This window comes from Chrysochloris asiatica, unplaced genomic scaffold (genome assembly GCF_000296735.1).
Source record: "Chrysochloris asiatica unplaced genomic scaffold, ChrAsi1.0 scaffold00134, whole genome shotgun sequence".
NCBI lineage: Eukaryota > Metazoa > Chordata > Mammalia > Afrosoricida > Chrysochloridae > Chrysochloris > Chrysochloris asiatica.
In genome coordinates this window covers 5697228-5752909 of record NW_006408652.1, presented here as the reverse complement: position 1 = coordinate 5752909, position 55682 = coordinate 5697228, and the positions used below count along the sequence as shown (strand labels likewise).

Here is a 55682-nt window from a genome sequence, read left to right as displayed (position 1 = left end):
TGCTGGATTCTGTTGGCTAGGATTTTGTTGAGAATTTTTGCATCTATGTTCATGAGGGATATTGGTCTATAATTTTCTTTCTTAGTGACGTCCTTCTGTGGTTTTGGTATGAGAGTTATGCTTGCTACATAAAATGTGTTAGGACGTTTTCCATCCTCCTCTGTCTTCTGGAATAATCTGAGTAGAATTGGTGATAGCTCTTCCCTGAGTGTTCAGTAGAACTCACCAGTGAAGCCTTCTGGACCTGGATTATTTTTGGTTGGAAGTTTTTTGATGACCTGATCAATTTCTTCTTTTGTTATGGGTCTGTCCAGGATTTCTACTTCACTGTGTGTAAGATTAGGTAGGTCGTGCTTATCTAAAAATGTATCCATCTCTTATAAATTTTCAAAATTTTTAGAGTACAACTCTTCATATTATTTAGTTATGATTATCCTTTTAATTTCCTTTAGTTCCATTGTGACATCGCCCATGTGGTTTCTAATGCGTGTTATTTGTGTCTTCTCCCTCTTTTCTTTTGTTAGGTTTGCCAATGGTCTGTTAATTTTGTTAATCCTTTCAAAGAACCAGCTTCTTGTCCTGTTGATTCTTTCTTTAGTTTTTCTGTTTTCTGTCTCATTTATTTTCTGCTCTAGTCTTTATTATTTCTTTTCCTTTGGTGGCTATAGGTTCCTTCTGTTGATCTGTTTGTAATTGTTGTAGATGCTGTGTTAATGTGCTAATTTTGTTTTTTTGTTCTTTTTGGATGTGTGCGTTTATTGCAATAAATTGTCCTGTCAGCACCACTTTCACCGTTTCCCAAAGATTGGCATTTGTTTCTAGGAACTTTGTGAATTCACGTTTAATTTCTTCTACTACCCAGTTGATTTTCAGCAGGGTGTTTTTCAGTTTCCATGTGTTTGACTTTATTTCTTTTGTCTTCCTATTGTTGATTTCTAATTTGATAGCATTGAGGTCTGAGAAGATGCTTTGTAGTATTTTGATATTTGTAAATTTATGAAGATTTGTTTTGTGGCCTAAGACATGGTCTTTTCTGGAGAATGTTCCATGTGTACTAGAAAAGAATGTGTATTGTGCAGTTGTTGGGTTGAATACTCTGTGCACATCTATGAGGTCTAGTTGACTGATTGTGTTATTTAGTTCTTCTGTGTTTGTCAAGTTTCTTTGTGGTTGTTCTATCCATTTTTGAAAATGGTGTATTAAAACACCCACTATTATTGTAGAGCCATCTATTTCTTTCTTCAAATCTGTTAGAGTTTGCTTTATATATTTTGAAGCTCTTTCATTGGGAGCATAGATATTTATTATGGTTATGCCATCTTGTTAAATTGTCCATTTAATCATGACATAAGGTCCATCTTTTTCTATTGTGCTGGTTTTTGCCTTAAAGTTTATTTTTTCAGAGATTAGTACTGTCACTCCTGTTTGTTTTTTATTGCAATTGACTTGGTATATTTTCCCCCTCCTTTGACTTTTAATCTGTTTTTGTCTCTATGTGTGAGATGTGTCTTTTGCAGACAGCATATCGAAGGATCTTGTTTTCTTATCCATTCTGCCACTCTCCTTCTCTTAACAGATGCGTTTAATCTGTTTACTTTCAGAGTGTAATTATTGATAGGTATGGATTAATTGCTGCCATTATTATTTTGTGTGTGTGTGTGTGTGTGGTGTTGCTGCTTTCTTTGTGCTGTTTGTCTTCCTTTGTTGAGTTCATGCTTTTTGTGTTCTTTCTTGTGAGTTTCCTCATAGTTTTAATGTTTCCATGTTCTTGGATTTTCATTTTCTTGGTATGTTGCGAAATGTTAATTTTCTTTAATGTTACCTTATAGTCCATTAACTTTTCTTGCCATTTAGTGCCCTCTATTTTATCCTGTAATCAACCTGACCTTCTCACCATCTGGATCTCTGTTCCTATGTGTTTACCTTCTTTACATTGTAATTGTTTTGATCATAGACTTACCTCCCAGATTCTCTGTATTTGTTCGTATAATTTTGTTCTGTTCTTGACTCTTCTGTCGGTTTAATTCTGGGAGGTGCTGCCCATGTATGTCAATCTCTGGTTGTTGTCTGTTCTTATTGGTCCTCAGTCCACAAAACTCCTTTGAGAATGTTTTGTAGCACAGGGTTGGCTTTGGCAAAATCCCTTAGTTTCTGTTTATCCTGGAATGTTTTGATTGCACCATCGTTTTTGATTGATAGCTTTGCTGCATAAACGATTTTTGGTTGACAATTTTTTTCTTTCAGCGTTTTGTATATGTCTCACCGTTGCCGTCTTGCTTGCATGGTTTCTACTGAGAGATCGGAGCTTAATCTGACTTGCTTGCCTTTGTATGTAACACTTCTGTTTTCCCTAGCTGCTTTCAGGAGTGTCTCCTTATCTTTGATTTTGGAGAGCTTGATTATGATATGTCTCAGTGATTTTCTTTTGGGGTCTATCCTTCCTGGGGTTTGTTGAGCTTCTTGCATGTTTATATTTTCACTTTTCAGGATATTAGTGAAATTTTATTCCAGCAGTTCTTCAACTATTTCCTCTGTGGACTTGTGTGATTCTTCTTCTGGAAAGCCAGTAATTCTTAAGTTATTCCTCTTCATGTTGTCCAACATGAATCTTAGACCTTCTTCAGATTTTTTAATGCTTTTTTCTGTTTGCCCTTCTGTCTTAGTGGTATTGAGAGATTTGTGTTCTAGCTCACTGGTTCTGCCTTCCATCTCTTCTATTCTACTCCTTTGCCCTTTCAGAGTATTGTCTATTTCTGATATTTTTATTATTGATCGTTGTGGACCTCTTTCTGTAGGTTTTGAATTGTTTTCAATGCTGTATCTATTTTATTTGATTGTTCCTGTAGTGCTTTCCTGACTTCTTCCTAATGTTTTTTTCAACTCTATTGTAAAGTGTTTTGAAACATTTTATAATCATTTTTCTGAATTCCTTCTCAGGCATTTCCAAGGCCTGCCCTCCTTCCAGAATGGAGTCTATGTCTACCTCTAGGTTATTTGTCTCAGACATTTTATCTTGTTTCTGGACATGTGCTGATATGGTCATCTGCTTTTGTTTCTTGGCCATGTTTAGTGTTTATCTGTGGCCTTAATACTTAATTGAGTATGTTTTTTGGTATCTTTTATGCTTTCTGATTGCTTCCAGGTAGTTGTGATCAGGATGTGGGCTTCCCTATCTCTTTCACAGGTCTAGTGTGCCTCCCTGGTATTAGCAGTTGGTATTGGTTCTTGCCTGGGTTTTGGTGTTTTATAAAGTGCGATTGTAGCTTGAGTATTTGGCAGCAGTTGCTGTCTCTTCTTGGGTAATATAGGGAGATAAAGAGTCCCCCAAAGGTATAAGGGGGAGTATAAAACAGTAAAACAGCAGCAGCAGCAAAAAAAACACACACACACACACACAAAAAGATAAAAAAATACCAAAAAAGCTACAAGAACAACAAAAAGACAAAACTAGACTGAATACTGCAGAAAAGGGAGAGGAGGTAGAAAAGAAAAATCAAATGTGTAGCCTAATATGAGTATGACTTTAATGTCCTCTCTTAGCTTCTTGCCTTTAAAGCTGCCTGAGAGATTTCAAGATACCACTGTTGGTTGTTATGCTGTACCTCAGAATTTAATTTAATTTTCGGTCTGTTTTGTTTTTAAACTCTCTTTCCCTCTCTCTACCCATGTCCTGACCTTTTCCGTGTTTAAAAACAAAACAAAACAATAAACAGTTCAGGGCCAGCTCTTGGGTTTGGAGTATCTGAGTGCATGCATGGCAGAAGAGCCCACAAGTGGTGAGGGTGGGGGGGTGTCCACTCGCTCAGGCACCCCCTTGAGTCACCAGACTGAAGGTATAGAAACAGTGGGGGGAACAATGAACAGATGCCTAAAAAAGAAAAACAGAACAAAGATTTTGTCCACCTTTGCGCCAAGGTTCCTGTGGCATTTTTCCATGGTGTGTCTGCTTCCCCGCTTGTTCTTGCCATTTGGTTTTACCCAAGTTGTTTGCTCCGGGCTGCGGAGCCCGGCAGATTCAAAATTACATGATTTCTTACTTTTGTTACAAGTTCCACTAGCTATAAGCCTTCACATTTTTAAGCTATTCCTAGATATGTGGTTCCGAGTTTTGGTGCTCTGCCCTGGATCTGCTTTGTCTGGTATTCTGTGGTATTGCTGAAGGCGAACTTCACTGCACTGCACCTCCACTCCATTGTTTTTGTATGGTTTCTAGTTGTCAGTGTATTTTGTCATTTGGCTCTTGTATTGTTTTCCTGAATTATTCTAGGGTATTGTATGCATTTTCCTTAATTTTGTGGGTTCCTTGATCTGCTAAAAACCAAAACCATACTCACTGTCCTCAAGTCTCTGAGTCATAGCAACCTCAGGGCTGCTCCTTAGGGTTTCTGAAACTGTAAATGTTTATGATAGCAGACAGTCTCGTATTTTTCCCAGGGAACAACTAATATCTTAAACCACCAATCTTACAGTTAGAAGCACCACACTTAATCCACCATGCCACGAGGGTTCTTTTTGATTTCTTGTAGGGTCCTATGTGGAGGTTTTGAATTCGTTCTGCGGTAATTCTATTATGTTTTCTTCCTCAGGGAGGTTTCCTGGTTCTTTAGTTTGAGTTTGGTAACTTGTTTCAGTCATCTTGCCCTGTTTCTTTGTATGATTAAGAGTTGTCTGTTGTGTCTGAGACATTTTGCTGGCACCATATTTATTTGCTGATTGCGATTGCATGTTGGATTGTTTCGTCCTGATTTTTTTTTTTTTCTTGTTTTGATATATCTGGTTGTGCTCCTTTAGTTGCTAGTTTGACAGCACCTTCTCGAGGTGGATGGAGCAATGGGTGGCATGTGGGCATAAGTCTCTGTTTGCTAGTCAAATAGAGCAGTTGTGGGCGGGGTGAGCAGGTGCCCACCATCTGCTGTTGATCCAGTGGTACCAGAAGCAGGTGTTTGGGAGCAAGCACTCCCCCAAAGTGGGTGGGATGGTAGGTTCTAGCTGACTAGTGGGGACACAATGGCCACCCCCTCCTTCACTCCGGATTTTTTTTATACTATGTCTCTGTCGTATTGGAGATTCTGTAAAGTTGATATCACATTCTGAGTCCCAAATCAGGACTGTGTGTCAAGTCTGCACTCCATCTATCTTCAGTTGCTGTGTTTTTACTGCAGTTCTTTTTCCAGTTGGTGTTCAATTTAATTTTGATCCTTTCATTTGATGCTCAGAGTTCTAACATTAGCATTGATATCTGTTTCATTTGGTTTCTCAGGTCTTTGTTGTAGAGAGGCAGGGTGGTATGTGTCACCGGGATGCCATTTTGTCTCCCCTTGCCTCCATGGGTACACTGAAGAAAACAAAGTATAAACGGATACTTTCAGTAACATAGTGAGGTCTTGATCTCATTTGCTAACCAAGACAAGAAAGAAACTCGATAATAAAACTACTCTCTGAACAGCCTGTTATTTCAAGCATCAGAACAAAATAAATAGAATGTTTATGATTGACAGGAATAACAGCTGAAAATCTAATGTATCATCCACTGTGGTCTTGTCATTTCAATCAAACTGTGTAAAAGTTGTTGATGACAATTGCATTTTGCTTTATTTCAATGTAAGGGATTTTGTAGTCAGCAGGAGCTCCTCTGGTGAGCAGACACAGACCTTTGGGGCATAGACTTGCTCACTGGCTGCCAGGAGGCCTCCTAGGACCAATTCCAAGCCCAGTAAAGTGTATAATTTTTTAATTAATAGAAAATACATTATTAGCAAACACTCAGGTTGAGGAAACTTATGAAATGCCACTTAATTTTGAGAGCAGAAACTTACAGGACAAATTAAACATGAAAAATGAATGTGCTCAGTAACAAGGGTTTTCCTCTCTGTACCCATAAGGAGCCCAATAAGGGGTGGCAGTCTTTTAATTAGTATGATACAGCCTCTCTGGACTAGAACGCTAGGTTAAGGTATTCAGTCGCAAATGAAGAATTTAGCCTGTACCCAAAGAGAAGTATCACTCTAGAGTTTAGTCACATTGCTTTGATTGCAAACATGACTGGAGCAAGTTGTTGTTAAGTGCCGTTGCGTCAGTTCTGAGTCATAGTAGCCCTATATAGGGTTTCTGAGGAGCACCTGGTAAGTTTGAACTGCTGACCTTGTGGTTAACAGTCCAGTCCTTATCCTAGTGACACAGCTAAAATAATTTAAGGAAGAAGACCATTATTCCTTAAGGTTGGTTTGAACAGCAGGGTCCGGTGGTTCATGCTCACCAGCCACTTCTTGGGAACCCTATATAGGGTCACTATGAGTTGGAACCTAATCGACAGCATTCAACAACAAAAGAACAACACATTATTCCTTTAGTACTAAGAAATGTGTTCAGTTATATATGCTTTGTGTGTGCTATTGTACTTAAAGCTTGCAAGATAAGCACTGAACTGCAAAATGCAAGGTCAGTGGTTCAAACCCACCAGCCACTCCTTTGAAACCCTGTACCAGGATCACTATAAGTTGGAACCGACTTGACAACCCTTGACATGTTCTAAGTATGTGTGACAAAAAAAAGAGAGAAAAAAAATACGCCTACCAAAAGATCTCTAGTTCCTGTCATGGTTTGACTTCCCTGGAAAGCCATTTGTGAGGTGACGAATGGAATGTAGGAAGTTTATTGACATAAATCCTGGTGTGGCGCTGCGGGCTAATGGGCTGGACTACAAAGTCGTTTGCACCACAAGTTTACCAGCCATTCCTTGGAAACCCCATACAGGGTCGCTATGGGTTGGAACCGGCTTGATGGCACATAACAGTAGCCACAACATTCTGGGGATCAGCACCTGCAGAATGAGCAGAAGGAGAAGTGACATTTGATGGAGTCCTAACAAAGACCTCAGCCATCGCCACAGAGGACTCCGGGGCCGATACATCCCTGCAGGGTATGCAGAATTGGGACAAGAGGGGCCGCCCCAGAAATGAAGTTGTAATTTAGAACAAGAATGTCTCTTTCCAGCTGTCGCATTGCCTAGAAATGGACTCATCTGAGAGAGATTAGTCACCAACACTTCTGGTAGCAGAGGAAATGAGTACTTCCGTCCTAGAAGCAGGGCTTCAAGCTGGTTCATTCACTGCCAACAAAGTGAAACTGGGACAGACCTGACCTTTTCAAATCTGAGTGATCCAGATTGTGAATTGGAATGGGAACAGCTATGGGTTGATGCCAGGATGTGTTATGTGTTGGGCTGCTAACCACAAAGTCAGCAGTTCAAATCTACCAGCTGCCCTGCCGGAGAAAGATGAGGCTTTCTACTCCCATAAAGATGTACATCCTCTGAAACTCTATAGAGGGTCACTATGAGTCAAAACTGACTTGATGACACGCAGCAAGAGCAGCAGCCAGGAAGTGTGCAGAATATCACACATTCAAAGTGACATGGTCGGCCACCATCTTTGAGGCCGACACAGGTATTTTCAACTCAGCCATTCAAGAGATTTGGTGGTTATGCCATGTGCATGCTGCCCTGTTTTCTAAGATTTTTAACAGGACTCTGACATGTAATTTTCCTGTTCAAGTTACTGTTCTAGTATGGTGGTGGCTGTGTGCCGTGGAGTCTGTTGCGACTCATAGTGACCCTGTTATAGGGTTTCTGAGGCTATAAATCTTTACAGGAGCAGAAAGCCTCATCTGTCTTCTGTGGAACAGCTGGTAGTTTCGAACTGCTGACCTTGAGGTTAGCAGCCCAACTCATAACCACTCCACTACCAGAGCTCCTTATTGCTCCAGTATACTCACTTTGAAATATTTGGGTCCTTTCCAGTGTTTCTTGTTGACCATGCCGGAACCAGTCTGAACCAGTTCCAAGCAGAAGTGGATGAATTGGGCAGCATATCACAGTGTCTACTACAGGTTTCCATTAGGCATGAAGACTACGAACAGCTACGGGATTGATTGCGCATGTATACTGGTGGTATTGGTGATGTGGTGTGTGCGTGGGGGGCAGGGATCAGGGAGGTGGGAATGGAGTGGGAAGTTTGATGGGGAAGGATTGGAGCCAGATCTGTGACTGTGTCCTCCTGTGGGCACAGGCAGTGTCAGCCTCCTTAGGCAGCTTTGCAGGGCAGCTGAGTATTTATTCTTACCCTTCTAGCCATATGGTTCCATTCTGGGAGGAAAACCTCCTTGCCTCTTTGCTTGAGATTATGGACCCATTTTGAATTGAGTTGTTAATGATGCAGGATTAAGGTGTGACTAAGGAGTCCTGGTGTGGCGCTGTGGGTTAGTGTGCTTTGAACCACAAGGTTGGTGGTTCAAGCTCACCAGCTTTTCCTTGGAAACCTTATACAATGTCGCTCTGGGTTGGAACTGATTCAGTGGCTCTTAACAACAACAGAGTAGTAAGTATTAAGGTGGGGATAGGGGTGCTGAAGAGCAAGGATTACTGTTAAACTAAGGATTAAGGAGGCTACCCTTAGTTTTCCTTGGGGGCATGTTCTCAGTCCAATACATGGGGATGTTTTGGCAAAGTTGGCTGTCTTGCCCTGGCTCATCACACCTGACCTCCAGTTCCTGGGACTTGCAGTCTATTACCTGACCGAATTCAGCAGCTCCCACAACTTCCTGCAAAAACAGCCTGTGATCTGACCTGTTGACTTGGCTTCCTCAACTCCTGAGACTACGTGGGTAAGAAGAATCTTCCAGACTGACCGCTGAACTATGGTTTTTGGGACTTGCCAGCCTCTACCATCACGTGAGTCATTTCCTTTTACAGTTGTGGTATCTGTGAGACATTGCAGTGTATTTCAGAACCCTGGGACATGAGGGAGGGGAGGAGTGGTGTGACATGTTAGAAAAGTCAGACATTTGGGATATCTTTTGGGCCCAGCCTTGTGCTGAACTTTGTAAAAGAAATTATTCATGCAAGCTTCTTTAGCAGCCAATGGGCCCTTAATTTCCATCTGAGTTAAAAGTAGGAAAGAAGGCAGATTCCAGGACTTCAAAACTAGGAGGGACCTTGAAGATTATTCAGTCCTGGAAAACCAGCCCTGAAAAGTCAAATGGCTTCATCTGCATACCTGATGATTAGGCTAGGCCAGAAGTCAAGGGTGGCCAACACTGGAACATCCTTCATCATCGTCTCAGCCAGTCTGCTTTATTGTTTTTTCTTAAAAGAACTCTTGATTTTGTTCAATATTTGTGGTAGGCAAAGTGCTAAACAGGGCTAGTACTGGGCTGATGCATGTGGAGCAGCTGGGGTGTAAACTTACGGAGGCACTTCATTCTCAGGATGTAATAAGATGCAGACTGTAAGAAGGCACTTCAGGGATCAGTGTAAGCCATCCTGGGAGTATGTGTCTCCTTCAAGTTCATGCTCACCCCATTCCTGTCATTAGAACTGAGAGGATGGGCCCCTTTCCTTCAGACTGGATGAATCCTATTCTTCAGTAGAGATTGGTTTCAGGTAACACTTTGTAACGTGCTGTACTGGCTAGTGAGATGGAAGGGATATCTGCTTTGGAAATCCTGGGAGAGATTTTCCTTCTTGATAGAAAGAAAACATTACACCCAAAGGAGAAATTTCACTTTTTGTCTTTGAACAGTTATCTGAAGCTGTGATACTTTTGAGCTGTTGCAGCTGTTTTATAGCCATGAGGGGACAAGTCTGATTCCCAATCTGAGAAAGTGGCTTGTCTGCATAAGAGGACATGTACTGGGGAGCAGTTCCCCAGCACTTCTAAAAGGCCTTTCTCCGGAACTGGGGTGAGAGAGAAAAGTCCAGCAAGGGTGAGGGTCGAGTGCCTCCCTTGAGACTCTTCCAAGGAAAGTGATCTGATCTCAGATACTGAAAGATATGACCAGCAAAACCACAGAGGGATGAGATGAATGGACAACCAGAGAGAGCCAATGAAAGTGACTTTCCCAGTCACTTCACCAGGCACAAACCCAATTGTTTGGCCAAAAGATTAGGTCCTCCCTGTCTTATATCCCTGGCCTCAGCTTGGCAGGTTGGATGGGCTATTACCCAAGGAAGTGGAAGCTCAAAGCTGTGAGGCTGTGCCACCAAGATGGGCAGTCACAGGACCTGTTCCAACCGGAAGGGGATTTAGAGCTCAACTAGTCTGGCTAGTTGGTTCCGATTCATTAGTGACCCTGTATAGAGTTTCCGAAAGGAGCTCTGGTCGCATAGTGGTTACGAATCAGGCTGCAAACCGCAAGGTCAGCAGTTCAAAACTGCCAGCTGTTCTGTGGGAGAAAGCTGAGGTTTTCTGCCCCTGTAAAGATTTACAGCCTCGGAAAACCCTGTACAGGGTTGCTATGAGTCGGAACTGACTTCATGGCACATAACAACAGCAATAGTCTGGCGAGAGCAGAACTGGAATACCAGCTGGAGGAGCTTGTAACCAGGGAGACCATGGAAAGCAGCTAGCCTGAAATTGATGAGGATTGCCAAGTAAAGTAGACAGTAGCAGGGGACCAAGGGAGCACTACTGTCTTTTTTGTAACACCTAGTGTAACAGTGAAGGACCCAGAGTAAGTCAAGAAGTATTGCTATTAAGGTTCTAGTTCATACGTGGATGGATTTATTACAAGCAAAACATGTTTAAACAAGTCTCCGTGATCAGTGGATAGCTGTAAACAAATTTTCTAAAGAATATACTTGCTTCAGTTTCATTAGGGTACCTTCAGAAAAATAGTATCGAAAAGACTGCTTCCAAGGGGATCTTCTGGGCCAGCTCAATGCAAGGTCGAGAAGCCAGCTCAGCTCAGAAGGTTGTGCTGACTTTTATGGACAAGTCCCAAGGGATCATTCTGATATGTTTTCTCAAAGGACACAGGTGATCACCAGTTTATTAGGAAGAAGTTTTAAGAAAATCAAAACTGCATTGCAGAGAAGAGGGCCAGGGAAGGCTGAAGTCCCACCCCCCCACCCCCATCATGACAATACCCCTGCTTATTCTTTGAGGTGTATGAGAATTTATTTGGAAAACCTTACCCTATTCACCTTACAGTCCTGATGTTGCCCCTTCAGTCTTCTTAATAGTCCCCAAACTAAAAGAATATTGAGAAGGAACATAATTCGAATCTCTCAAAGATGCCAAAACGGTCGTTTTGTCGTGATATAAATCAAAGAGTAAAGAATTTGAGGGGTGAAGATTGAGACAGAAACACCTCCTTCACATGTGCATAGACCTAGATGGAGGAGATATCAAGAAACAGTAGCTTCTTATTTGGATATTTTTCTTTCATAGAGGGTTCTAGGATTTTGTGTAGCAAGACTTTTTGACTTACCCTAGTGTTACTTGTCAATTTTGATGATGTAACCCTTTAGAGAGGAAATAACTTGTGACTCCTAGGCAGAAGGTCTGATATTTAATGGGCTTTGAATAACTCTTGCATTTGCAAGATGTCTGGCCTCCTCCTGTTGTTGGGTCAGGCTCTTTGATGGATCCTTTGAAGTCTGAGGCTGCTCTTGTGTTTGTTGTCTGTCAGTCTGAAAGGAAAAGCATCCTGAATGCCAGGCCACACCATCACATGCACCTTCATAGAAGCGTCACTATTGATGAAAAGACGTTAGAGTTGTACTCTAACGTTTCAGTGTCACTGACAAGCCGCAGGAGCCTTCACGTTCGTGTCATAACATGCAGTGTTTTTCAGTTTAATACGAGCACAGCCCTTCTCACCAAACACTCTTCCCTCTGCTGGGAGTAATTCAGAGTTCAGCTGAGCCTGACCCACTGACCCAAGCTGGCATGCTGCTTTTTGATGAGAGGGAATGTCCTCCCCTCCTTTTAGGAAGTTAGAGTTAAGAGCATCTTCTTTTCTTTTTTGCATTCCTACCTTTCTCTGCTTTTATTTACCAGGGTTTCCACTTTCCACTGCCTTGTGCAAGTCTCTGAAAATCACAGTGTATGATGTTCAAACACAAAACAGAAGCCTTCAAAGAGACCGTATACTAGGCTGGTGTGCTGTGCAGGCAGACAGCCTTATATTCTCTCTCTGGCTGTACACGAAGGATGAGATCAGCTGCACAGAAAACTCTTTTTGGGGGGTGGGTTGGGGAGGGGCTTTGTGCTATTTTTTTTACATTTTCCCTTTTCTACTTCGAAAATATCCAAACAGTCGATGCACTCATCTGATTTTCTTTGTGATTTGCCCTGTTGTCTCTGAATGGATGCTCCTGTCTGCAGGCTAATGGTTTGAGAGGCTTGCCCTTGGGAATTTTCAAAGTCAGAGCTTTTGAATTGAGCTCTTCACCCACGGTTTCTCCAGCAGCAGCTCCCCCTTCTCATGACTCACACATGGCTACCATCCTGAGCAAGCCTTTTTCAAAGGGGCCAGCAGTATAACTGAGCTTCACTGTATCTTCCTTTCCTGATCAAAAACTCAGAGGGTCAAACGGGAAATCTCCCAGTTCCTGGGCTGCTGTCATGGGCTCTGGGCAATCCCAGAGAGAGGGCAGCTTTTATTCTGATGAGGCGGCTGCTGCCTCGCAGATGTCACTGAGGATCTGTATTATTTTATCATTGCATTTGTTTAGAGTACTAGGCAAGGGCCTCCCTAAAACGCTGAGACCCTTTCTCATGCTCTAGACTCGGATCTGTGTGGAGAGCAACATGCACTGCAGCCTGGCCAGGGAGACGCAGACTTTCCATCTCTCCTAGGCCAGCACGGGTAGTTCTCTGACTCTTTTCTATCTTACAAGCTGCGTTTCACTTTCTACGTTGGCTTTTTCTGGCCTATTTGTTTGCAGTTATCACTATTTCTATGTTTTCCTCCTTGGGTATCTGCCCAGCTTCCACGTTGGGTCCATTCCCCCCTTTGTTTGCCAGCGCCCTGTGTTGTGTGTTGTTACTATTAAGAGCTGGGACCCAGAAGTAGGCGAGCTGCTGAGTGAAACAGCTGCCAACTGTTGTTCTTCCCAGAACAGTTTGTCTTTAATATTCCTCAGTTAGGGCCAGCTTGTGCTGGTGGCACAGGGGCTGGGAAGTGGCGTGGGTTGCCCAGCTACTTATTATTATCCCTTAGTATATGTTTTTTAGTTTGCTTTCTTGCTTTCTGTTCATATGACAAATAGATTTACCCTCAACTACATCATCTTTTCCACCAAGGTTTTTTCCTATTTACATTATACAAAACATATGGAATGCAAACTACCCACCCTACAGTGCCTTCTCCTTCTCATAGTGTCACTGGCTACTTCATGGCATTTGCCACCCAGAACTTAAACAAACCATACTCAAAATTGGGTTAATTAGGGAAGTTTACTGGTTACAGTGCAAGGTCAGAAATGCCCACAAAGAGACCTCTCTCTGTCTGGTTAATGCTACAAAGCTCTGGACGGCAAGGTCGGTTTGAACCACAAGGTCAGCAGTTCACACTCACTAGCTGTGCCTTGGAAACCCTGCACAGGGTCGCTATGAATTGGAGGCAACTCAATAGCACTTAACAACACTGAATGCCCACAGGACACACTACGCCACTGTAAGCTTCAGCCTAAAGGCACTGGACTCGAGCTCCCCCACTTACTTAAGTGCCTAGGGGCACCCTACTCTGCAAGCAAGCCTTTATTTTGCTTAGCTTAATGTAAGTATATAGTGGATTGTTTTCATGGCAAAATGAAATCATTCTCTTCATTGCACCACTTCATAAAATAAGGTTATTACCACCAAGGAGCATGAGTCAGGCTTGGGAAGCTACACAGATTTCCGGTTCTGAGGCTCAGTATTCCTCTCAGTCTTCTTCAGTAGATGTTTGAACATTGTCCTCTGGAATGCATGGGATGTTCCCTCCTGATGTACAATTTGCATTAACTGCATGGACAAGGAACACACACACAAACACAAAGGCATGAGTCAGGTAAAGGCAGGGTTAGAATGGGTAAGCTAACCAGAGAGGCAACACAGGGTTGCATTCAGTCTATTACAGAGCACCGAGCCACGCATTAGGTTTGGCTCTGGCCAGAGAGAAAAGAAGCACTGTGAACACCACAAAGATAATGAGAACTGTGGACAGTCCGCCATGGCTGGCCTAAGTGTTTATGGGTGCGAAGCCCAGCCAGTGGATGAGAATTGGAGCCAAGCACTTGGAAGGATGGCAGATGAGAGCCGAGTGGATTCCTCTAAAGCGGAAGCTGACTCTGTAAGAAGAGAGAAATGCATCAAGGAGCCTTTGCAACATTTCTGAGATACTGTAAACTAGAGTGGGTAGATGGTCCAAGTGCTGAGGTCCTACTATTGAGTGGCTTGTTGGCCGGTTAAGCACTAGGGCAGATGGTGTTTGCTGGAGAAAGCATGAGAGGAAGGAGAAACAATGACTGCTGATTTCAGCATACAATGAGCAGAGAAAAGGAATGCAAAGAGTCTGAGAAGCATTGGAGGCAGCTAATAACTCAATGGATGTTTTCCTTGCTTAGAGAAGTCCTGAGAACCAGGTAACACAGCATGACCCATGAGTCTCCAAAGAAAATAGTGGTACAAACTGAGCTCTGGGCTTTTCTCATGTGACTTTAGAAGGTTTTCCAAGTGATGTTGTTATTGTTCAGTGTTGTTGAATCACTTACAATTTATCACAAACGACCCTATGCACAATAGAATGAAACAGTGCCCTGTCTGGAACCATTTTCACATTCGTCACCATTCTTGAGTCCACGTTCCAGTCACTGTATCACTGTATAGCTGCTTAAGAAGTCTTTGACCTATTGGCCAAATGCACCAGGAAAAATGGTTAGTCAAATCTTTGCTGTCCTGCACTTCGGCTTGTTTTATTTAATTTTGGTCCAGATATTGGGTTCCCATTTAGCGACATTAAATTTCACCTTGCTAACTACATGACTCTATCATTTCAGTCTGTTGAGATCATTTTTGGACCCTGTCTCTATGTGAATTCAAAGAAAGGAATCTTCAAACCAGTTTTCTTTTTCAAAACAAGCAGCATTTAAAAAAATATATTTTTATTTGCTTCATTATTATATTCTGCTCAGTTTCTTGCCATCTGTCACACTTTATTTAACTTGAGAAAGTCAGTTTAAAGACTGCTTACAGCCCTATAGGGATTTGACTGTTTGATAGCTCCGTGCTTATGTCTGAAAGTCATGTCTGTCCTCCACTTACAAACACCCTGCCCCTATAGCCAAAACATGAAAGGAGAGGAAGGAAGTAGCATTCATAAAATCAGAATCGACTACTTGTCACAAGGCAGATACACATGTCTCCCAAACAACTATGGTGCAAAGGAAGGCGTCCATGTTCTGACAATTAGTTACAATGCTAGCGGCCTCACTCCCTTGGGTGGCTCATCCTGGGCTATCTGATTCACCTCTGTATCGTTTCATCTAAAAGCTACTGGGTCCTAGCCTCACAGGAATGTGAGATGATAAAAGAGGCTGGCCCCAAAACAACACGGAGTTGCTGCTCAATGTGTATCTGAGTGTCGTGAACACACGCCCTCTTTTGGAATCCAGGGTTCCATCATTCCATTCCATTCTTGGTTGATATTTTAATTTTATCTACTACTTCTCATTTACTTCTTAAATTGATGATGAACATATTCCCAGAAAGCTTCTTTCATTTACCCCCTTCGCCCAGGACTGCCATTTGACTTGGATTGCACAGTAGTGGGCAAGTGCAGGTGCTGGTAGAGCGAGCGTTTCCATCCTACAGAGCTCTAGCATATGGATATGGCTCACAAAGTGACGGGTGCTGTGACCTGAAAGGAAGGGAATCCGCAGGATGTGCACTATTCCAGCCTCTTCTTCTTTAAAGGTCGGAAAATCCCCCTCCTGCTTCTGAGATGGTGTGTTTTATATCCACGTTCGAGTTTTTTTACAATCACAGTTAACTGTGTTAACAACACACAACTGAATTATATCATCCTATCAGCATCTTCTCCCACCTTCTCTCATTCAGACCCAGCAAGGCAACAGTGTTGTTTGGTGGGAGTTTACAAAGATTAAGGATAAATGGACATGAAATAGCTCACTGTACTGCAAATAGAGATGCAATGAAGGCCTTAGATGCCATTTTAAATTTCCTCTTAGTTGCATTAAAATTACAGCTTGTTGGGCTCGAGCTAAGAGTGAAATATCCAGCTGATACGAAGTGAGGAGAGATGCACAAGAACACCCAAACTTGAGACAGTGCGTCATTTTACCTAGCTTTGATGGCTTCATGATCAGAACTTGAATAGAGGAAGATAAAGAAATTTGATAAAGTAAATAAGTGTAAATTGCTACAATTTGATTAACTTGACCAGTATTTATGGATGTAGTAGCTCAACAGCAACTGAGAGGAAAGGAGTCTTCACATCAAGGATCTAACCTATCCCCTCTGTACACAGGGTTGGTAGGGACGGGCAACTTAGACATTGGCTACCTAGCGTAGTGGTTATGAATCAGGCTGCGAACCTTAAGGTCAGTGGCTCGAAACTACCAGTCGCTCCGCAGGAGAAGGATGAGGCTTTCTACTCCCATAAAGATTTACACCCTAGGAAACAGGGTCGCTATGGGTCAGAACTGACTCGACTGCACTTAACAACAACCTAAAATGGTGGGGGTGGGGGAGGGGAGAGCGGTGTGGGCAGTTATAAAGGCATGAAGTGTCTGGCTTACAAGTTTTCAAGAGAGAATTTATCTTTAGAGTGTGAGAGGGAAGATAGACTCCCCACTGAATAGTTTTCATCTAATCTAGATGGATCTAATGAAAGGAGATGGGGATAGGATTCATTTGATTCAGTAGTACTTGTTATCATGACTAATTGCCATTGTCACAACTGTAAAAGTAGAAGTTTTGTAGCAAAAAGGAGGGAGTAGTTAATCTTACAGTCCAGGAACAGAGGACCCTAGGACTATCAAGGAAAAAGTGCACGAGTGGAATGTGGGACTCTACGCAGAGAAGCAGCGACACCAGATATGGAGACACAGATGGGGGCATGGAGAGGTAGAGCAACTGAGGACTCTAGACTCATGAAAAGAGAAAGGTCAGTAGGCAGGGTTACAGAATGTGCCCTTTGATTGTTTAAATGATTATATTCCTGAGTGTTTTTCTGTACATTTAAAAAAACCCAAAAAAACCCCAGAGGGAATAGATGCAAATAGTGTTGCATGGATACATGGAGGGGATTGTAATCATTGCAATGAAACAAAATACGATAGGATGAGTACAAAACCAATGTTCTCCCAGGTAAACTATCACTCAATTCACAATAAAAGCTTTTAAAAACAAAAATCTTGTTGCTGTTCAGTGCCATTGAGTTAGTTCTGACTCAGTGACCCTGTATAGAATTTCCAAGGCTGTAAATCTTTAAGGGATCTGAAAGCCTCATCTTTCTCCTGCATAACAGCTGGTAGATTTGAACTGCTGACCTTGCAGTTAGAAGCCCAGCGCATAACCTACTATGCCACCAGAGCTCCTTAGGAGTTTTTTCAATAGATGAGTTAAATTAGAGACAACTATTTGGCATGCAGAAAAGATAATGAGTAGGCTAGTGTGGTACATGAAATCCGAGTGTGGTATTGTAGGATAGGCATTGGACTGCTAACCACAAGTTCAGCAGTTCAAACCCACCAGCCACTCCTCCTAGGACACCCTACACAGGATTTCTGTGAGTTGGAACTGACTCGATGGCAGCAGTGCAATGCAGTGAATTATTTGATAAGTCTCTGCTAGCTTTAATCTTTGTGATTCCTATTAAATGATGGGGTGTTATTGTTGTTCAGTCTCATGGAGTCACTTCCAGTTCGGAGTGAGAAGCAGCTGGTGAGTTTGAAACACTGACCTTGTGGTTCAAACCAACCTTGCAGTCCAGTGCATTATCATACAGTGTCACATCAGGACTCTGCAAATGTGAGGGGATTATGGCCCTCCAAGGAGATTGGATAGCTTTCTAATAATGTGGGTAAGGTACATATAACTCTTGGGGTAGAACAGTGCAAATGAGGTATGTTGTTGTGTGCCATTGACGTTTTTTTCTGAGGAACAGTTGATGGGTTTGAACTGCTAAGCTTGTGGTTAGCAGTCAAGTGCTTATCCTACAGTACCATGCCAGGATTCCAAATAAGATATTTTGAACCCCAGTGTGGGTATTATTCAGTTTTGCTGTTGCATTAGGTTTAAAATGGGTCATCGCAGGAGCAGAAAGGGAGGAGGATCTCAACTGTCCTGGAAGAAGAGAGTCAGGAGTGGAGCATGTCCTTTAGACCTAAGATCACTGCACTGAACTTCTCAGTCCTGGAGCCCGAGAGCTCTGACACCAGAGATGGTGAGAGACAGCAAGAAACAGAGATGGAAAAGTGGCAGCAGCAGAACTGGGAGACTGTCAGGTGACACAGAGCGATGGGCTTCCGAGCCCCCAGTCTGAGAGCTAAGTGCCTTTGGGCTGAGGCTTACTGGTGAAGTGGAGTGCCTTATGGGCTTTTATCAGCAGAGCTAAGAAGAGCCTTGTAACATTTGCACTTCAGGCCAGATGCCAAGGGTCCACGTGACTGGTGACTGAGAGATACTGAGCTTGTGGATAGGACTGAGAGGAGACTGTCCTGACCAAAGAACTGGACCTTTAGCATTTCTGATCCTGAATTGTATCCTGTTCCTTCCTTAATAAGCCTCATAATCATGATGCATATGATCAGTGAGCTCCGTTAATTGCAACAAATGATCCAACCCAACAGAGAAGTTGAGTGTCCTGGGAGGGGTGGCTGGTTTTAGAGTTGGAGGGTTGAGCGCTCATCAGAATCGGCCTTAGGTTAGTAGTGAGTTTGGTTTTTCTTCCCCCTTGTGAAGTCAGAGAAGGTCTCTCTCAGTGTTTCTCATGGTGGCCAGGAAAGAGGTTTAAGCTTGAAATATGTAACAGCATAACAATGGGATTTATAGCTGTGACTCTGGACATACTCATCCACGGAGTTACTGTAAATATGGAAAAGAGAAGGAATTCCAAAACTGCTGATCCCAGGGTACTCCAACATTACAGCAGCAGGTAGGAGAAGACTCATTCAGGGAGATAGAGGCTAAACAGCCAGTGAGTGACATAGGAGGGAACTCCGAGCAGAAATAGTTTTTATCTTTTTTGAACTGCTATATTATGTTGTAGTAATATAATGGCTTTGCTTCTTTGTTGATTTCCAGACTCCAAAAGAGTCTTGACATATTTCTTGTTAGTCCTTGCAATAGACCTGAGTCCGTGAGTTAATATGACATTCAGTGACGGAGTTTTGTCTGAAGGATTAAATGGGGGTAAAACCCCAAGTACATTACCTGCTGTGTAAGTAATGATTGTTGCTGTTACGTGCCATGGAGTCGGTTCTGACTCATACAGGATTTCTGAAGCTGTAAACCTTTCTCTTGTGGAACAGCTGGTAGTTTCGAACTGCTGACCCTGAGGTTAGCAGCCCAATTTGTAACCACTACGCTACCAGAGCTCCTTAAGTAATGATTGTTGTTGTTGTTAAGTGCCGTCGAGTCGGTTCCGACCCATAGCGACCCTGTACAGGGTTTCCGAGGGTAAGTAATGATTAAGGGACTGTAATTTCTTGTTTTGTTTTGTTTTTTTTAAATGATATCATTTCCTTGTTTTTCTTTTCTTTCTGTTCTTTATCCTCTTTTGTACTTCCTCTTCTTCTACCTTTTACATTTCTCTTTATTATTTTTTTAAGTTTTTATTGTGAATTGTGATAGTTTACATGGGAGAACATCAGTTTTGCACTCATTGTATCATGTTTTGTTCCATTGCACTGATTACTATCCCCTCCATGCATCCATCATTCAAGTATTTGCTTCTACTCCCTCCTTTTGTTATTTTTGGGGGGGAGGTGGGGTGTACACAAAAACACTCAGGAATAGATAATCATTTAAACAACCAAAGGGCACATTCTGCAAGCCTGCCTCTTAGCCGCCAGCACACAACCTTTCTTTTTCCATGAATCTAGAGTTCTCAGTAGCTAGCTCTATCTCTCCATGCCCTCATCTCTGCCACCATCTGTTTTGTCACTGCTTCTCTGGTTAGGGTCCCACATTCTGCTTATGTCATCTAAGATGAGATATGTGTCCCTATTTGCCTGGAGAAACACAGGAAGTAGGTAATGGCCTCCTTTGTCAGGATACCAGAAGAACTGGATGGTACCCAACGATTATTACTATGCATTTTGATCAAAGGTTCTATAGAAGAATCTTGATCAGAAAGGGGGAAAAATGAGATTGAATTTCAGATTCTCATGGGCCCTAGACTTTGTGGAGTCATGTAAGGTAGATGAACCCCTAAAACTATTGCTCTAAGATAATCTTCAAACCTTAATAGAAAACTATCCCCTGAAGTCACTAGCTGCTTCTCGGAAACCCTATACAGTGTTGCTATGAGTAGGAACTGACTCAACACACTACTCAACAACAATAGTCAACAACCCTGAGGCTGCATTGGGTTAAGCATTTGGCTGCTAAGCAAAAGGTTAGTAGTTTGAATCCAACCCACCAGCTGCTCAGTGGGAGAAAGATGTGGAAGTATATTTCTGTAAAACTGCATAGCTTTGGAAACCCTATAGGGAAGTTATGCTGTGTCTTAGAGTCGTAGAGTCCTTATTAATTTGATTTTGCTGGATGGCAGTGGGTTATACCCGCTATTGCTCATTACGTACTTTTTGAGGTAAATCTTGTCGGGTAACAAAGTACATACTATAAACGTGGAGGTTTCTACGAAGTTGTCAAGATAGTGATATACTTGGTATAGAGAACATAATTTATCTGTAGAGATTGACTTTTGTATGATTCCACAGATAGTGGTGAGAACTCCTTTTTTTTATATATTTTGTCAAAACTGAATTTTTCTTAATAAATTTTAGGATGACTCTATTGTCCTGTCACCATAACTAGTAGGCCTAATCCAGTAGAAGGGAAAAGTGTGTATTCCATAGCTCTTTCTTAGCCAATATTGTCCTTATACTTCCTAAACATCTAGCACATTCTCTTATTTCATGCAGACCTGTTCTAATCCCTAATGAAATCAGCTGAAGTGTTTGTCCCGCTAATCCTGTTATCATAGATTGAATTGTTTCCCTCCAAAATCTGTGGCAACATGGCCAGGCCACTTTTCCTAGCATAATGTTCTATTACCAAAAAAAACGGGAAGCAGAGGTCCTTGTGCTAAGAACCTTCTATACCCAGGGGAAGAATGATGCCAAGGAACATGGAAATCTCCAAGGAACGCCTGGTTCACATAACTCGAAAGGAGACAGAGATCTTCCCCTTAGAGCTGGAGTCCTGAATGCAGATTCTAGTCTCATAACTGTGAGGAAATAAATTTGTTTGCTTCAGCCATCACTTGTGGTATTTCTGTTATAGCAGCACTAGAGAAAGAAGGCACCTATATATTTATTGTTGAGCACAGTTACATTTATCAAGCGCAAAGAAATTTAGGCATGAGCATTCAATTTTAATCTCAGGTTCATTTCCATCTTATGTACATGTTAAAATGTATTCCACTTAATAATATCCAAGAGCTCTTATATCAACGCTAAAATGAAAGACACTCATTTTTATACTGTTGAAATCATTGAAACTTATGGGGAACAGAGGCTAATTGTTTGACACGCTAACTCTTCTTGATTTTTGTTCCAGAATGCAAACAAAACCATATGCTTTTATCAGTTGATTCTGGTAATTTGAGCTCAGCATCTCTTCTTTAGTCATTGTGATACTTTTTGAATGATTGTCTTCTGTGTCAATTACACAGTGTGTTTCCACCTATCGCCAACCCTTATTGTTTCTGTTTTTGAAGTCACTCTTGTTGGCTTTTGGTAGAGTCATGCCTGCAATGTGGAGTAGACTCCAAAGTGTTCAAGGAAGCAACGTTCACTTTGACCACCTGGATCAAGAGTGCTTTTAGTTGGTGCAGTGACACTGAATACCCACTGAGAACCCAGGCACCTTGCAAACTCTTCCATGAAAGGTGAGTCTTCATGAAGCTGCTGGGAGCTTTTGTGTATTCATAAAGAATTGCTACAACTGCAGTCTTTATGTGGTTAGCACAGTTGTTTTTTTACTGTGATGGAAATGAATGTTGTGTAGTATACTCATTTACTTGTCTCACTATTTTGGTTAAAAAATATTAACACATTTCTTCAATCATTTTTAACAACATTTCTATAGTATATAATTAAGAATAATATTTGTTGATGAATGTGGGTAATTTAAACAACATTGGAATTGGAGCTAAGCACCTCTACTGGCAAGCCAAGTGATTTAAAAATGATCAGTATTAATGTTTAATAATTAGTTATGGTCTGCTAACATCTGTATACAAGTAGACATTTTTTGTTACAGTGACTTGTTTGGGATTCCTTCTTAATGATTTTTTTAATGATAAAAAGCTCTTATTTTACAGTAGTCAGTGAATCTCATTTCTTGGTAGATGTGTATATATGTATTTACAAGGGGGCTTCAAAAAGTGTGTGGAAAAATGGAATGCAAAGATAATGGGATTTTTTGACAAACTTTGTGAAGCCTCATGTAATTTTTTAATATATATATATAAATATTGAAGTCTTTGTTCTGTCTTCAAACATTCAACCTATAAAAGAGGCAATTTTGTGCTTTTTTTCGTGTCATAGGTGTGTGTTGTTTTATAAAAGCAGACCCCGAGTTTTGTATAATATGGTCATTCCGTGAATGTGAAAAGATTGATACTTTTATAGATCAAATTCATTTTTCCTTTATTGTTTTAATATCCCACTCTGCAATGTATGTAGTTTACAGTTGGATTACTGATGCAAGCTAAGGTATAAATAAGCATTTTCCCCCTGGCATATACATATTTTTGTCATATGACACAAAAGCATGAAGTTCCCTTCTAGCAGAGGTTCTGAATTATTTGTACCATAAATGCATACGGTGACGACTTTCACTTTTGCAAATACAGTGGAAAATCTGGTGTGGCAAAAGTTCCATTTTACTGTGTCTAAGGATTTCTTGAATAATCGAGCCCATTGATAGTTAGTTATGAGAACTTTGTAAAATTTTGTGTTTCTCAGGGTGTCGCAGTAATGAGGGAGTTTAGGCCTAATCAGAACACAAGGTAGACCTTTGCTCATATCCTGATTTTGAGACATGCAGTCCTATTTTGGTTTTCTCAGGAAAGCTCTGTTCTTTATGGAGATCTAAAAAAGATACAAGAGGTTCCTTAGTAATTTTTCTTTTCATTTTGATTACGTTCTTATCATGTACAATGTTCTTGATACTACTGATGAACTGCTATAATGCCTTGTTTTGCCAATCTAAGTTACTTTATTTATATTCAGAACTATTCTATTTAGGTTATTACACAGAGTTTTTAAGAATTAGATTTAAATAAAGCCTTATATCATCCATTATGAATTGGTTTAAAATACAGTACTAAATGGGATTTGGCAAAAAAAAAAAAAAAATTGTACCTTTTTTCATTCAAAGCTCAGAAAAATCCTTGGATACCAAGTTAATGACAAAGTTTGTTTTTGTTGTTATGTGCCTTCATGTCAGCCCCAAGCACAACGGGAACAAAGACTACCGGGTCCTGCACCATCTCCACAGTTGGTCCACTTGAGCCCACTGCTCCTGCCACTCTATCTCAGTGGGGTCTTCCTCATTTTCACTGACCCTCCACTTTACCAAGCATGATGTCCTTCTCCAGAATAATATGTCCGAAGTATGAGAGACAAATTCTTGTCACACGGACTTCTAAGGAGGATTCTGGCTGTACTTCGTCCAACACAGATTGGTTTGTTCTTCTGGCAGTCCATGGTACTTTCAATATTCTCCATCATCATAACTCAAATGCATCAATTCTTCTAAGACTGTCCAACTTTCACATGGATATGAGGTGATTGAAAATACCATGATCTGGGTCAGGTACACCTTAGTCCTCAAATTGATCTGTTTGCTCTTTAAAGATGTTTTGTGTAGCAGATTTGTGTAATGCAATATATTGTTTGATTTCTTGACTGATGCTTCCATGAGTGTTGATGGTTGTTGTTATGTGTGCAAAATGAAGTCTTTGACAACTTTCAATCTTTTCTCCTTTTATTGCTCCAGTACTGAGAGTTTTTGTTATCTTTACATTGAGTGCAACCCATACTGAAGGCTGTGGTCTTTGATCTTCATCAGTAAGTATTTTAAGTCCTCTTTGTTTATAGCAAATAACAAAGTTACATAATGTCTTTTTTATGCTGATTAAATTTAATACTGCTCAATGTCTTGCGCACATTCAACTTAACATACTAATTAACAAAAAACACTGTTGGTATTGACTATCATTGGTTTTATTATTACTTTTCTGTTAACATAAAAAATGTGAATCATTGCTTGGTGGTGGATATGTGCCGTGGAGTCGGTTCCAACTCATGGTGACCCTGTACAGGGTTTCCGAGGCTATAAATCTTTACGGGAGCAGAAAGCCTCATATTTCTCCTGCAGAACAGCTGGTAGTTTCGAACTGCTGACCTTGCTAACCACTACGCTAGAGGGCATATTTGTTTAAGGTGATGACAAAACTTTGGATGCAGGTCTCTAGGTGTGTCTGGGTGGGAGATTAATCGTAACTGTCTTGCAAGGCATTTTGTATGTGTTTGTGGGGAATTTCTAGGAGAGCACTGCTTTATAGTAGTGGAAGTGCATGTTTGTAATGATAAGACTACTTATGTCTCTCACTGTTTCATTTGCAAATATGTTCAAAACATATTTCCTCATGTATTTTAATAGCAATTATATGATGGCTTCTTTTTAAGGTTTTTATTGTGAATTGAGTGAAAGTTTACAGGGCAGATCATTAGTTTTATATTCAACAATGGTGGTGGTGGTGGTATGCCAACAAATATGTTCATGACCCTGTATAGGGTTTCTGAGGGAGCAGAAAGCCTCATCTTTCTCCCGAGGAGTAACTGTTAGATTCAAACTGCTGACCTTGTTTGTGGTTAACAGCCCAGCTTATAACCCGCTACGCTAACAGGTTACATTTTTGGACTAGAGATGTTCAAGACACAGTTGTTCAGCCACAATAGCCTCCTCCCAGCCATGCCTACAAGCTTTCTATGGTCAATGGCCTCTTCAGTCACGTGGCCTCTTGGCCTTTGCCTTGTTCAGCCAATGTTACAAGGCTTTTTAAGTGCTGCTGATAAATGCTCAAAGGGCACAGCACTCCGCTGTATGTCTCAGCAGAAGGTACTCAGCTCTAGCTCTGTGTGTCAGCAAACTTCAATTGCTGTAGTCACCCCATTCTGTACACAGGCCTCCTGCCTAAAAGTTGTCTTCTGTTTTGCTCACTCTGGGTCCTGGGCAGATGATTGTTCTGTCTTTTGTTCTGGCTCTTGGTTCTGCGGCAGCTGCTTCTCTGCTCCTTCTCTACTGCTTCTCTGGTAGCACAGCTTTCTGTTCCTAGATGAAGGAGGTGAAATGCACAGGGATCTAGAATAATGCATTCCTTAGAATAATCATCATTCAAGCTCAAAGGGCAGGCTTTACTTAAGGACAAAGTGCAGAAGGGTTGGGATAGAAGGCGGAATGGAAAGGAGAAACACAGGGAGGAAGTGGAATAAGTGATGTTACATTGCAGTCAATGAGATGAAACAAAATGTGTGAATTATTGAACGTAAAGCTGAGGATCTGCTTTGTAAACATTCACTCAATTCACAATAAAAATGAAAAAACAGAACAGAAAAGCTCTTGGAATTCCTAGTAATTTCATATTTTCTTTGTCTTGTCGCTAGAAGGAATAAGAATATCTCTGTTGACTGATAATTTGCGGAGGACAGGTAACCCACCTCTTTTGATATGATTCCTTTTTCTCTTAATTTTCAATCACTTAAATCCTTTCTCAGATGAGGCTGAAATTATTAAGTGTGTTAAGAATGAAATACTGATGAATGAGTGAAAAGCATTGACAAGGACAATGTCTAAGAGACACTCATCTCTCAGTGTGTGTGGTGAAATGAACCTGACAGAATATTGATCTGTGTGCGTGTATGTATTTTCCTGGTTTGTTAGGATGTTCTCTTCATAGTTGTTTGAACAATATGTAATTAGCTTATTTTTAGTCTTTTTAACAGCTTCTTTCTCTTTTAAGTGGATTCATATCTTATAGTAGTTGTTGATAGTTAATGTTAATAGTCAGAAAAAGTACTTACCTCAAGTATCTTTATGTTTCCACCCAGTATTGCTTATCTAGTTAGTATTTGTGATTTTTTTTTAAATGAATGTAGGTGAAACTAAGATGTTTTTAGGAGTCACCATTGTGGTATGACGCTGTAGGATGAGCACTCAACCACAAGGTTGGTTTGAACCTCAAGGTTGGTGGTTCCAATTAACCAGCAGCTCCTTGGAAACCCGTGAATTGGAACTGACTCAACACCACTTAACAACAACAACATATGTAACTATAGTCACTATATTCCTGTTGTGGCATTGCAGGATAACACACTGGATCGCAAGATAGGTTTGAATCTTAAGATCAGCAGTTCAAATTCACCAGTCACTCCTTGGAAACCCTATATAAGGTCACTAGGAGTCAGAACTGACTTGACGGCACTTAACTTAATAGTGACTAAATCCTTGTTCCATGTCACCACAGTGAGTCCAAGGGACACCTCTGGTCTAAGAAGTGTGCTCTGGTGATCAATTTAGAAATGTTGTTGTTGTCAGGTGCCATCGAGTCGGAACCGACTCATAGCGACCCCATGCACAGCAGAGTGAAACAATGTCCAATCCTGGGCCAACCTCACTACTGCTGCCACACTTGAGTCCATCAATGATGCCACCTGGCCAATCCATCTCGTTAGGGGTCTTCCTCTTTTTCTCTGACCCTCCACCTTACCCAGCATGATATCCTTCTCCAGCGACTGTTTCCTCCGGACAATATGTCCAAAGTAGGAGAGACGAAGCTTAGCCATCCTGGCCTCCAAGGAGCACTCTGGCTGCACTTCTTCCAAAACAGATCTATTGGTTCTTTTGGCAGTCCAAGGCTTTCTGCTCCTGTAAAGATTTGTTGTTGTTGTTGTCAGGTGCCATAGAGTCGGAACCGACTCATAGCGACCCCATGCACAGCAGAACGAAACAATGTCCAATCCTGGGCCAACCTCAGTACCGCTGCCACACTTGAGTCCATCAATGATGCCACCTGGCTGATCCATCTCGTTGGGGGTCTTCCTCTTTTTCTCTGACCCTCCATCTTACCCATTTAGAAATATTTGCTGCCAGTTCCTTCTGGATTGGCTCCTCATCCTTCAGAAACAGCAGTGTTTCAGGAATGATTGGTCCAAAGGGAGACAGTTGAATAGTAACAGTTAAGTTTAGATAATAGAATTACTGAACCACTTACACCTGGTAGATAGTAATCTGCTGTTGTTATGCAGTGCTGTCGAATCAATTCTGACTCATCTCAACCCTGTATTGGGTTTCTGAGGAGTGGCTGTTGGGTGTGAACCGTCAACCTTGTGGTCAGCAGTCCAGTGTTTATCCCACAGGGCCACACCAAGACTTCAGATTGTAAGTTGTTTTGTTCAACACCATCAAGTTGGTTATGACTCATAGTGACTCTGTATATGGTTTCTGTGGAACAGGTTGTGGGTTTGAACTGCCAACCTTGAGGTTAGCAGGCCAGTGCTTATCCTACAGTGCTACACCAGGAGTCTTCCAGATTGTAAGTAATAAATGGATATATATGTTATGCGCTTGTTTTCGTTTGTAAAAATGACTTAGTATGTGGTGGGAATGGACTATCTTTCCTTCAGTTTTACTTTTCAAGTTTCAAAACGTGTCTTCTCATGAGTCCTTGCAACAACCCTATGCTAGTGAGTTAGTTGGATATCCACTGACACAAATTAGTTGTGGTGGTCCATTGAGAGCATCTACGCTAAAAGCCTAGCTAAGTATCCTGCTACGTAAGTAAGCATTTGGAAGTGTGAATACTTCTTCTTCTTGTTCCTCTTTTATCTCTTCTTTTTCTTTTTCATATAATTTCTCAAAAAAGACAATGAAGGGCATCTTTAGTTATATCCCTCTGTGCCAGCTGGGATCTTCAGCACTTACTTTCTGTGAGCTGGGCTGCCTGGTCTGCCATGTGAACCAAGTGGAAAACCTAAGACCCAGTTTTTGTTAAGTGCCGTCCAGTCAGCTCTGATTCATAACGAACCCTGTATATGGTTTTCAGGACATGGTTGGTGGATTGGAACATCCGACCTTGCTGTTAGCAGTCCTGTACTTATCCTCTACAGCATGGCACCAGGAAATAATGGTAAAACTGAGTCCAAAGAGGGATTGCTTTCCAGACCTTAGCTCTCTCTGTTTCTGGTGACCTGGGTGTCCTGGGCACTGAGCATAGTTTTTCTTTGAACTATATCACCTATTTTTGTCATGCTTGTTAGAGGGAAGACAGAGGAAACACCATGTCGACACTGAAATTTTCAGCTGAGAGTGAGAGTTTAGATCCTAAAATGACCAGCAGGAGAACTGGTTCGTGGTCAGGTATCTCCTCATATGTTGTTAGTGTTGTTGTTAAGTGCCATCGAGTCAGTTCAGACTCATTTTCTCAGGAGTGGCTAGTGTGTTTGAACCACCCATCTTGCAGTTCCAACCGACCTTGCAGTCCAGTGCTTTTCTTACAGCACCACACCAGGATTCCTCTCCTCATACCTTCCCATTTCTGTCAGGCCGAGCTGGTGAAAAGAAAGGCAAGGAGAAAGTGTGATCTGTGACCAGATGGAGGGGCTCAACAAACTCCTCAGAAGAATTCCATTATCTTTCCATTCCATTTTTCCACAGACTTTATGTTCCACAATCAAACCTCAGATGAAAGGCTAAGGAAATCCAGAGCTGAGCGGAAGAATACTGCTACTCATTTCTCCCTTGAATTCAACAGAGATCGTTAAAAGGTTGGTTTCTTCTCAGGGGATGTGGAGGAAATTGAAAGTCTGTCCTCACCGCCTATTCCTTGAGGAATTTTGCTTCTCTTAATAGAATTGTGTGCGTCTTTTCAGTGTTTTCCTCTGAATTTGTTCTGAAGTGATTTTTGGATTACAGATGAATGAGAGTCTAGTGGAGATTGTTTGGTTTTGACTTTTGGGGAAAGCAAACCATTTACAATGCTTTCTTCCTACAAACTTGAACCGTGTACAGGGTAGAGATGATATTTCCTCAAAGAAGAAGAGAAAACAAGAACAAGCTTATTCACTCTTGCCTTGACATTTATTCTGGTTTTTCCAGAGAGCAAGTAAGGAGCTCTTCACTCAGGGAGGTAGACAAAAGTTGGAGGGCAGTGGGGTGGGCATTGTCTAGAATTTTGTGTAAATCTTGGGTACCGTTATCTGATCTTAGTTGATGGGCAGAAGGAAGTTCGTGGGGATTTGTGCAGGGCTGCCACCTTCAGGCATGCCACGGGCAGAGCCCTGCTCAGTAGGGTATCAGTCACATACACTGCAGTGTAATTGGTGCTTTTCTGGGCAGACTTGCTGTCGAGCCGGTTCCGGCTGGCTCAGAGTGACTCTGTACAGGGTTTCCATGAACATACTTTTTATTTTTCTCTGTTAAAAATGTTTATTTGTACTAATGTTTAGAGTACAGGAACTAATGGGGGGTGGGGAGAAGACCTCAATTCCCAAGCAAGAGTAAATCATGGTCTGTTCGTGGCCCAAGGGGGAAGGTCACTGCAGGGTGCCCTGGAATGGACTATCCCCAATGACTTAATGTCATTGCCTCCAGCAGAAAATGGAGGAATTCAGGGCATTGAAGACCTTACCAGCTGCTGGCGAGCAAGTGTGCCAGGGGAGAAAGGCGTAGCTATGTGGCACCCCTGGGACCTGGAGCCAGGGCGCACAGGGCAAGAGGCAGAAACTCCCTCTTCAGATAAGGGTGGGAGACTGAATGCCCATATCCAGGAAGAACAAAAAGGGAATTTCGGAGGTAGGCTTTTACAGCGAGTTAAAAAACAGGCACATTATCCAACGTCTGTCTCCCTGTGGCCTCTAAGCTGCTGGCCTGGCCCCTGATGCTTCCCCTCTCCCCACAAAATCAAAGGGAATCAGGAGGGGAGGCAGGAAATTCAGAGGGTGGGGAATGCGTTGGTGAGCATAGGGCAAAATCGGGGTGAAGCAGATGCTCCTCCTGGGGTGGGGTGGGGTGGGACAGGGCAGGACAGAGCCAGGGGTGACCAAGCAGGAGTGGAAGGCCATGGCAGTGAGGTTAGTGAGGGCCGTGAGGCAACACAAAGGGCTTCATGTGCTGCCCAAGCCTCTCAGTCCCTCCCTCCCTCCCAGAGCTGGCAGAGGCCCAGGGCCTGGCTGGCCCCTGGGGAAGGCAAACCCTGGGGACAAAGTGGACACAGAACCTAGAGAAGGGAGCTGCTCTCCCACTCTTTCTCAGAGGCCTCTGTGTGAACCCTCTGACAATCAGGTTCTGGGCCCAAGGCAAGCCGAGCGAATGCATTTCATAGAGAGCAGTGAGGATCCGGGCCTTATGGGTGTACCTGGGGCAGTGCACTACTCCTTTATCCCTGAGAACCTGGGGCCAGAGGCAAGCAGAGCTGCCACCTCAGCTTGCTGCTGCCAAAGGCAGGTTGGCACAACCACTCCAAGGTTCTCTGGACTTGTGATACATTGAGGAGGGGAGGGAAATGGGTATGAAAAACATGAGAAGAGAGAAACAGCCCTAGATGTATGGGGGAGCAGGGGCCGGTCACATCAAGAGGAGTTCTGGTTCTGGTAGCTGGAAGCTTTTTCCTTCAACAGGTCCAGACACAAGTGACAGCTCCAACTTCCTTCAGGAGGCTGGCTCAGACATGGGCGGGGTAAGACAGTACCTGTGGTAGTCTTCACAGAAGAGCAGCTGGCTGTCATTCTCCAAGGTGCCGCAGATGTTGCAACACTTTCACCTGATGCACTGGCAGCAGTAGGTCTTCACTGCTGCCATCATCACAGGGGTGAACTAAAGGCAAGACGGGAGCCCTGAGTGGCCACAGTCCGAGCAGGGCAGCAGCTCCTCAGGTTGGCCCGTCTGCTTGTTGATCTTCGAGTCCCCCACGCAGAAATCACAGTAGTTGTTGGGCAGGGCCAATCCATCAGGGCCTTTCTTGGACCTCTGTTCCTCAGACCTCCAGGAGTCTTCCTTGTCTTCTCCCTCCTCCTCAGCCAAGTGTGAGTGGGCATAGTGGTAATTGAGGCCTGGCCGGTTCTTGTAACGTTTTCCACAAATGTCACAGGCATAGGGCTTGTCCTGGCCCTCCAGGATCAAGGTGTCCAGCTTCTTACGGGTATTGCTCACACCATTACCCTTGGTTTTCCCTTGCCCCTGCTCCTTCGGGGTGTCTTCTTCATAGTCTTCATCATCAAGGGCGTCCAGGATGTCTTCTGATTCTAGGATCCGCTTCCGGGCCCCAATGTTGGTTACAGGAAACTCGCTCAGGCTGTCATCGTCAACTCGGGGATCTGGGGCATTCTGCTTCTCCAGTGGGTAGGTACACAACAGAGCTTCTAAACTGCTACCGTCCTGAGAGATCGCGCCTTCCTTCTTCAGGGTCTGGTCTGTGTCTACCTGCCTTCCCCACTGAGAATGAGCTGGTTTAATGGATGGGAAGGAAAGCCGGGGATCTTTGGGAGGGTGAACGCATGGCTTTTACCACCAGTGCCAGGCAGGCTAAGAGTACAGCTGCCCCGAAGCTAATCCTGCAGCCCGGTGTGGGTGTCGCTTTTCCATCCAGATATAACAGTTGCTCTGGGCTCCTCCAGTCTGCGAGTCTAAGGAAGGCAGACGCACACTGCGCTCAGCCCAGAGGTGGGCGGACGTTGTAATTGTGGTACTGCTCCATGGTATCTTTGGAGTACTGCTCCACAAGGCCTGGTAAGACTCCATAGAGGTGGTTTCACTTCTGATATCACATGTGGGAGGGACAGAGAATTTGCAAATAGGAAAATTCTTCTTGCAGGACAAGATACAAGTCAGAAAAAGATGTTCTGATCTGGATGAGAGCTTCACTACATTCTCAACCACAGCCACCATCTTACCGGCTCCTCTCCCTCAGGTCGGTAAGCCCTGGAGTCCGCAGCACTCAAGTGCCAGTTCCGTCCTGGGGAGCACTTTTCCTTGTCATTCTGCGCAGGCGCTGCCTGGGTGCGAATAACCTATGGGTGGGTCAGCCAGAGTTGAGCTGGAAAGGCATTAAGGAGCCTGAGGGAGCCCAAGGCACAGGCGCAACCAGGGCAGGGGCGCACGACCAGCTGCTTCTGTTCTAGTCCTGCCTCTTCCATTTGGGGGAGTTGGAGGAGGTAGGAAGGATCTGCCTCCTCCAGAAATGAACAGGCGAAATGTTGACGAGAACTGTGGGGTGCGAGGGATGGCTTGGATGGAGTGCATGCATTCAGCTACAGAACATATTTTTTGTAGGAGCAGAAATCTTCATCTTTCACTCATTGTTTGTGTTGAGTGATGCTCAACAAGTAGAGTGCTTGTAGTGGCCTTGGGACAGAGAAAGGGGTGGTGACCCATGCAGACTTGAGCTGCTTTCACTGAACTCAGAAGGCCTTGGCAGTTACCTGGACCCTGACATCCTCAAGATGCTTAGGCTTTAATTACGAGCGGTAGGGGGTAAACTCAACTATTAGGAAGGGCTTCTTGACCCCTTGATACAAGTGTTGTTGTTAAGTGCTGCTGAGTCAGTTTCAACTAATAGTGACCCTGTATAGGGTGTCCAAGGAGAGACTGGTGAGTTTGAACCACCGACCTTGTGGTTCAAACTGACCTTGCGGCCAGTGTTTTATCCCACAGCACCACACCAGGACTTGATACAAGTATTATAAGCACCTAATAAGGAATCAAGGAGTCGTAGGGTAGTGGTTATGAATTGGGCTGCGAACCTCAGGGTCAGCAGTTTGAAACTACCAGCGGTTCCACCGGAGAAAGGTGAGGATTTCTGCTCCCGTAAAGATTTACAGCCTTGGAAACCCTGTACAGGGTTGCTATGAGTTGGAACCGACTCCACGGCACATAACAACAACAAAATAAGGAATCCAACCCAGTTTTTTAGTTCTTCAAGGAAATATACAGCCTTCTTAATGTTGTTGTTGTTAATATGCTGTCGAGTCAGTTCTGACTCATAGTGACCCTGTATAGGGTTTCTGAGGAACAGCTGGTGAGCTTGAGTCGTCATATACCTTGCAGTTCAAACTGACTTTGTAGTCCAGCGCATTAACCCACAGCGCCACACCAGGACTCCATGTGTTCTTCATAGATGTCTGGAATGTCTATGATAAGATTATGCCTAGCAAAGATGTATTTGGCTGTTACTGTGAAGGTGTTTTTCCCCATCATTTCATTGTCTGCTGTTTATGAAATCTGTACAAGTAGTACTGTTTTCTCTGTGTGTTTCCTTTTCAACATAGCATTATCTCCCTATTCTAATCAAACAAAAGAGACCCACTGCCACTGGGTCTATTCTGATCCATAAAACCAAAGCCAAACCCATCAAGTCAATCCCGACTCACCGTGCCCCTGTATAGGGTTTCACAGGCTGTAAATCTGTGCAGGAGCTGAAAGCCTCATCTTTCTTCCATGGAGCGACTGGTGGGTTTGAATGCCTGATGTTGCAACTCACAGTCCAGTACTTATCCTGCAGCGCCACTAGGGCTCCTTATTCTGACTCATAGTGACCCTATGTAGAGTTTCCTTCTTTGTATTGTTGATAATCATAGTTTGAGGATTCCATCCACATGTTTTCTGACATGGACTTCTATGTTGTTGTTGTTGTTAAGTTCCGTCCAGTTGGTTCCGACCCATAGCGATCCTGAACAGGGTTTCCGAGGCTATAAGCAGAAAGCCTCATCTTTCTCCTGCAGAGCAGCTGGTAGTTTCGAACTGCTGACCTTGCGGTTTACAGCCCGATTCGTAACCACTACGCTACCAGATAACATGCTCCATACCCCCAACTGCCAACAAGTTGATTCTGACTCAGAGCACCCATATAGGACTCGTAGCAACTCTAGGGTTTCTGACACTGTGAAACTTTGATGGAGCAAACAGCCTCATCTTTCTGCCATGGAGCATTTGGTGGGTTCAAACTGCTTCATCTGGTGTTTGTTCTTAAGTGCCATTGAGTCTGTTCCAACTTGTATAGGGTTCCAGCGATGCTGTATAGCATTTCCGAGGAGCAACAGGTGGATTTGCACTGGAGACCTTGCAGTTAGCAGTCCGGCACTTATCCGACAGGCCACACAAGCTCCCCAGATATGTTCCATTATATATCTGGTTACTTCTTTAAGTCTAATTAGCAGAAGGACAAAATCACCCTCTGCATTTGGACTGTGCCTGTGTTTTTCAGTCTTCACTTCTTGTTTTGCAAAATAAGTTCATTGTATTCAGAGAATTGACTTCTAAAATTATTAATTTAGACAGACTTTGCATCTTCATAGAGTCTGGAAATATTTTCCTGAAGCACTAACAATTAAAAAAAAAATGATATGACAAAAAGGATGGTTTTAGCTTGTGTGAATTCCTGAAAATACTTATTATGGGTGAAAATATTTTGCAAATCTTATATCTAAAAAGGGACTTGGATAAACATTATATAAAGAATTTCTAAAACTCAATATTAAGAAGACTAATTCAAGAGTGGGTAAAACTGTTTCAATGGACATTTTACCAAAGATATACTAATGGTCAGTTGTTGTTGTAAAGTGCCGTCGAGTAGTTTCCGACCCATAGCGACCCTGTACAGGGTTTCCAAGGCTGTAAATCTTTACGGGAGCAGAATGCCTCATCTTTCTCCCGCAGAACAGCTGGTAGTTTTGAACTGCTGGCCTATAAGGTTCGCAGCCCGATTCGTAACCGCTATGCTACCAGAGCTCCTTAATGGTCAGTAAACACATGAAAAATAGCTTCCTTACTTATTGGGGAAACAAAAGTTAAAAAAACACAATAATTTAGCTCTTCATACCCAAAACAGTCCTGGTGTGGTGCTGTGGGCTAATACATCAGACTGCAAAGGTGTTTGAACTGCAAGTTCAGTGGTTCAAGCACTCCAGCTGCTCCTCGGAAACCCTATACAGGGTCACTGTGGGTCGCAACTGATTTGACGGCATTTAACAACAACAAAAAGGAGCTCTGGTAGTGTAGTGGTTATGAATCAGGCTGCTAATCACACGGTCTGCAGTTCGAAACTACCAGCCTTTTGCAGAAGAAAGATGAGGCTTTCTGCTCCCGTAAAGATTAACAGCCTTGGAAACCCTGTGCAGGGTCACTATGAGTCGCAACCGACTCCACGGCACATAATGACAACAACAACAAAGTAGAAGACTGTTGTCTAAAGTTCACAACATTATAAGTGTCATTGAAAGTCGAAAAATTGTATGTTGCTGTTGGGGTTATAAAATGGTGAAGCTACTGGAAAACAGTTTGGTAATTCCTGAAAACGTCAAATGAAAAAGTTAAATCATGTCATCAATTCGATCCTTACTCATAGCGATGCTGTGTACAGGGATTCTGAAGCTATAAATCTTTATGGGAGCAAGAAAATCTTAACATTATCCTGCAGAGTGGATGCTGGGCTAGATCTGCAAACCTTGTCGCTAGCAGTCCAGTGTTTAGCCTACCGAGGCACAGTGCTCCCCAAATAATCATGTTGTTGTTAGGTGGCATTGAGTCAGGTCTGACTCATAGCGCCCTTATGCACAACAGAATGAAATACTTCCCTGTCCAGCTCCATCCTCACAGTTGGTCCTCACAGTTGGTGTTATACTTGAGTTCATTAGTGCTGCCACTGCCCCAAGCCACTCATTGGGGGGTCTTCTTTTATGCCGACCCTCCATTTTACCAAGTATGACTGGTCCCTTCTGATAATGTGTCTATAGTATGAGAAATGAAGTCTCGCCATTCTAAGGGACATTCTGGCTGTACTTTCAACACAGATATGTTTATTCTTCTGGTAGTCTGTGGGACTTTGAATATTCTTCTTCAACACCTTAATTCAAATATATCAAATCTTCTACAACTCTTCCTTATTCACTATCCAACTTTCACATGAATATGAGGCAACTGACAATAGCATGGCTTGGGTCAGGTGCACCATAGTCTTCAAACAGACATCTTTGCTCTTGAACACTTTAAAGAGGTCCTGTGCAGCTGATTTGCCTAATGCAGTACCTCGTTTGATTTCTTAACTGCTGCTTCCAAGAGTGTTGACAGTACAAAAGTACAGTATTACCCAGCCATAAAAGGTATGAAATATTAATACAAGCTACAGTATGAAGTCCTATGTCCTTGCTGGACTGCAAGTTTGGTTTGAACCACAAGGTCAGCAGTTCAAGCTCACCAGCCGCTCCTCGGAAACCTTATACAGGGTCTCTATGGGTCAGAACCGACTCCATAGCATTGACAACAACAACACAGCATGAAGTAGCCTTGAAAACATGCTCAGTGATATAGGCAGACACAAAATGCTGCATACTGATGTGGTGCTGTAGGATCAGAACTGGACTGCTAACTGCAAGGTTGGCAGTTCAAACCCACCAGCTGCTCCATGGAAACCCTATGCAGGGTATCTATGAGTTAGAACTGATTCAAGGACACTTCAACAAAAGCAACAATTCGGTTAAAATGTCTAGACCCACTTCACATTTATCTACATAGTTGGTTTCAAAACCCAGATTGTGATATGAAAATTGACATTCTGTAGAAATGAAACATGACCACATCTGAAAGTGAAAAATGAGTACATCATTACGTAACTGCCACAAGCTGACCCCTAACCTAAACCATCACTCCCATGTGACTCTTCTCGGTCCTTCGGTACTTATTATTACCAGACGTGTGTGTGTCATTAATGTGCAGAACGTATTTACTGTTGTCAGAGATGCAAAATGTTAGCGGAGGAAATAGTCGATAAATGAGGGACAGGTGTAGTGGAGAGTTTGCCCAGTGTTGGAAGACTGGTCATTGGGAGTCACTACTGATGAACCTAAGTTTCTGTTTTTTGTTTTGTTTTGTTTTTTTCTTGCACTTTTTATTGTGCATCGAGTTAAGGGTTATAGAGCAGATCATCAGTTTTATAGTCAACAAATCATATACTTCATTTCATTTCGATTAAAATCTCCTCAGTGTAACATTACTTATCCCACATCCTCTGTTTTTCTTGTTTCCATTCTTCCTTCTATCCCCACCCTTCGGCATTTTGTCCTTGGGTAAATGTTGCCCTTTTGGTTTTGATTGGTTGACCATTTATGGTGTGCATATCTCACTAGTGTTGTTATTCCTCCAACATACCTATTTCTTGGCTGAAAATTAAGCCACAGGGATGAGTTCTGTTTCAGACCTGAAGGGTGACAAAGGGCCATAGTCTTGGGGTTCCACCATCCTTTATCTGCTCATTACGCCTGGCCTTTTATCCTTTTTTTTCTTTTTTAAAATTTTTATTGTGGATTGAGAAAGTTTACAGGGCAGATCATCAGTTTTACATTCAACAAATCATATACCTTGTTTCATTACAATGATTATATTCCTCTCCATGTACCACCAGTTAACAGTATTTCTATCTATTCACTTTAACTTTTTTTTTAAAAAACATAAAACAAAAGCACTCGGGCATATATAATAATTTCCACCTTCAAAGGGCACATTCTGCAAGTCTGCTCCTGGCCACCGGCTCTTAGTCCCTCTCTTCCCATGAATCTAGAGTCCTCAGCTGCTCCCTCTCGCCATGTCCCCATCTCTGCTGTTCCTGCTTCTCTGGATAAGGTCCCGCATTCTGCTTATGCACTTCTCCCTTGATGGTTCTAGGGTCCTCTGTTTCTGGACTGTAAAATTAACCGCTCCTTTTCAATTGTGACAAGTCACAATTAGTCATGATAACAATTATTCACTATTGAATGATATGGATCTTATCCTCATCTCTTTTCACCAGACCCATCAAGACAAGATGAAAACTATGCAGTGGGGACTCTTTCTATCCCCCCCACCCATACTCTTAAACTAAACTCCCTCTTGAAGCCTTTATCGTCCCCTTGTTTTAGGTACCCAATGTCTTATTTGCCCATCCCTATCTACCTGTGTACAGAAGGGATAGCATTGATACTTGATTTGACTACTCCTTCCCTCTCTGTTGGCATTTAGAGTTACTACCTCCATGAGTATAGGTCAGGTTAATCAAATTGTAACAATCTACCCTTGTTCCCTTTATCAAAAAACAATTTTTTTTTTTTTTTGGGTAATCTACCTCTAGTTGAATTCTGATTATCAAGACATTGAGGCTAGGTCAAATGGGTATTGTCTGTAACTTTGGGTGTTCTTGTGCATCTCTCCTTAATTTATATCAGCTGGATGATTCACTCTCAGCTCTAGCTCTCTGTGACTATGTCCTTGTACATGGGCTCAAGTGTCCCAGGTCTCACCACACTTTGGACCAACCAGTAGTTCCTCTTCCCTCACTCATCTCCAAGTTAACAGGAGTCAATGGACTGTGGTTGAACTCAGCCTATTTCTTCATTATTGCCTTTCTCCCTCTTCCACTCACTAGTAGACCATTGTGATTGCCAGCAAGCTTACATGTCTGCTCATGTGTTCCCTTTGAGTTTCAGTCTTAGAGGGGAGTTTGTCCTGAAGGAACTTGATTGCTTGCCTTGATGGTTCCTTTTTTTGAGGTAATGAAAAATTTTCTAAAATTGCATAGTTAACAATATTTGTACTACTTTGTGGATATATTGGAACCATTGAATTGTAATCTTTAAAAGGTCGATTTTTAAAAATGTTTTACTGTGAATTATGTGATAGATTATATGGGAGAACATTAGTTTTACATTCATCCTATCATATATCGTTTCATTGCTATTGTTGCAATCTCCTCCATGCATCATCTACCAACCAAAGTGTATACCCTACAAGCTAGTCCCCCAGTTGTCAGCACAGAACCCCTCTCCCTCTATGGGTCTAAAATCCCCAGCTGCTCCATCTCTCCATGTCTTCATCTCTGCCTCCATCTCTGGCATCACTGCTTCTCTGGGTAGGGTCCCGCTTTCTGCTCTTCTCCCTTGATGGTCTCAGGGACCTCCGCTCCTAGACTGAAAAGTTAATCACCCCATCCTTGCTACAAAACATATACCTTTACATTTCCAACCCTCACAATTAGTTCTGATAACAATTATTCACTATTGTATCACAAGAGACCTATCCACATTTCCTTTCATCAGCCTCACTTAGACAGATGGGATACTACTCAGTGGAGAGTCTACCTTCCTCCATGCCCTCTGGATCTAGGTTCCCTCTTGAAAGCTTGTAAGCCAGTCACTTCTTGCCTTTTTAGCCCCCCACTTTGGATAGCCAATGTCCCAGTTGCCCATCCCTGTCTACACTGTGTATGGAGGGGGGTGGGAATGATCCTTGCTGTAAGAATTTGTTCCCTCTTTTGAGCTACTGCATCCATAGGTGTAGGTCAAGTTCATCAAATTGTATCAGATTACTCTTTTTTTCCTTCTTCTATCTCTTGGTTGAGCTCTGATCATCCAGTCATTGAAGCCAGGTCAAGTGGGAATTATCTGCAAATGTGAGTGTTCTTGTGCATATGCCCTCTCTTCTTATCAGCTGGATGCTTCACTGTCCACTCTAGTCCTCTATGGCTATGTCACTGACTCTGGGCCCAAGAGTCCCCAGGTCTTGCCACATTGCTGGTCAACCAGGTCTCCACCTGAGTTCACAGGAGTCTATTGAACGTTGTAGGGCTTAGCTCGCAGCTTCATTGCTGTTTTTCCCTCACTTCCCCTTATCGGTGACAAGCATGGTCACCAATCAGAGCGTGTATTCCCATTGAGTCTTAGTCTTGGAAGGGGGTTTGCACTGAGGGGACCCGACCACTTGCCTTGATGTCTCCTGGGTGAGCAACTTGCTTGGTCTTGTAGTAATTAGTTGTTCTGCCTATATTGTTTTGTATTTTTCCTGTCGGTCTTTCTTTCAAGAAGTATCTTCTGTTCTTCTAGTTGCTCCAGGCTGGTCTGCCCGTCCTGTCAAGTGGCAGTTTCCCACCTCAGAAGATTCTGGATAGAGTTCAGGATCCCACCTATGGGATTATGTAATGCAGAGGCTCCGCATGAAGTCTGCTTCACTGGGCACAGTGTAGTCCCATTTTAGGTATTCCAATAAGTTATAGACAGAAGACGGACTTACAAGCTTTCTGTGGTGATATTTCTGGCTATTCCTTTCTCTCTCCTTCCAGTGTCTATTTTATAATGGTACACAAGGGAAACCAAGATTCAAAAGACAGCCAAGCATCTTAACATTATTTTCCCCATTCTATCCATGTCTCAGTCCCTGTATCCCAGAGCCCTGTTGTTCCAAGACTGTGCATATACATCATTCTTCCCACTTAGAAAAGTGGATTTTTGGTATGTAAATTATACCTCAATAAAAGCATTAGTGGGAATAGAAAGATGCTGAAAGTTTGTAGTGTTTCACAGTATCTGTGTTGGGATCACACAAGTAGTAATGGGGAGGGCTGATATGGGAACTCATGCCATCACTGTCCCGTGTCCCTGCTTTTCGTCACCTCATGTGCTCTCAAGGGGTTTCTCATTCCCATGGATGCCCCAACATGTACTGTGCCAACAACACAAGAAGCCCAACTTCTTCTGTGGAATTTGACCCAAACGCCCACATTGAAGGAGGCATGAAGGGGGTGTGGGACATGCATCGGCAGTGTTCCTCCATCCTTGGGTACTTGACAGGTTTGGGGTGGTCAGAGGTAAGGGATAGACAGAGAGAAGGCTATTAGAATTCTGTCCTCTCCAGGGCCCACAGCCCTTGATGCAGCTCTACTTCTGTCATAAGGGTTTCAAGTTTCTTCACTGATTTTCTGAGACTTTGACTGAAGTGAATTTTGGGCTACAGATGGGCTTGTTGGGAGGTTTATCCCCGTCTCAACTTTGGGAAGACTAACCTTTTTTTTAATGTGCCATTGCTAGCAATGGGAGCACCTACTGTTTAGAAACTGTTTAGAAAGGAGCTCTGGTAGCATAGTGGTTACGAATCGGGCTGCAAGCCGCAAGGTCAGCAGTTCAAAACTGCCAGCTGTTCTGTGGGAGAAAGATGAGGCGGTCTGCTCCCATAAAGATTTACAACCTCGGAATCCCTGTGTAGGGTCGCTGTGAGTCAGAACCGACCACAGCACAAAACAACAACAACAACAACACTGTTTAGAGAAGAGAAAGATATTTCCCCAAAGAAAAGGTGGTGGTCTAATCTTGACAACCATTCAGGTGAACCTAGAGTAAGTGATGGGCTGAAAATGGGAGGAAGTTGGGGTAGGGTTTGTTGTGTGAAAGCTGCATACAGTGGGAGAGAGGGAGGCTGGGCAGGGCCACCACTGTCAGCCATGTTGTGGGCAGTGCTTTACTCAGGCAGGTGCTGATCATATAGTCTAAAGTATAAACGGCACCTTCCTGAGTGGAGCAAGGCTCAACACGTATGGTGTTTGTGGTGACCTTGGGAACAAGATGGTGGTAGAGCTGATGGTCCCTCTTGAGCTGCTTTCCAGTAACCCAGGAGAGCCTTGGCAGACACCTGAATCTCAGGCATCGTCTTACTATGACCAGTGAGCCACTGAGACTTAATGTAGACCAATAGGGAGGACGCGGGGTGGGTTTTGTGTAGCATGCAAAGATCAATCCTGAGTATAGGCGTCATTCCTGACAGGGGGGTGGTGAAAGCTGTACATGGTAAGTGTGGGGGGCACTGGGCAGGGTCATCACTGTCAGCCATGCCATGGGCACTGCCCTTTTCAGGAAGTGTCTTATCATATAGTATAAAGTACAATCTGAGTCTCCCTGAGAATAACAATTAAGAAGTACAGTGTTTGTGGTGACTTTGGAATCCAAATGGGGGTTAATATGCATGTCACTCTAGGCTGCCTTCCTTGATCATCCCAGTAGAGTCTTTGAAGACAGCCTCCTACCATCACCAGTGACCCACTGGGAAGAGTTGTCAAAATAGATGGAGCTTATCCTTGAATAAATGCAAACTAAGGCATTCCATTCAAGTATTGGGTTTTCCAGGAAGGATACACACCCTTCCTCATAGGAGTCTTGAAAGGAGATGAGAAGATTGTGCCCAGCAATTTTATTGTTTATATGTTCGTGGTTGTTGTTGCTAGGTACCATCAAGTCGGTTCTGAATCATAGGGACCCTGTATAGGGTTTCCAGGGAGCAGCTGGTGAGTTTGAACCACTGACCTTGCAGTTTAAACCAAGCTGTTGGTTCCATGCTTATCCTACAATGCCATACCAGGACTCCTATGTTGTTTGTATTGATCATTTTAACTATTTTGAAGGGTCTATTTCATTGGCTTTCAGCTCATTCACATTGTGTAAGCATTATCGCCATCTAACTCCAGAACATTTTCATTTCCCCCAAATCAAATCCCATATCCTTTAAGCAGTGACTCCCAATTCCTTCTTTCCTCTAGGCCCCGACAGTGACTAGATAGTTTCTATCTTCATGAATTTGCTTATTCTGGCTATTTCATAGAATTGGAATGCCTGGCTTTTTCCCCCACCCTCTCTCTCCAGAATTGTTCAGTTTACTATACAAGACATCTTCAAAAACATTTCTGAATATCCTAATTCACCATTATATATTTCAGTGGCTTTTTATGTCTTTCTTATTTATATCCCTTAGCAGAATGTTTAAAGGTTCATCCATGCTGTAGCATGCATACATTAATACCTGCTTATTATCATTATTCCCTTCTAGAGACATACTACATTTTGTTTGTCTGCCGTTCCCATCTGGGCACTTGGGCTTCTTACACCAGGAACATTATGATTAATGTTGATTTGTATATTCATGGACAGCGTTTTGTTTGAACATTTGTTTTCATTTCTGTCATGTCCCTAGGAGTGGAACTGCTGGGTCATACGTTAATTCTGTATTTTACTTTTTGAGGTGACATCAAAATGTTTTCTCTAGCTGCTGTACAATTTTACATTTCTACTAGCAATGGATGAGCATTCTTACAATGCAAAGGGTCTTCAAAACGTTTATGGAAAAATGGAATTAAAAGATGATGGAATTTTTCTGCTAATTTCTTGAAGCTTCCTCATAGTATTTCTTTGTGATCAATTGACCCTTTCATCATTTTGTAATTTTCTTCTTTGTATCTTCTACCAATTTTTATGTTCAAGTCTCATTTTTCTGATATTAATATTATAACCATTCCAGTGTTTTTTATTCAACTTGTGTATCCAGTGAAGTTTTATAAAGCAGGTTCTCATTTTTACTTTCAAATAAAACATACATTTCACGTCATCTTACTGATTGCAGTCCCCTCAGTGTAACATCCTTTATCCCCCTTGCTCTCTGTGGTTCTGCTTCCTAGTCCTCCTTTCCTACCCTTCTTATTTCTGTCCTTAGGTCATTGCTGCCCTTTTGATTTAGAATGGCCATTCTGTGGTGTGTGTTGTGTGCTGTACTAATGTTGTTTACCCTGCTATCTATTGCTTCACTGAAACTGGAGTGACAAGGTTGAGTTCAGTTCCAGACCTGAAGGGTAACCAAGGACCATAGTCTTATGGTTCCATAGGTCAATCTGGTCTTTGTTAGTGATTTTAAGCTTTGTTCCAAGTTTTCTCCCACTTTATCTAGGACCTTCTATTGTGATCCTTTCTGAGTTGTTGGCAGTAGTAGCTGGACACCATCTACTTCTGATCTCAGGGTAGTGAAGACTTGGTCCTTTAGGCCATCGAACTAATTGTGTCCAAGTGTCTTTCATTTCCATCACTCTTCTCCTACCTGCACAGGGAGAGACTAATAGTTGCACCTTGATGGTGGTTATGTGCCATGGAGTCGGTTCCAACTCACAGCGACCCTGTATAGGACCTCTGAGGCTGTAAAATCGTTGCGGGAGTAGAAAGCCTCATCTTTCTCCCATGGAGCGGCTGGTAGATTCAAACCGCTGACCTTGCAGGGATCACTATGCTGCCAGAGCTGCTCCTTAACTGCATTTTCCCTTCCATATCCATTCAGCTGATGTATCTGTCCATATATCGATCTGTAGATCACTGTTGTGGCAGGATTGTTGCCTTTAACTCTTGAACTCCTCCCGTATCCAGTTCTGCTTTAGTTACTGTTTGCATGAAATGTCTTTTTCTATCCTTTCATTTTCTACTCATGCAGCTTTGCTTCTAAAGAAAGTCCTTTCTGGACAGTGTGTATGAGAGGATGAGTCCAAAATTATTGTTATTAGAGTTCCAATTCATACTTGCTCTCAGGCATATTCCCCCCCAAATGTGTTTAAACAAGTCTCTGTGATCAATAAATAGCTGCAGGCAAGTTCTCTCAGTTATACACCTTAGGGTGCCTTCACAAACATGGTCCAATCCCAACTGTGGCTTCCAAGGGGTTATATGTGGGGTCAGTTAAATTCAAGGCAGAGAGGTCAGCTCAGAGGGGTCTTGTGATTGTGTTTTGGGGATCAAAATGGGTAAATTCGATTGAATTTCTTGGAGGACACAGGATGATCACAGGGAATTTATTAGAAAAAAATTGTGTTTACCTATTTAGATTCACTTAGCAATGTCTTTAATATTGTTGTTTGGTGGCTCCCAGTTCTTGTTGAATTTTGTGTGTTTTAGCCTCAAGGATGCCTGTTAGCATTTCTTGTAGTGTAGGCCTAGCAACTGACACTGTCAGTTTTTGTTTATCTCAGGTTGTTCAGTTTCTCCTTAAGATTTGAAGGATAGTTTTGATAGATGATGAGTTCTTAGAAGTTACATGTTTTCTTTGATCCTTTTGAGGAGGCTATTCCCCTGTGTTCTGGCCTCCTAGATTACTGATGAGCAATCAGTTGTTTATTGGCTTGAGGATCCATTTTATGTGATGAGGTGCTTTTGTGATTTTCAATATTCTCTCTTTGTCTCTGGCCATTGACAGTTTGATTGTAATGTGTCTTGTGAACCTCTTTTAGCTTATTCCATTTGGGGTTCATTGAGTTATTGGGAGTATAGATGCATGTTTTCAATAAATTGCATGTATAGATTCATGTTGTCAACATATTTGAGAACATTTCAGCCATTATTTCTTTTTATTGAGGTCTGGGAAGAATTAGGCACTTTTCCAGAGCAGCAGCTTAATAGCAGTATTGGCTCTGCTAAGAAAACATACATGCTAACAAGTGGCTGGTGAGGATACGGAGAAAGTTGAAATAGCTTACGTTTCTGATGGGATTATAAAATCATTCAGCCCCATGGAAAACTGTTTAATATAGACTTTGCTTAGTAATTTCAAAGCCAGCAATTAACACAAGAGAAATGAACACTTGTTAACCTTAAAATTTGTACACTAATGCTCATAGCAGCATTTTTTAAAAAGCTTTTATTATGAATTGAGTGATGGTTTACATGGGAGAACATCAGTCTTATACTCACCCTATCATATTTAGTTTCATTGCATTGATTACAATCCCCTCTGTGCATCATCATTCAACTGCATTTGTTTCTAGTCCCATTTTTTTTTTTTTGGATGTACGTGAAAACACTCAGGAATATGTAATCATTTAAACAACCAGAAGGCACGTTCTGCAAGCCTGCCTCCTAGCCGCCAGCACACTGCCTCTTTCCAGCAGTCTTTCCTCAGCTCTCTTAGCATTTTTGTAAGTAGCCCCAAAGTGGAAAAACCTATATATCTATTAACTGATGACTGGAAAAAGAAAATATGGCATATCTGTATTTGATATCTTAGTTGGTGTCTAGTCAGTCATGAAAGGAACACATTACTGAAACATTCTACAACATATATGAGCATTGAAAACATGCTAAGTGAAGAAAACCAGATATACTGTTGATTCCAGGGAACACAGTGTCTCTGTAGCGTAAGCACTGTACTGCTAACCACAAGAAGTTCGGCTGTCCAAGCCCACCAGCTATTCCACGGGAGAAGGATGAGGCTTTCAGCTCCTGTGAAGAGTTCCAGCCTTTGGAACCCTATTCAGAGTCTCTTTGAGCCGAAACTGACTTAACAGCACTTGAGAATAACAAGTGTATGATTCCAGTTCATTATGAAGTAATTCTGTTTATGTTATGAAGTGTATATTATAGGTAATATACATGTGGTGCTGGAGGATATGCACTGGTTACGATTCGGGCTGCTAACCTCGAGGTCCACAGTTCGAAACTACCAGCCGTTCTGTGAGAGAAAGTTGAGGCTTTCTACTCCTGTAAAGATTTGCAGCTTCGTAAACCCTATACAGGGTCTCTATGAGTCAGAACCGACTCCACAGCACATAACTACCACCACAACATTCGGTGTCATTATCTATGGGAATGAATTGATTGCCTTCCTCTCAACTGTTTTGGTCGTATTATCAGGAGGGACCATTCCCTGAAGAAGGACATCATGTTGGTACGGTGTAAGGTTCAGTAAAAAAGAGGAAGACCCCAATGAGATGGATTGCCACAGTGGCAGCAGCAGTGAGCTCAAGCATAAAATTGTCAGGATTGCACAGGACTGGGAAGACTTTCATTCTGTTGTTTATAGGATCACTATGAGTCGAAACAACAATATGACTTGATTGCTGTCATTTTGCTGTGTGTCTTTTGTGGGTGTTGATAATTTCTTTGTTCCTTTTCTTCACATCAAAATTTCTCCTAATGTTAGTTTTAGGATGATCCCTTAGCAAGCAAGTACGATGCTATGAGAAGAAAAGGCTCTAAAACTCCCCACATTATTCCTGGGAATCTAAAAAGGCTGTGTGCATTCCCAGAGTAGAGGGTATTCTCAGAGAAGACCTGAGAAGACCCTATGTTTTCACCTCTAGCCAGCCTTCTAATTGTACTCAGTGAGTTTTTTTATGCTCCTCACGCTCATGATTTTATGTAATTCATACAAAAACCTTCTGAAATAGATCCATCCCCATGATACTAATGAAAAAGAGAAGAAAAGAAGTTATAATGGTCTGACCATCTCCGAGCCAGCAAGAGGCAGAGCTGGCATTCGAACTCAGGGAGTGCTGCTTGGTGTCCCTGCAGGTCCTCATTCCCACTGCTGCCCTGAATGGAGCATGTGGCATGAGCAGTGTCCTTCCATGCTTTGGGATGGCCAGGGTCAAGGTTAGAAGAGAAAAGAAGGTTTCTGTCTTCTTTATACCTGAAGGCCTGATGCATCCCTACTCTCATTACTAGGGTTTTGGGTCTCTTCACTGCTTTTCTGTCTCTCTGACCAAGTGCAGATGGGTTTAGTGAGTGTGTTGGAGTATTTTGTCTTTTGTGTGTCTGTTTTATTTTAGGGAATACTCAAATCATTTTAATTGTTCCATTTGTAACAGCTGGAATATCTCTTTCTATAGATTGGAGAAGATGGTGTTGTCTAAGTGAAGATGATAAAAGAAAGCAGGAACATATTTACTCTCTTCTTCCTGAAAATTATCCAGGTAAACACAGAGTGAGTGGTAGGCTCCTCACCCAAGGGGGGCTGCAGATGGGAGGACAGTGGGATGGGAATTGCGTAGGATGCACGAATTAGTCCTGAACATAGGCATCAGCCCTGCCATGGGAGCGGTGAATGCCAGAGAGGGACTGGGCAGGGTCAGCCATGCCAGCCAAGCTGTGGGCAGTACCTTACTCAAGGAGGTGCTGATTGTACAATGTAAAGTGTGATCGGGATCTCCCTGAGTAAAGTAAGGCTCAACAAGTACAGCGTGTGTGGTCACCTTCAGAGTGAGGGTCTGAAGAGTTGCTAGCATCCATGAGTTGCTGAAATTTGGGCCGAAATGTTTTAAGTTGACCAATGAGGGGTTAATCCCAAGTAATGAAATGCATTCTGGGAGTAGGTAAATGCATTCTTGCTCAGATAAAGACAAGCCATCCAGTAAAACTGGCCTTTTCCTGGGAAGATAAGCAGCCTCCTTCATAAAGATCTCGAAAGGATGTATGTTCATGCCTAGCAATTGTACGGAGTCCTGGTGTGATGCTATAGGCTAAAGCACTGGACCACGGGGTTGACTTGAACCGCACTGGGAGAGCTGGAACAGACTCAGCAGCACTAAACAAGCACCACAACAGCAGCAACTGTATGCTTCGTTTTTAACCGTGAAGGTACTATTAGTTCTTACTTCCGTTGTCTTTGCTTGTTGGTTAGTTACTGTGGACATGTAACATTCTAATTTTTGTGTGTTTTCTTTTCTGATGCCAATTTACCATTGTCTTCTCCTCTTACAGATGATTCTAGTTGGACGATTACACACGTAGGTTTTCTAAGGTAGAGTTCAGTACAGCTCCTGTGGAACGCCTTAACTCAATTCCTTTCATCTAAGGCTTCATGGTGTTCAGATAACTGAGCTCCAAAGTCATGATTTGTAAGACTTTGCTTCTTTCCCATCCAGATTTTCTCTGGGGTCTTTCTGAAGCGCTAACACATAGGGAAATAGAGCTAGAAGCAAAAGGATGTTGGCTGTGTCAAGATTTGTAAATATATCTAATAAGTGAATTGTGGGGGTGATACATAAAGAATTCCTACACCTCATTTATAAGAAAAATGAACTAACTTTACAATGCGGGCTAGGATCTGAGTAGATCTATTTACCAGATACCATATATTAATGTCCAGTAATCACATGAGAAAATAATCATCAGGGCAGTAAACACTAAAATCACAGTGAGATATAATTCTAAATACAATAGATGGGTATAATCAAAATGACAGACGATGACAAGAGCTGGTGAGAATGGGGAGAAACTAGAACAATCATAGTTTGCCAATGTGATTGTACATGACTCATGCCACTTTGGAAATCAATTTTTCAGATACTTAAAGACTAATCATAGAGATTCCTTAGCCCCCAAGCCATTCCACATCTAGGTATATAGTCAAGAGAAATGAAAAACACATGCTTATATGAAAATGAGTGCACCAATGCTCATAGCAGAATTTTTCATAATAGTTCAAAAGTGGGAAACTGTAGATTCAGGATGACTAATAAAAAAGAGAAGAAGTGTTTTCCCATCTATACAATAGAGTATTAGCTAGTGAAGTAATCACTCGTGTTTCAGCATTGGTGAATCTTGAAGACATCATGCTAAATCAAAGAAGCCAGACCCAAACAGACATGCATTTTATGTTTCCATTTATATGAAATGCCAATTATAGGCAAATCAATCGAAACAGGAAGGAAATTAGAGTTTGCCAGGTGTTGGCAAAGTAGTCATTTGGAGTTACTACTGATGAACACAGACTTGATAGGAAAATGAAAAATATTCTGAAATTATGTAGTTGTGATATTTATACAACCTTGTTGAATATATGGGAGCCATGGAATTATCATGTAAAGGGTAGATTTGGGGGGGGCGTGTAAATCATATCTCAACAAAATCACTACTGGGAATTAGATGGCCACCAAAAGTTTGTAGTGTCTCACAGTCTTCATTTTATCGATCAGAAGCTTCAGTCAGCCATGGATATGGGACTTGCCCAAGGAAGCAGGAGGAGCTGAGAAAGTAATAATTACAATGGCAGTGGTGAGAATTGCCTTTAACGCAAAAGCTTATAAGCATGTGATTGATTGCTCCTATATCTTCACACAAAACCTCTTTCCAATTTTCTAAGAGCTCTAAGAGGCAGGATCTTACACATACATCCCGTTTACTAATGGGAAAAGAGAGATCAAAAGGAAGTTTCACCACTGTGTTGGGATCACATAAGCTTACTGCAGAGCTGATAGTAGAACGCAGGCCATTGCTGCCCAGTGTCACTGCTTTTAGTCACCTCATGTGCTGTCCAGGGTCTTCTTATTCCCATTGCTGCCCCACGTACACTGAACACTTCAGCCAATGACACAAGAAGCCCAATTTCTTCTATGGAATTTGACCCAGATACCCACGTTGAAGGAGGAATGAAGGGGGACAGAGACAGGGGCAGTGTCCCTCCATCCTTGCATACTTGACAGGCTTGGGGTGATCAGGGTTAACAGGTGGAGAGAAGGCTGTTAGATTTCTATCTTCTCCATGCCCACAACCCTTGTGGCATCCTAACTTCCATCACGAGGATTTCAAGTCTCTTCACTGATTTTCTGAGATTTTGACCAAAGTGAATTTTGGAGTACCTAGGAGTCCTGATGTGGCGCTGTGGGTTAATGTGCCAGACCGCAAAGCACTTTGAACTGCAAGGTCGGCAGTTCAAGCTCACCAGCTGTTCCTCAGCAACCCAATACAGGGTTGCTATGAGTTGGAGTTAACTCGATGGCACTTAACAACAACAACAACAGCATGGGTTTGTTGGGTGTGTTAGAGGGGTTTTGTTTTTGTTTTGCTTTATTTTTGTAATGTTTGGGGAGAAGACACCGTTTTTGGTTTCAATTCTTAACAGCTTGAACATTAGATTCTACAGGTTAGAAAAGATTAAGATATTTCCTTATAGAAGGAGAGAAAGCAAGAAACAGCTCATTTGTATTTCAGCCTGAATGCCATCCAGGCTAATGTCCACTGAAGGGTCTTCATTCAAGGAGGGATGCAAGTGGGAAGTTACTGGGCACAGGGCGTTTTCTAGGACATGTGGCTGAATTCTGACATCTTGGGGAGTTGTGAAGAAAGCTGTTCGGTGTGGAAACAGGGTTTGGGCTGGGCCACGACTGTCAGCCATGCTGTTAGCAGTGCCTTACTTAGGAATGTGCCAGTTGTGTTGCTTAGACTAGAATGTAATTGGTGCATTTCTAATTAGAGTAATGCTCAACAAGTACAACTCCTAGTGGCTTTGGGATGGGATGGGGTGGGTTTGTAGGGGTTCATGTATATACAGTTCAGCTTTCTGTGTTGAACTCGGGATGTCTGGGAACCTACCCAGACCTCTGACATCCCCAGGAGGTTTAGGATTTCGCAATGACTTGTGGGCTAATTAATTTCTTCTCACAGGAAGGGCTTCTTCAGGAGCATTGTGTTCATCCTGTAATGTGGCTACCATATAAGGTGGCATCTAGTCAGCTTTTTGGTTCTCCACAAACATATATGCAGCTGCTTTTATAGATGTTTGAAAAGGGTAGGATATGATTATGCCTACATGAAGAATTTCGGTCTCATTGTGAAGATGTTATTTCTTGTTTTCACTTTCTTTGCTGATTATTAAGTATGGAGCATTCTAGTATTTACCTAATTTTGGGGGGTGCACACTTTCATCTCTGCTCTTCTCATTATTTACAGATCATTATAGTTGGGGATTTAACATATGGAAATAAGACATGAGGCAGCCTGGACACCTTTTTTGGTACTCACATCAGAGGATGAGCAAAATGTAGTCCTCAAACTTCATACGGAGGTAGGAGAATCAAGATCATTAGCCTCAGCTGCACGTGTCTGGTTCCATGTCTCTACCCCCATCCTTATTACCAGTTTTGATTCCCAGCTCTCCCTCCCATAGCACTGTCTGCCTCTCTGGTGTGTTTGATGATTTGGGGCCACACAGAGCTTACAGACCATACTCACAACTATGGGGCTTGTTAGGGAATCAAGAGCACTCAGGATACACTTCTTTCTATCACAACTCTCTCCTGGCAGTGTTCCCAGGCACGCTTAGTCCTCGTGGCCCCTGGCCTCTGCCCTGCTTAGGTAAATGCTGCAGCACTCTTAGCTCTACCAATATATTCCCAGAGGCACCAGCAAGCTTTGGCCTGCAGGCCCTCAGATTGAGTTTATTGGGCCAGCAACCTAGTCCCCACTCCATTAAAAGGCCAATGGCACAGCATTCTGCCAACCAGCCTCCTGCTCAAAAGGGAACTGGTTTCTCACTCCATGGACTAGCATTCCCACCACTCAGTCTGTTCCTTCTGTTGCCGCTTCATTGCTACTACTGTTTCTTGCCATTTCTCCTATCCATTGTCACAGCTCTCCATCTCTGTCTCAGCACATGGATCTCAGCTGGAAAAGACGCCCTCGGCTCCTAGCCCTTTGTGAATAGTAATCAGATCTCCCACCCTGCTTCCAGGCTGGCTCACTTTAAGCGTAGCAGGAGCCCAAACTGACCAATCCCCACCAAACATCTTATTTGCATGGTTATGTTCCCATGCCCCTAAAGAGTACCATGCCTCTTATTGACATTGTGATTAAGCTTTCCAAGCCCCTTGGTGGTCTACAAACGCCCTCCACCCTCATTTTGCATGTCTTTTGGTGAAAGCTGCAGAGACCACAGCTAGAAGGATTATATTATTAGCTGCACCACGATGCAATTTTTATGAAATAGATTTAAATATGGCTTCAAACCATATAATCCCTTAAGTAAGTACTTTAAACACTCAAAATGTTCACTCTCCTGTAAGAGCTCATATTATCTAGCATCTAAAACCATGGCTCAGAAGACTTTGGCCTTTCCTTAGCTAGCCTTGCCATGGAGACTTCATGATGTGCTCACCTTCTGAGAATTTAGAGAGACAAAAGGGGGCAATTTCAACTTTTAACTGAAATTCCTGGAAGCACTTACTATGCAAGAACTAATTTTTAAGCTTCATATAAGACAATTGTAGGCATATTTTATAAGTAATTCTGTGGTTGTTGTTAAGTACCATTGACTCAGTTCCAACATGTAGGGACCCTGCGTAAGGTTTTTGAGGAGCAGCTGGTGGGTTTGAACCACTGATCTTGTGATTAGCAGCCCATTGCTTATCCCATATTGCCCTAACAGGACACCACAATTATTCGCGTGTTTGTTATTAAGTACTGTCGAGTTGGTTCCAATTCAGCAACTCTGCACAGGATTTCTGAGGCATTTTCTGTCTTTGTGGGTGCTGAAACCCTCATCTTTCTCCCAGAGTGCCTGGTGAGCTCAAACTGCTGACCTTGTGGTTTGCAGTCTAGTGCTTTTCATATGGAGCAACCACAGTCCCCAAAATAATTTAAATAGACATTTTACCAAAGGCTTTGTTGGTTGTTGTTAGATGCCCTATGCACAATGAAACAAAACACTGCCCAGTCCTATACCATCCTCACAAGTTTGCTGTTTGAGCTGTTGCTGCTACCCCTGGGCCAGACCATCTCATTGGGGGGCTTCCTCTTTTTAGCGGACCCTCCACTTTACCAAGCATGATGTCCTTCTCCAGTAACTGGTCCCTTCTGACAATATGTCCAGAGTCTGAGAAATGAAACCTTGCCATACTGGCTTCTAAGGAAGATTCTCGCTGTACTTCTTTCAACACAGATTTATTTCTTCATCTGGCAGTCAATGGTATTTTAAATATAATGCATGAGTTTTTCTTTGATATTCTTTATTCATTGTCCAACTTTCACAGATATATAAGGTTACTGAAAATACCTTGGCTTGGGTCATGCATGCCTTAGTCCTCAAACTGAAATATTTGCTCTTGAACACTTTAAAGAGGTCTTGTGCAGTAGATTTGCCTAATGCAATACGTTGATACTGGATCCAAGCAAAATGACGTCTTTGACAACTTCCATCTTTTCTCCATTTATCATGATGTTAGTTATTGGTCGAGTGATGAGGATTTTTGTTTTCTTACATTGAGGTACAACCTTTACTGAATACTGGGGTATTCAGATTTCTTGGCATAGGTGAGTGCCACCAGTTGGTTGAAAGATTTCAGTTTGTATTCCATCAATCCTAAAGCCTTGTTCTTTGTGATGCCTTCAATGAACCTTGGACCTCGTCCTTTAGTACCATTGGCTCCTGATCATATGCTATGTCTTGAAATGATTGAACATTCACCATTTATTTTTGGTACAGTGACTCTGTGCAGTCCTCTCTTTTGATGCTTTCTGCATCTTTCAATACTGTGCCCATTGTTGTTGTTGTTGTTAAGTGCCATCGAGTCGGTTCCGACCCATAGCGACCCTGTACAGGGTTTCCGAGGGTGTAAATCTTTACGGGAGTAGAAAGCCTCATCTTTCTCCTGCGGAGCGGCTGGTAGTTTCGAACCGCTGACCTTAAGGTTTGCAGCCCGATTCGTAACCACTACGCTACCAGAGCTCCTTAAAAATTCTAAGTTGAAGCTTCAATTTTTTCTTCAGTTCTTTCAGCTTGAGAAATGCTGAATGTGTTTTACCTTTTTGGTTTTCTAACTCCAGGTCTCTACATATTTCAGTATAATACTTGCCTTTGTCTTTTTGAGCAGCACTTTGAAATGTTCTGTTCAGCTCTTTTTATACCTCCTTGTTTCTTCCTTTTACTTTAGCATCTCTACACTAGAGAGAGAATTTCAGAGTCTCATCTGACATCCATTTTGACTTTTCCTTCCTTTCTTTCTTTTTTTTTTTTTTAAAGCTTTTATTATAAATTGCATCATAGTTTACATGGTTGAACATCAGTTTTGCACTCATCCTATCATGTTTTCTTTCATTGTAATGATTACAGTCCCCTCCATGCATCATCATTTAACAGTTTCTATCCCTCTTTTTTTTCTGATGTACAAAAAAACTCAAAAGAATAATCATTTAAACAACCAAAGGGCACATTCAGCAAGCCTGCCTCCTGGCTACCAGTACACAGCCCTTCTCTTTCTATGAGTCTAGAGTCCTCAGCTGCTCTTTCTCCAAATCCTCATCTCTGCCTCCCAACTCTGCTGCTGTTGCTGCTGCTTTGGATAGGGTCCCACATTCTGCTCCTTTTCCCCATTTCTACTCACATGTAGAACAATGTGGTCACCAGCGAGTGTTCCTTTGAGTTTCAGTCTTGGGGGGGGGGCAGGAGGGTTGCCCTGAAGGGACTTCTGTTGAAGTGACTATCTCCTCCCCACTCAATGTACATTGGCCTTTTGTCAAAGATCAGTTGGCTGTATGTGGATGGGTTAATTTTTGGATTCTCAATTCTGTTCCATTGATCTATATATCTTTCTTTCATTGTACCAGTACCAGACTTGTTTGACAACTGTAGCCATATAGTAAGGTTGAAGTGAGGAAGTGAGAGGCTTCCATCTTTGTTCTTCTTCTTAAGCAGTGCTTTGCCTATCCAGAGACTCTTTCCATTCCATATAACAACAGTGTTGTTTTTATTTTCATTTCTTTAAAGAATGTCATTGGCCTCTGCATTGACATTGCGTTATATCTGTAGATTGTTTTGGGTAGTATTGACATTTTCACAAGGTTAAGTCTTCCTATCCAGGAGCATGGTATATGCTTCCATTTTTGTAAGTATCTCTTGGTGTCTTGTAGTAGTGTTTTGTAGTTTTCTTTGTATGGTTCTGTTTGGTTTTTTCCCTTCTTTGTTGTCTTCTTAATGACCTTTTTTTTCCTATATGATGCCCTTGATGTTATGCCACAACTCTTCTAGTCTTTGGTCATCAGTGTCAAATGCATCAAATCAGTTATTGCAATGATCTTTAAATTCAAGTGGGATATGTTCAAGGTCAAGTTTTGACTTTCATGGACTCTTTTAGTTTTCTTGAGTGTCAGCCTGAACTTGCATATGAGCAGTTGCTGGTCTGTTCCTGGCCTTGTTTTGGCTGATGATACGGAGTTTTTCCACCATCTCTTTCCACAGATGTAGTCTATCTGACTTCTGTGTAGGCGAGGTCCATGTGTATAGTCATCTCTTAGGCTGTCTAAAGAAGGTATTTGAAATGAACAAATCATTGGTTTTGCAGAATTCTATCATATGATCGATCTCCAACATCATTTCTATCACTAAGGCCATATTTTCGAAATACTGATTCTTCCTCTTTGTTCCCAACCTTTGCATTCCAATCACCAGTAATGATCAATACATCTTGATTGCATGTTTGATCAATTTCAGATTGAAGAAGTTGGTAGAATTCTTCTA

The 55682-nt window shown here is 42.4% G+C and overlaps 1 pseudogene; it reads right to left on the bottom strand.

The window, feature by feature from the left end:
• Window positions 1-30655: 30655 nt before the first annotated feature.
• LOC102816776 lies at window positions 30656-31970 on the bottom strand (annotated as a pseudogene).
• Between the last annotated feature and the right edge of the window lie 23712 nt (window positions 31971-55682).